This window comes from Glycine soja, chromosome 10, assembly GCF_004193775.1.
Source record: "Glycine soja cultivar W05 chromosome 10, ASM419377v2, whole genome shotgun sequence".
Taxonomy (NCBI): Eukaryota; Viridiplantae; Streptophyta; class Magnoliopsida; order Fabales; family Fabaceae; genus Glycine; species Glycine soja.
In genome coordinates, this window is record NC_041011.1 from 7,511,675 (window position 1) to 7,583,763 (window position 72,089).

A 72,089-nucleotide genomic window follows, 5' to 3' on the forward strand; every position below is an offset into this window, starting at 1 on the left:
TTTCTTCACAGAGAATTCAACCATATGAACTGAATATCATGGACATGCTTCAATCAATTGATTTTCACAAACATGCAGCTTTTCAAAGATAAGAACATACACATTAGAGTCACAATTGAAATAAGCTAGTAAGGATAGCAGACATCAAGGAAGGATCATCAACCCAAACCTCACAGTCATTGTTTCACTCAAGCTCAAGTGTTTAGGCTCATTCCATCATAAACAACTAGCACAAGTCCCAACCTTTGCATTTCATCTCATATCATACAACAATGAACACACAAAATGAATCCGAAAGACTTTCTAGGCTTATAATGGGGTTAGGCTACCAACAAAATCATGGTTTTTCAAGGATTCAAAAGCTTAGGTTCTAGGAGAGCATTCATCCAAAGATAAACCTTCACTTTTTCATTCATTCACACCCCATATTTGCCTTTTATTTAGGCACTCAGCTTCATTTCATTATTTTGCAACATATACACTTATTAATTTCATTTGTATTTACAGTTTTTTTAACACAATATATACAGAGACATTATGTGTATATACAAAAATAGTGTGTGTATGCTATTTACTTTGACCATTTCAATTCTTACCCAGTGCCTCCCCCAAATTTGAAACAAATTTACCTTGATAATTACTCCCCCAAATTTGGGACAAATTTGCTTTGAACCACGCTTCCTATGGATGATGCTCTCCTACAACCTAAGTCAAGTAGCAGGAGATAACACTGTATAGGCTCAAGGTTCAATCAATCAATAATTCATTCAACTCAAATTGGGTACAAGGGATAATTCATTCAAGCGCATGGTCGACTTTTTGGCTAAGTGGCTCAAACATGGCCTTCATCATCCTCAATTTCATGCATTCAGTCCATACTTCAGAGATTCACGCAAAAATCAGTACTAAATGATAGTTGCTTCTCTCAAAATTTAAGGATCGCACTCTCACTGGGATACGGTTAATGCATTCCTTCACAATCAATCTGACAAACTGACTAGCATTTTCAGTCATACTTCTAATCACATGCTCATTCACTTCTAATGGCTACAAGCTTGATCAAAACAATTATCTAATAATTCCAATCCACTCAAATCATACAATTGCTCATTCAAATCATTCTCAAACACTCATTTCATACAAAATAATCCACTACATATCATTTTCAATCAATTCACTGTTCAAACAAGCTTTTTGGTACAAGCAAACAACTCAAAGTGTTGAAATTTAAATAACTAAAATTTAAAGAACTAAAACGTAAAAACTGAAATTAAAATGACTGAACATAAATCATAAAATAGCTGAAAATAAACTAAAATGTTCAAAATGCACAAATTTAAATGTCTTGCTCTTGTGGTTGCTCCTGTGCATGCTCATTAAGATCCAAAACTTGAGCAGCTGGTGAATCTTGAGAGATAGGCTGCTCTAACTTAGATACTGGTGCAGATGGTATGGCATCATCAGGTATGGATGATGGGGATGGCTCTGAGATCTAGTCTATGGAAGTCTCCTCCTCCTGAGCCATGTGTACACCTGCATCAAAATAAAAGGGCTCAGGAGGGGTGAGCTCATCCTCTCCCTCTGTTGCTGCTACTGCTGGTTCCTCTGGTTCAGGCTCCTGAGCTGCAGAGGCCCCACCCCCTCCAAAAGGAGAAGGTTGGGCTCCTGGCCAGGCCACCTGTGCATCAAACTCATCCATGCTCATAACGGATGGCAAGCCCAAGCCCTGAAGGCTCTGCATGATAATGGACTGCCCCCTGTGTAAGCTCTGGAGCATGGAGTGCAGCATTTGTGGTGTAAATGAAAAATCTGAAAGTCCTACAGATAAAGGAGTTGGAAGTGGTATCTGTGTAGATGCTGGAGGAATAGCTGGAGTCTGAATGAGAGGTACTGGAGCTATGGAAGAAGAAGGAGTTGGTGTCTCTGGTGCTGCTGAAGTAGTGGGGACCTCTGATCTCTTACCCCTGGCCTTCCTTGGCCTTCTAAATGTCACTGTTGGATCATCAAGATTCAAACAGTTCTTCTTAATATATGCCAAGTTAATGGCAGGGCTCAAGTTCTCTAGGGATCTAGAATCTGATTGGACTTCTCTGGCCTTACATAGAGTTATGATAAAGGCAAGTAATCCAAGTCTGGATGTATCATGTTGTGCAATAAGAGAGATCTGGTGGGAGATAAGGTACCCCAAATTCATATCCATCTTCACAATGATACCACAAATGAACTTGGCTCTGTCCAAGGTCACATCAGATGTGTGGGAGGTAGGAATCAGCTTAGAAAAGGAAATAACACTCCATGTTTGAGCTAGAGTGGTCATGTTCTTCCTCAGTATCTTCAAAGGCTGCCCATCAACATTAAGTGTGAATCCCCTCCCTGGGATACAAAGCTTAGCAGCCAACTCCTGAGGATCAGACCTCAGGAGTGCAAACCTGGAATAAGTACACAAATTCTCCCCCTCCTTCAAAATTACCAGGGTCTTCAGAAATGTATTCAGAGTATCTTCATCAAATTTCACTAAGTAACCTCTCACCCTCACTTGCTTAGGTGATTTATCCTCGGGGTCATAGAGGTTGGTGTAAAATTCCTTCATAATGGCAATGTCTATACTACTGTCAGCAAAATCAGTCAACTTCTCATCCCAATGTCTTATCTCAAGTTCCTTCTTGAACTCGTCAAACTCGGTGCAATAAACTACCACATTCCTCTTCAGTAGTAGCTTTCGAGGCACCACAATGTCTGTATATCTCTCCCAAGCCTCTTGGGATGTGAACCTGGATCTATCAAATCTGGCCTGGGTAGGTGTAGAAGGAGTTTTCCTTTTCTTAGATGTCATCTGTAAAAGATAAGACAAAACACAAGAGATTAGCACAGGATATTTTCACAAAAACATAAAAATAAAATTGAAATTTTGGCTGGGCACTTAGCACAACAGGCTGAGCTTAGTGCGCCTTATGAAATTTTACTCAGGCGCTAAGCGCAGCAGGCTGGTGCTTAGCTCGAAGACACAAAAAATATTTTTTTCTGCAGAATAGGCTTAGCGCACAACTGAGCTTAACCTAAGTCTACAATTTTCAAAATCGAAGAGAGTTGGAGCTTAGCGTAGCATGTCGTGCTTAGCTCAGCCTCATCAGAATGACACTCAGGCTTTAGCGCATAAGGCGCGCTTAGCCTAACTACAAAAACTTAAAAGATAGTGAGAGAGTTGAGCTTAGCGCAGCAGGGTGCTTAGCTCAGCACACAACAAGGGCTTAGCGCATAAACGCGCTTAGCCTTATTCAAAGGAAAACTTACAGAAGCAAAATGGCGCTTAGCTTGACAGGTCAGGCTTAACGCTGAACAAAAATTCTCTAAATCTTAATGTCTGAACACTAGTCCCGCTTAGCGCACAAACACGCTTAGCGGGCTCATCACTTACGTTCATCAACAGGGATAAACACGCTTAGCGCGACATGGTCCGTTTAGCGCGTTCATTGCGATTTCCAAACAGAATCACATGGGTCTTCACACCTTTCAGCCACATTTCCCCTAATGGGCTTCTAAGTTACCTGAAATCCTACATTGACTAACCCTAAAACTAATAACCTTAACCTAACAACATACAACTAAGAAAACAAGAAGTCATCTATCCTAAGGTTTAAAGAATGAAAAATAAAAATAGAAATGTACTAACTTACTTGGATTGTTCTTGAAATGAAGCAATGAAGATGCAGACAAGCAGTACACACGAAGCAGAAAGTACACAATTGCTCAAGGTTAGGAAGGTGCAGAGGTTTGGGTGCAAAGGTAGTACCCAAAGTGTCTCTGCCTTTGATTTTTAAAAACTGAAATTCGTATGGCACGCTTAGCGCACAACTGCGCTTAGCGTGCCCATATGACGTTTGAGTTTAAAACCCAAGCGCTTAGCCTAGCCTCGCGCTAAGCCCAACTTGAAGTTGTAAAGTCCCATGAGCATCTGGGGCTTAGCGCAGCAGACTGCGCTTAGCGCTTTTTGCAACACAAAATTTTTTCTACAATATGCGCTTAGCCTGAGATGTGAGGCTTAGCGTACCATCAATCTTCAACTTACAGAGAGTAATTCAGGCTTAGCGCAACAGGCGTGCTAAGCGCACTTCCAAGAATTCAAAACCCGTAAGAGGTTGGCGCTTAGCGCTTCCTGGCCCGCTAAGCCCAGCTTAAAAACTCAAGTTACAAAATGGATTTGGGGCTTAGCGCAGGATAGCGCGCTTAGCGCTGCTACAATAAAATTTTTCCAGAGAAGAAGTGGCGCTTAGCGCATCATCCACGCTAAGCCCACTAGTTAAAGTTCAATTACCGTGAAGATGTGGGGCTTATCACAGTGATGTGCCTTTAGCTGAACTATTCGGCCAACCAATCAGGGGTCTGTGTGCTTAGTGCGAGCAAGCTCGGCTTAACACGTGAAGACATGGCGCTTAGCGGATAGACAATTGCAAAAAATTTCTAAGTCTTTTTCTGTCTATCTCTTCACACAAGCTTAAAATCCCTTGTTCATTACTAAACCAGTTGAAATTAATCACAATCACAAGCAAGGTATCCTAATTACATGCAAGAGATAAGAATGAAAAATAGGAAAGGGAAAGAAAAACTGGGTTGCCTCCCAGTAAGCGCTCTTTTAACGTCACTAGCTTGACGCATCGTCCTGTTATCCAAGATCCAACAGAGTTCCTACTTCAAGGACCTTCTTCTCAAGTCTCTTTTCCTCCATCACATGCACTTTAAGACAAACATTTTGGCTAGGTGGATCTTTGTCCTCATGGAACAAATCAAAGTTGATCTTCTGATCTTCTGTGCCCATCTGCAACATCTTCTTTCCCATGTCTACTACACAGCTTGCAATAGACATGAATGGGCGGCCAAGAATGAGAGGAATGCCAACACCCTCTTCTATATCTATGACAACAAAATCAGCTGGAAATATATGGTGTTTAACCTTCACCAAAACATCTTCAATGACTCCATATGGCCATGTGATGGAGCGGTCAACTAACTGGAGGGTCATGCGTGTGGGCATTATCTCTATCTCTCCAAGTCTCCGGCACATAGAAAGAGGCATTAAATTGATACTGGCTCCCAAGTCTATAAGGGCTTTGCCTACAACAACCTCACCAATAGAACACGATATTCTGACAACTCCCGAATCTTTATGCTTGGGTGGAAGAATGCGTTGAATAACAGCACTACAGTTACATTCCACAACAATTTTGTCACTATGGATGTACCGGTTCTTCTTGGTTAACATATCCTTCAAAAATTTGGCATAGAAGGGCATTTGCTAAAGTGCTTCTCCAAATGGCAAAGTAATTTCCAGTTTCTTGAAGATATCAAGAAATCTAGCCAAATGTCGCTCTTTATCTTTCCGGGAGGGTACCAACGGATAAGGTACCTCCTTGCATTCAATAGGAGTAGCCTCTTTCTTCTTTTCTATGTTAGTCTCACTCTTGCTTTTCTTCTTCTCAGTCTCAACAACCTTCTCTTTTTGTTTTTCACTTTTCAACTTTTTTTCTTTTTTTTCTTTTTCTTTTATTTCTTCTTCTTTTTCTTTTTCTTGTTCTTCCTTCTTCTTTATTTTCTCTTGACAGTCTTTTATTGGTGTCTCTCCTTCTTTATCACCTTCTGCTTCCTCAATAATTTCTTCAAGTTCAATTAAATCATCAACCGGTTCCAACGTCAGTTCATCAGCCAACTATTGTTTAAATCCCTCCACCTTCTGATCAACTTTACTTTCCTCCGCTTGAATCACCATTTTGCTTCTAGTCATCACAACTTTGCACTCTTCTTTAGGATTTTTCTCTATGTTTGTTGTAAAGCTATTTGATGATCTTTCAGCTAACTACTTTGCAAGCTGGCCATGATTGGGTCTTCAGCAGGTTCTATATGAGAATGCCCTGCAATAGCAAAACTAGAAGATGCCTCAGAAGATCGAGGTTCTTCTTCTGAAGTTGTTGCTGCTTCTAAATCCAGCAAAAAATTTATGATTCTCTCTGAATTATGCCTTCTACAGGTGGCGTTAATCTCCAAATCAATGGGAATCAAATCACCTGCAGTAGATCTTCTTTGCATACAAGAAAATAGAACAACAATTATCCAGTTCAAAAGAACAATGAATGTACGGTAACTAAAATATGAACAAAAAGAATCAATGAATCAAAGAGAAAAATATAAAGCAATGTCGTAAAACTGAACTAAATTCTTCTTGAATCTAGCTCCCCGGCAACGGCGCCATAAATACTTTGTTGTATTTCCCCTGTAGTTACTTTTTGGTCCAATTTTTCTTTATGCAAATATGTTCAAGGGAAATCTGGTTTGCCGGAAAGCACACCGAATCGTCAAGTATTTAAAATTAAAATGGATGAATCCGAGTATTGAACTCAGGGAACTAGTCTTAAACAAGGTTAAATTCAGAAATAAGGCATTGTTGAAAGAAACATTGATAATTGATGATTTAGAACAGAATTAAACTAAGTCTAGGCTAAAAACAGTAAAAATGCAAGTAAGTAAAATTGACAACAGTAGGTAAAAATGTTGGGTCTTTCTAACAAATCAGCTTATGTATATAAAGGTGTTTCTCTAATCAATCATATTTTTGTGTTCTATGTTGTAGCCTAAATTACTAAACATCGATCCCTAGTTAGACTGAATCAATCCAAGCTTCATCCTTAGATCCCTCTTGTTGGACTAGGCTTAATTTAGACAATCCTCCTAGGTTTAGACTAACTTAAACTAAGCTTCGTCCTCAGATTCCTCTTGTTGGACTAGACTTAGCTTAAATAGCTTACGAAAGTTTAGACTAATTTAGCCTAAGCTTTGTCCTCAGATCCCTCTTGTTGGACTAGACTTAGACCAAACAACATTACTGTAACAACACATTTAAAACCAAAACTTAATCCGCAGATCCCTCATTTAAGACTAAGTTTCAATTCTTCTTTATTCAAGTTCTAAGGCAACAACACATTTCCCAATGCTAAAGTCACCTAACCAGGCACACAAATGGTTGATCAGACCAAACGCATACAAAATTTAAGCACTGAAAGAAGCATTGAACACAAGAAACACAATCAATTAGATATTAAAGTAATTACATCAACTATTCTTTAGAAATCCCTAACAAGGGTGTTTAGCCAGCCATTACAGAAAAACCCCTAACAATAATGAGATTACAAAACCTAGGTATCTCTGCAAAAGCTGCTCCTCTTGCTGCCTCCAAAGCTCTTTTCCCCAAATAGACACTGTGGTGTGCTCTGGAATTCTGTGCAAAATCTGTACCCCAGGTGTATCCTAATTCTGCACAAGACAGGCTTTAAATAGACTCTGAATTCCTGACATTGCGCTTAGCGCCACCCTCGCGCTTAGCACGAGTAAGTGGATGTGAGCTTAGCGCTAGTCGTGTGCTGAGCCTTGCTGAAGACAATCATTGCGCTTAGCACACTGATCTCGCACTTAGTGCGCAACCTTGATATTGATGTTCTGCCAGATTCTTCTGTTGTGCTAAGCGCGTTGAAGCTATGCTTAGCCCATTGATGAACTAAGCTCAACTGTCACTTTTAACACTTCATGACTTAGCCTCTTTTTCACCTGAAATTGCACATATTTCATCATTAAATCCAATAGAAACATTCTAGAGACAGCTTTCACAATAAAACAAGATTTATTTACAAAATCACTACAAAATAACCAAAAATTTGGGGAACTATACAAGTTTTGGAAAATATTTTATATACAAAAGTTAGCCGTATAAGACGACTAACATAGCACACTCACTCTCTTTTGTTTTTGAAATACAAAGATTTAGCCAATCTCAACAACTTTTACAAGTATGAGGTTCATCTAATATTGTAATAGGAGTATCTACATTTTTTGATCAAAAAATACATACCTTAAAACTCTACAAAGTGTTTGATTTTGTAAATTTATACATTGTATTTATTATTCCAGATTTTACCTTAGTGTAATCTGGGTGTGCCGAAACAAAAATGGATTTAGCTACTCAAGTAAGGAGAAAAAGGAAATTAATACTGCAAGAAAATAGAAAAAACAAGAAAAGCATTGAGGATATGCTGAAAGGTAATCTCTAACTCTTCAAATGTAAAATAAAATACAATCATTTATCATTGTGTCTATGTTTATTTGGTGAATTCAAACTTATTAAAATATCATTCCAGATAAAGAAAAGTAGGCTCGCACTACATTTAAGAATTTTCCCAATGAGTTGCAGTTTCAGAGTACACAATTTACTCCTTTGGCTGATATCACTTCATCAATACGTTCAAATCATGGGTCTATTAATTCGATGCAAAGAAATAGTCAGATTGTTTCTAACAATCCTACACCATCAAGGCATACTTTCATCAACAGCCAAACAAAATCTCTTAGAATGAATCTCATGAATAGGTTTGGAAAATAAAATGTAACAAACAATAAAAAGGGGAATATAGATCCTACTTCAATTGCATCCTCTTCATCATGTCAACCTCAAAATCATCAAGCTAATCACTCACGTCCATTATCTATTGGAAGATGTACATTGCATAATGAATTTATGATTTCTCATGAAGATTTTTATGATCAAACTACGAATTTGTCCCATGAAGATGCAGGTAAATTAGTTGGATTATGCACTCATCACAGTAATGTTGCAACTCTCAGCTAATATCCTTTTGATCACACTATTATAACTAACTGAAATTTTTTGTATTTAGAATTTCATTTTGGTAGTCCATTAATGACGGACAAAGAAAGCTGCAATGATGATGAAACCAGACATATTAATGCAGGTAAATTAATAGTTTCATGATATTAGAGATTTAAATGCACGACTTGATTGCGTATAACCTTCAAATTATCAATTTTTAATAGGTTACCATGACATTGGAGACCCTATTTGGACATGTCAAGAATGTGGAGCACAAATGTGGTATGGTGAAAGGATAAACAAAGATAAGAAGAGTCTAAATCCTAGGTTTAGTCTTTGTTGTGATGATGGCAAAATACAATTGCCAATTCTTGAAAAACCTCCTGATATTCTGAAAGAACTTTTGTTTGGAAATTCAAGACAAAGCAAAAATTTCCAAACTTATATTCGATCATATAACTTGATGTTTGCATTTACATCTCCTGGGGCAAAGATTGACAGAACATTAAATACAGGAAAGGGACCTCCATCATTTCGAATACAAGGTCAAAATCACCATTTGATTGGAAGCCTCTTACCAATGCCACAGAATTCACCAAAATTTGCACAGCTCTACATTTATGACACAGAGAATGAAGTGCAAAATAGACTTGCTCATAATTCGTAAGTCAATACAACACATCTCTAATTTTCTTAATATATGTGAGGCTTAATACATTCATATTCAAAGTAAAATACAAATATAGTGACTACTGCTCTTCATAATTGATTTTAGGTATGTTCAACTTTTACTGGTTTTTTCTATAATTTTATCTAGGCATATTATAGTGACTACAACTATTATAATAAATACACTTTTGCTTATTTCCTTTGTAGTAACAAAGATTCAATGGAGGAAGAGATTGTTGTGAAGATAAAACAAATGTTTGACCATGAAAACATGTATGCTCAGACCTTTAGAATGACAAGGGATAAATTTTGTGACTCCTCAGTTTGTGATTTAAAATTGAAACTTATATGTGACAAACAGACTGATGGTAGAATATACAACTTGCCTAAGGTTGCTGAAGTGGCTGCTCTTATAGTTGGTAATCAATAAATAGGAGAAAAAAGAGATATCATAGTAAAGAAACAAAGTGGGCGGTTAAAAATAATTGATGAGTTGCACCCTTCCTACTTACCCTTGCAATATCCATTGCTATTTCCTAAAGGCGAAGATGGATATAAGGAAGGCATATTGCATAAGGCTAACTCCCGCAATCATGCTGCAAAGAGGAAAAAAGTAACAATTAGAGAACATTTTGCGTATTGAATGCAATCAAGACCTAACGAGGCTCAAACTATTGTAAGATTAAAGAGATTGTTCCAATAATTTGTATTAGATGGCTACACCATGATTGAATCCCATAGACTAAACTATGTAAGAGATCATCAACAAGATCTAATGGTTGACAAATATAAGAATTTGAGTCAGTCTATAGATCATGCTCAAACTCAAGGAAATCAAAGAGGAAAGATGATTATATTGCCATCATCTTTTGTCAGATCACGTAGATATATGGAGCAGCTCTAATTTGATGGAATGGCTATTTCTGGACACCTTGGATTTCTTGATTTGTTCTTGACATTTACATGTAATCCAAATTGGCTTGAAATTGAAAGAAATGTCAAGATCTTGAATTTATGATCTGATGAGCGCCCAGACATGGTGACAAGAGTCTTCAAGCAAAAGCTTGATGATCTTATCAATGATCTCAAAAGCGGGCAAGTGTTTGGTCAAAATACTTGGACGTAAGTTTTTAACGTTTTCATAAATCTTAATTCTATTTAGTTTTTAATATAATTAGTGTTCTTATAAAAGAGGATAATCTAATTACTATTTATGCATACGTGTACACTATTGAATGGAAAAAAAGAGGATTACCACATGCCCATATTCTTATTTTCCTACATCCTTCAAACAAGTATCCAAATCCAAAGGATATTGATAAGATCATATCGACTGAAATTCCTGAAAAAAAATACAAATGAAGAATTATATGACTTGGTGAGCAAACATATGATGCATGGTCCATGTGGGTATGCTTTTAGATCTACACTGTGCATGAGAGATGGCAGTTGTAATACATTTTCCCCCAAGAAATGGCAGAACACAACTATTGTTGATCAAGATGGATTTCCATTTTACAGGAGAAGAAATAATGGTAATGTTGTTGAGAGAAATTCAATTACTCTTGATAACAGATTTGTTGTGCCATACAGTCCAATATTGCTTTTGAGGTATAGAGCACACTTGAATGTTGAGTGGTACAACCAAAGTACATCTATCAAGTATTTGTTTAAATATATAAACAAAGGTTCTGATCGAATCACTGCAGCAATCGTTAATGTGAACAACTCAGATGGCACGCAAACTCAAATCCATGATGAAATCAAGAACTATCTTGATTGTAGGCGTCTCACCATGTGAAGCATGCTGGAAGATTTTTATTTTTTTGCAACATGGACATAAACTAGTAGTTGAGAATTTATACTTTCATTTGGAAGATGAACATCCTGTCTATTTTAAGGGAAAACAACATATTGATGCAATGATGTCTAAGAAAACTGTCAAAGAATCTATGTTCACACCATGGATGGAAGCAAACAAGATTTACCCACAAGGTAGAAAACTAACATACCCTCAATATGTGTCTAGCTTTGTGTGTGTGGCTGGCAATAGATGTTGAAAGCCAACAAAACAAGGATATACAATTGGGCATCTAATGTGGGTACCACCATCTACTGGTGAGCTATTCTTCATGAGAATGATTCTTTCTGTTGCAAAAGGGCCAACCAGTTATCATGAGATCAGAAAAATTGATGGTGTCCAATATCCAACATTCAGGGTTGCATGTTTTGCATTAGGATTTCTTCGAAATGATCAATAATTCATTGGTGCAATTAAAGAAGCAAAAGATTGGGGCACTGCCCATTTCCTTAGAAAACTCTTTGTATACATTCTTTTGATGAACAACATGAATACAATATCCAAACCAAGGTATATATTTCAGAAAAAGACTTGGCAGTGGATGGCAGATGATATTCGTTACCATCACAGAATACAATATCCAAACCAAGGTATATATTTCAGAAAAATATTTAGCTACATGAAACTCAACCTTTAAAAATTAAACTTAAAACTTTTATCGATTCTATGTAAAAGGTTACCAAGGGCCTAACATTGTATATATTTTTTTCTTACTTTTTTCAATACAGGACAACTCACAGATGAAGAGGTGCAACATAGATATTTGTGTTGAATTGAGGACCTTTTACAAGGAAATGGTAAAAGTCTCAGGAGTTTTTCTGCCATGCCTTATCCAATAGGTCATGCACCAGAGCATGTTGGTAATAAGCTTATTCATGAAGAGTTGGACTATAATAAAGAAACACTACAACACGATTTCAATTCTTATTATTCTTCACTCACAGGTAATTATCTAACTTATCATAAATCAAGTGGTTCTTATAATATTATTTTTCCATGTAACAAATAGCTACACTAAATTGCAGATGAGCAAAATGATATATTTCATAAAATAATGAATGTTGTTGAAGCATAATGTGGTGGAGTTTTCTTCCTCTATGGATATGGAGGTACTAGAAAGACTTTCATGTGGAAAACATTGGCATCGACAATCCAATCAAAAGGTGACATTTTGTTGACCGTTGCTTCAAGTGGTATTGCCTCTCTTTTGCTACCTAAAGGAAAAACTACACGTTCAAAATTTGTCATTCCTGTATCTGCAATTGCAAGTTCAACATGCAACATACACCAAGGTAGTGACTTAGGTGAACTATTGAAAGTCACTAAATTAATCATCTGGGATAAAGCTCCAATGTGTAACAAGTTTTGTTTTGAAGCACTTGACAAAAGCTTAAAGGACATTATATGAGATACAAATTCAAATCATTTACCATTTGGTGGTAAAGTAGTTGTCTTTGGTGGTGACTTCCGTCAGATTCTTCCAGTTGTACCTAAGGGAAGTAGATTCGATATAGTCCATGCAGCCATAAATTCTTCTTATCTTTGGAATCACTGTCAGGTTTTGAGGTTGACAAAAAACATGTGCTTACAAAATAGTTCTGAAAATACTTCAAGCTCATACTTAAGGGCATTTTTTAAATGGCTGTTAGATATAGGAGATGGTATACTTGGGGAGCCTAATGATGGATATGCTGAAATAACTATTCCAGATGAATTTCTCATAAATGATTACAATAATCCTTTAGAGGCAATTGTGAACACAACATATCCTAATTTGCTACAATTCTACAACAATCCTGAGTACTTAAATCAAGAGCCATACTTGCCTCTACAATTGAAGTTATTGATAAAGTCGATGAGTATGTCATGTCATTGATACCTTGAGATGAGAAAGAATATTATAGTGTTGATAGTATCAACAAATCAGATGCACTTCAAAATCCAACATTTGAAACAATCACTCCAGAATTTCTAAACTCACTTAACACATCTGGGATACCTAATCACAAAATGAAATTGAAGGTTGGCACTCTTATTATGTTACTGCAGAATATGACACAAAAAGACGGGTTGTGCAATGGTACTAGGCTTATCATCTCAAGACTTGGTGCTCATATCATTGAAGCAAAAATCATTTTTGAGAAGAACATTGGCCATAAAACATATATTCCAAGGAGAGTGAATAGGCAATTTAGTCCCTGAGATTGTACCCATTTTGCATATTAGTCCCTAACTTAATATTAAATTCAAAATAGTCCCTATCTTTGCAAAAGTGTTGCAAAATAGTATTTCCGTTAAATTTTAAAGTAACGCCGTTAGTGAGGTCAATTTTGGTGTCACGTGAACTATCCAACGTGGCACTAAAGGATGATGTGGCATGACACGTGGACGTGCCTCCTAAAAGATGCCACATCATTTGATGATAACAAAATGAGTAAATAGGTAATTTAGTCCCTAACTTTGTACCCTTGTTGCATATTAGTCCCTAACTTAATGAAAAATTCAAAATAGTCCCTATCTTTTGCATAAGTGTTGCAAAATAGTCCTTAACTTAAAAGATGCCAGAAATCGTGCTTAAAGTGTCCATGCATTGCAAAGGTTGTGCCTAGCACGATTTCTGGCGGCGCAGATTCCTCCTTGGATTCCTTGTCATCTTTTGATTCCTCTGGTTTTTTCTCTTCTTCTTTCTTTTCTTCTTCATTTGCTTTTTTCTCCTTCACTTTGTTTTCCTCTGGTTTTTTCTCTTCCTATTCAAAACACACACACAAAAAATCAGAACCCGAAATGATATATTGATGGTAATTGAAGAAAAAAAAGAGGAAAAGAGAATGGTTATGCAGACCTCGCCCATTGGTGTTGACGGCTACAGAGATAAGGTTGTTGCTGTGGATTTTTGGTTCTTTTTATTTGTGCACGTGTGTGTGAGTTCTTTTTCGTATATATGCCTCAATTGGTTCAGAACCATCAAATTTGAAGAAGCCACTCATTCTATCATCATCAAATGATGTGGCACTAAAATTGCCCTCACTAACAACATTACTTTAAAATTTAATGAAAGGACTATATTGCAATACTTATGCAAAAGATAGAGACTATTTTGAATTTTTCATTAAGTTAGGGACTAATATGCAACAGGGGTACAAAGTCAGGGACTAAATTGTCTATTTACTCGTTTTGTTATCATCTAATGATGTGGCATCTTTTAAGAGGCACGTCCACGTGTCATGTCACGTCATCCTTTAGTGCCACGTTGGATAGTCCATGTGGCAATAAAATTGACCTCATTAACCGTTACTTTAAAATTTAACGGAAGGACTATTTTGCAACACTTTTGTAAAGATAGGGACTATTTTGAATTTAATATTAAGTTAGGGACTAATATGCAAAATGGGTACAATCTCAGAGACAAAATTACCTATTCACTCATTCCAAGGATGAATATGTCTCCTTTAGAATCACCATGGCCTTTTAAATTGATTAGAAGGCAATTTCCTTTCATGGTTTCATTTGCTATGAGCATAAACAAATCTCAAGGACAATCTTTGTCACATGTTGGATTATATTTACCAAGGCCTATTTTTAGTCATGGTCAGCTTTATGTGACACTATCTAGAGTGCAGAGTAAACAAGGATTACACATTTTAATTCATGATCAACAAGGCAAGCCTTGCAATACCACTATTAACATGGTATACAAGGAAGTTTTTCAAAACCTTTAGGGAAGGTTAGCAAACTATTATTATAAGTATTATAATAACAAATTTAGGTACAAAAATATTTTATAAAGTTTGATTGAACTAACATATTCAATTTTTTTTTCTGATTCAACTGGTCCACACACAATGGACTTCGTTATGTGGTGCTCCTTAATAACTAACTATTCATTGTCCCTATTTTTTTATTAACAGGTCTTCAATTTACGAGACAGATGCTACCATGGAATTATGAAACCAACATGGGATTGTAGCTTTTGGGATATCCATTAGAAACAATGATAATTTTTTTATATGCATATATGGAATACCATATGTATGATGCCTTCACTATATATATATGGCATACCATATTTGATTTGTAGTATAATATATGTGTTGTAGGGTGATTGTATTTATCAAACAAACACTATGAAATAGATTATGCAATACTAATGGATATCAAAATTTCAATTTAATGCCTAACATAGTGTATAGCTAAATATTTTCATAAAATTATATGATACATAGACATCAATCTTTTCATACAACAACTATTGAAAATAGAATTGATAGTAAAACATAGACGCTAACCCGTCCGTATAGACAGGTATATAACTAGCACATTATAAAAAATTGGTATAATAATTCAAATAAAAATTAGTATTTATATTTAGTTTTTTTAAAGGAAATATTTATATTTACTTAAATAGGTCTATTAGGTTTGAAAAATCTTTTGAATGGTCTAAATTAAATTTTTTTTTTAACTAAAGACGAAGTGAAATAAGTGTGAAGAGAGAAGAGAAATAAGGGGTGATGGTGAAGAGAGGAGAGAAATTAAATGAAGGGGAGGGGCATGCATCCTTGAGAGTTTTTAAAAAAACTAGTAGGGAGATATGTGCATTGCATGATTTAGGGAAAAAAAAAACAAAAGGAAAAAAGTAAATAAGTGAATAAAATTAAAAAAAATGAAAAACTGTCCCATTGATACGTGGCGATAATCAGATAATTTTTCTAGTACTATTGATGAGAGGGAGTAGGGGAGGGAAAGATTTGTGATTGTAGTTTTTATTTTTTATCTTTTAAAGAAAACATAAAAGTGGCCTTAGCAGTAAAGGGGTGTGAATAACATGAGCCTTGATTCAAACAGTGGGGGAACCCACGTGCCCTATTCAAAATTTGGGAGTTGTTACGTGCACCCAGCATTATTGCTGGGGCACCCAGCAAACAGTGAAGTGGCGAAACTACCCTTCAATAATTCTTCTTCCGGAAGAAGTTTTTTCGGAAAATTTCCGGAAAAAGGTTTTCCGGAAAGTTTTCGGAAAAAAACTTCTTCCGGAAGAAGAATTTGTGACTTCCGGAAGTACCCACAAACTACTTCCGGAAGAACGTCATCCGGAATGTTTCCGGAAGAAGCTTCTTCCGGAAACTTCTGGAAGAAGGTTCTTCCGGAAGTTACCTTTTTAAAAAAAAAAAATTATTTTGTAATAATTTACTTTTAATGGATAAACTAAATTATAAAATAATTAATATTATTATACATAAATAATTAAATAATTAGTGAACGTATGACTAATATTTATAATTTGTTTTTTAAACCATAAAAATTAATTAATTCGTAAATTTTATTAAAAATATAAATTATTTATATAGATAACATTTAATTTCTATTACGAAAGTTAATATATAAAAAAATGATTATTATTTTATAACAAAATGAAGAAAAAAGAATTTTCATTTTATAATAATAAGTAAAAATAAAATAATATTTAATGCGTATGTAATGATGATTTTGCCCTTGTGTAATTTTCTTTAAATTAACACGTACACGCTTCTTTTTACTGCGCTTTCTTCTCTGCTTGTTTCTTCTCTGCTTTGTTTCTTCCGTTTTGGTTGCTTGCTTTTGTTTCGGTGGTGGTCCCTTTTGCAGTTTCCATTGGTGGTCCCGTGAAGTATTTGAAGATTCGGTGGTCCCATGTTCCGTATTTGAAGTTTTGTTAGTGGATGTTCTTCCTATTTCGTCGGAGGTACGCTTTTATGGTATTTTTTTCCTTTTCCGGCTAGTTTTTAGAGAAGAAAAACAGTAAAAAAAATGTATCCGGAAGAAATTTTAGGCACAGCAGGAGGAAGGTCCGGAATGACCACTTCCGGAAGACCTTCTTCCGGAAGTTACTGAGGCCCATTCCGGAAGAAGTGCTTCCAGAAAACACTTTCGGAAGACCTTCTTCCGGAATGGGACTTAGTAACTTCCGGAATGTTAAATTATTAGCATTTTTTTATTTCTGTTTTATAATTTATATATATATATATATATATATATATATATATATATATATATATATATATATATATTTCTGTTAGTTAATAATGGATTATTTGTTTAATTAGGTATAATTAGGTACCATTATATATTTCTGTTTTATAATTTTTTTATTTCTGTTTTATATATGTTGTGGATTATTGATTTAATTAGGTATAATGATATAATATTAAATGATTTAGGTAACTTAAATGTATAATGGTACAAAAATGTTTTATTAGTTGTTTATTATAGTGATAAGTTTAGTTTAAGTAAATAATGTAGTTATAAATTTAGAATATATTTGTATTAGTTGTTAGTTAATAAGTAGTCAATTTATCGATGTGGTTATATGATAATTTTAATATAGTTGTGTATGATGCATATGTGCTATTAATATGTTTGTTATTTAAGGTGTAGTAAATTTTTGGATGTGGTTATATGATAATTTGAATGTACTTGTGTATGATGCATATGTCCTTAAGATGGACGAAGATCAATGGAGGTATGACTTTGCGATGTCACAAGAAGTTCATATGGATTATGATTATGATAATCAAGAAGAATGTGGGGTGAATGAACCACATGTCGATTGTTCAAATGCTTTTAATACATCTCAGGTAATCATAGATAATTTGAGTCATTGGTTGAATTGATGGTTTGTATGAAAATTAATATGTTAGGGTTGCGTTGTAGGTATTCGCTACTCGAGATGATGTTTTGCAATGGGCTCGAATAGTTGCCCATGAAAATGGATTTGTTGCAGTGATTATGAGATCTGACACAGAGACCGGTAGCAGAGGAAGAAGTTCATTTGTCTTTATTGGGTGTGAAAGGAGTGGTACGTACAAGTGTAGAAATAAAGAATTCGTTAGAAAAGACACCGGGAGTAGGAAATGTGGTTGTCCCTTTAGGCTTCGTGGGAAACCAGTGCATGGAGGGGAAGGTTGGATGGTGAAGTTGATCTGTGGGATTCATAATCATGAATTGGCGAAGTCCTTAGTTGGACATCCATACGCCGGGCGATTGACTAAGGAAGAAAAGAAAATTATTGCTGATATGACAAAGTCGATGGTGAAACCGAAAAACATCTTGCTAACGTTGAAGGAACACAATGCCGACAGTTGCACCACGATAAAGCAAATTTACAATGCAAGAAGTGCATATCGTTCTTCAATAAGAGGAGCTGATACCGAAATGCAGCATCTGATGAAGCTTCTCGAAGGTGATCAATACATTCATTGGCATAGATTGAAGGATGAAGTTGTGGTGCATGATCTGTTTTGGTGTCACCCAGATGCAGTAAAGTTATGCAATGCATGTCATCTGGTGTTTTTTATAGACAGTACCTACAAAACAAACAGGTACAGACTCCCACTACTTGACTTTGTTGGAGTGACACCAACGGTGATGACATTCTCTGTTGGGTTTGCATATCTGGAGGCTGAGCGTGTTAATAATATTGTATGGGCTTTGGAACGATTTCGAGGCCTATTTTTAAGACACGATCGCCTCCCTCTTGTTATTGTCACTGACAGAGACCTAGCACTGATGAATGCAGTGAAAACTGTGTTTCCCGAGTCTACTAATTTGTTGTGCAGGTTTCATATCGATAAGAATGTGAAGGCGAAGTGCAAATCTTTAATCGGGGAAAAAAATGCGTGGGACTATGTAATGGATAGCTGGGGTACTTTGGTTGATTGTCCGTCCGAACACGAGTTCCATGAGTCACATCAGAAGTTTCAAGTTGCTTGTTCGCCTTGGCCGATGTTCATTGACTATGTTAACGACACATGGATTATCCCCCACAAGGAAAAATTTATTACAGCATGGACGAATAAGGTCATGCACCTAGGCAACACAACAACAAACAGGTATTAACAACTGATTTTATTTGTTAGTAACAATTAGTATTAAATGGTATTTAATTGTTGTATATTTTCATGTTTGTTGTGTATTTTAAATGTAGGGTTGAATCAGCTCATTGGGCTCTCAAAAGAGTACTACAAAATAGCGTTGGAGACCTATGTAGTGTTTGGGATGCCATGAACAACATGATCACGCTGCAACACGTCAAAATTAAAGCATCCTTTGAAACCAGTACGCATGTGGTTGGCCATGTATATAAAAAAACCTTATACAAGAGGCTTCTTGGGATGGTTTCGAGGGATGCTTTAAATCAGATTACTTCTGAGATTGACCGTCTACGTTATCTCGGCAACAATCTCTCTTCTTGTGGTTGTGTGATGAGAAGCACGCATGACCTTCCTTGTGCATGTGAGCTTTCTAGGTATACTGCTGGCAGCATCCCATTGGAGTCAGTCCATCTTTTTTGGAGGAGACTTTGCTTTTCAGACCAAGGGTTATGTGAGACGGAAGTCACCATCAAGGAAGAAATAGAGGTCATATCTAAAAGGTTTGATGAACTTGATGTGGCTGGCAAAGTAACTCTGAAGAGTAAACTTCGAGAAATTGCATACCCTGATCATAACTCTATGTGCCCTCCTCCGTCAAAGGTGAACACTAAAGGTGCACCGAAGAAACCGATGAAAAGAATTCAAACATCCACAAAGCGTGATCCGTCTTACTGAGAGTATGTTGATGCTTTTCATTATGTTCAAAGCAGCAACTCTCCAGTGAAACGAAGTGCATCATGTTCTCAACTGCGTCAGCCAACAAGGATCATCCCGATGTTGGATCAATTTGCGTCATTCTTTCAAGGTTTCATTCGTGACGTTGTTGATGTGAAAGCGGACGGTAACTGTGGATATCGGTCCATTGCCTCTTTATTAGGTATGGGGGAAGATTCGTGGCCGTTAGTGCGTAATGAATTGATTAAAGAACTTGGCAGGTGGTTGCATGAGTACATGAACCTCTTCGGTGGCACAGAGAGATTTGAACAATTAAAGTTGTCCCTACTTGTTGATGGCTTTTCAAAGGTATGTTTTTAGGTTAATTTTTTTTAATAACAATGTTTAAATTACTTACATGTGTATGTTTGGTTCATTCAGGTTAGTGTGGACAAGTGGATGGATATAACAGACATGGGATATGTGATTGCTTCACGGTATAACGTAATCCTTGTATCGTTGTCCCAACAACAAAGCATGACATTTTTCCCTCTTAGAAGTCAACCACCACCTGACTCTTCTGGCCACCGCATCATATGTGTCGGTCACGTGTTTGGAAATCATTTTGTTCAGGTACATTGAATATAGTTAGTGTAACAATTATGCAATGACTTCGCTGGTTCGTTTGGCACGGTCAGCGCATGATATAATGTTTGTTCATGTACAACAGGTTTATTTGAAAGACCATTGTCCGTTGCCGCCTCCAACGCTGTTGTGGTCAAGCAATTGTTATTCTCAGGCAAAGCAGTGGGCAATTCCATATATTAGTAGAATGCAACAATACACAAGCTTGATGTCATTCAAAACACACTATGTAGACCTAAATGAAGACTAAACATGCATTGTTTATGTAATTGTATTCATTATGCGATATAATTTGTTGTAACCCGTTACTAACCAATTAATATTATTAAGTACTCGTTTGGTTAAGCAAGGAAATTGTTGGTCCAACAAAAATCATTTACACGTGCAGCATACATCATTGTCATAATTGACAACATATAATGACATGCATGCGTATTACAGTTTGAGCGCGACAACACATTGGCTGACTTCAGTACACATTTTGAAACTAGCAGTCGCTCGACAACACATTGGCTTACTTGACTACACATTAGCGACAACACATTGGCTGACTTGACTACACATTTACGCGTGTCTATTTTTTTGTAAACAAAGTTAAACAAAGGTTCGGTCACAACCATCTATATATATGGCAGACTAGGCTACTAAATCACACATTATCTTGCTTTCAAATAATCTCCCAACTGATACACAAACTATGGCATTTTTAGGAGAAACTAGCAGTCAGATGATTTTCAACTCAAGGTTGGCTTTCATTTATCCAAATGGATCGATTATTCACAATGATACTGGGGTTTACTTCCAAACTTCAACTCCGGTGCCCATTCGAGTACCAAATAGGTGTGATTTTGCAAGCCTAAAAACCAGAATACACAATACCCTTCAGCTATCCGACAAACAATTTTTGGATGAAATTCACTACCGGAAGTCATTCACCGATACAAGTAACCAAATTCGCTTTGAGTGTATCAAATTGATAAATGATGACGATGTCAACACAATGTTAATGTGTAATGATCAATTTTCTTGTGTTGGTCCGATTGAGTTATTATGCACCGTTGGAAGAACACCAGATGGAATAATAAACTTACTTGAACGCACTATGCCTCGTATTCATGACGCGATCCTGTATTACAACGGGAAATGGAACATGTCACCGCAGAACAAATTTGTTGGATGCGCGTTCACAGGAAAAAATCCTAAGAAATTTCAAATTCCTTCAACATGTACCATCGATGAACTGAAGAATTTAATCAAGCAAGTTGCACCTAAAGGGATTCCCCCTCTTGGAATTCACGAATCACAAACGGTAAGACGATTGTTTTTCCGCCAACCAGCTCGGTTTGAGTATTCAGATACGGTTATAAAATATGAAATAAATGAGCTGATCACCAACGAAGAACTGCTGAAGGTGTTAGTACAATCTAACTACTGGAAAAAATATGGACCAATAGAAATTTTAGCTGTCTTTACTAAATATGTTGAAGACGAGGTCAGTGGGACGTCGCTAAACAACTGAATGTGATGTTTAATTTTTTGTTTTTCGTTGATGTAACCTTTATCTGTTTACGGCGTGTTTAATTCCCATAATAAAGTTGAATGTGTTTTTTCAGTGGTCCAAAAAATTAATTGTTAAAAGGGTCTATTTTCTATTTTTTTGGATTTGGAGGCTTTGTTTTGACGTGTTAGTTGACGGAACCGGGGAACGGGACTATTTTTTTTGGGTTCTTTGACGTCCAAACATGAGAAATGGCTGCCCTCCATTGTCTCACGGAACTGGCACACCCACGCAAAAAAATCCCAAACATGGGTACTTGAACATTGAAAAAGGGTCCATTTCCTATTTTTTTTGGATTTGGAGGCTTTGTTTTGACGTGTTAGTTGACGGAACCGGGGAACGGGACTATTTTTTTTGGGTTCTTTGACGTCCAACATGACAAATGGCCGCCCTCCATTGTCTCACGGCACTGGCACACCCACGCAAAAAAATCCCAAACATGGGTACTTGAACATTGAAAAAGGGTCCATTTCCAATTTTTTTGGATTTGGAGGCTTTGTTTTGACGTGTTAGTTGATGGAACCGGGGAACGGGACTATTTTTTTTGGGTTCTTTGACGTCCAAACATGACAAATGGCCGCCCTCCATTGTCTCACGGCACTGGCACACCCATGCAAAAAAATCCCAAACATGGGTACTTGAACATTGAAAAAGGGTCCATTTCCTATTTTTTTGGATTTGGAGGCTTTGTTTTGACGTGTTAGTTGACGGAACCGGGGAACGGAACTATTTTTTTTGGGTTCTTTGACGTCCAAACATGAGAAATGGTCGCCCTCCATTGTCTCACGGCACTGGCACACCCACGCAAAAAAAATCCCAAACATGGGTACTTGAACATTGAAAAAGGGTCCATTTCCTATTTTTTTGGATTTGGAGGCTTTGTTTTGACGTGTTAGTTGACGGAACCGGGGAACGGGACTATTTTGTTTGGGTTCTTTGACGTCCAAACATGACAAATGGCCGCCCTCCATTGTCTCACGACACTGGCACACCCACGCAAAAAAATCCCAAACATGGGTACTTGAACATGGATTTTTTTTTAAAGTCAACCTTGTAGTATCTTATATGGCGATTTCATTGTCATGTAATTTTTTTAAAATATTTAGTTTTTGGTACAACCTTATATATTAATGGTGTAAATTATGAATTATGAATTATTAATGATTTTAAAAACTTTTATTTTTTATGTAATTCTTACAAACAAAACTCATGATTATAGGTTCCCTTTTTTAAAAAATAAATTTAAAACAACCGTAAACTTCGCTTAAGGACAACAAACAATCGGAATAATAAACTATATTATAAAATAATAAACTGTGCAAAACACGTCAACTATATTAAACAAAAACTGTAATAATTACAAATATTCATGTCAACTACAACACAAAAAATAAATACAATGATCAATGGTCCATGCGGCGTCTCTGACGAGCCCTGACCGTCCCATCAGCACTGGGTCCCCCTCTCGCGATCGTCAGACAGTCATGCATAATGTCATATAACTCTGTACCTGCAGTGACTATCCTAAGGTTGAGCACACGCTCCAACCTCTGTGCAATCGCCTCATATCCCTCGTAATCATCCTGTCAAAGTCATTAAAACATTTATTATGAAATTTAAAATAAACAACAACTCATAAAACATTAAACGCGCAAATAATCTTACCACATGTGGAGGGGGGTCAAATGCCACTGGAACCTGGGGGCTGGGCGGCTGTATGTAGTCCTCAGGGTCTGCAGCTGGTGCATCCCTCTGCTGGTCACCTGCCTGGGTCGGTGTCATGAAAGGGTGAGATATGCGGAAAAACCACTCCATGTAATCCGCAGATACCTGTCCAGGCACTAGACAAAGCTGACCTGCAGGTAGTAAGTGATCCGCAAACTCCATCCACTTGTCATCTATCTGATCGTGTGACAATCGTGCACTAACAGGCGGCGGAGGGATGCTCTGGATGTAACCAAACTGGCGTACCACCCTCTCCGGTCGAACTGTGACGATCATAGGACCCCGTCTGAGCTGACCCTGGAACGATGAAATCTCCTGAAACGCCCTAACCCCCCGATGCTCAGTGTACGGCAACCAGGACACATCTGTGACGGTCAAACCATCACAACGTGCCCTGTACGGTGCTCCTGTGATGCCCTTCATGTGCGCCTTCGACGTCAACCACCGGGAAGCATGTGGGGACGTCTCCTGGTATGTATCGTCAGTCACGCACTGGTGCACACTAGAGAAGTGCTCATAGATCCAGCACTACACAATAATTGAGGTTAACATAACATAAAAACATGTTTAAATCATAATCGAACCTAACATATTAATAAACACAAAATTTACCTGAAGTAGCGTCAAGTACCCCGCAAGCTGTCGGGTGGTGGTCCTACAAGCCTCATCTAACTGGTCATACATATGAACCAGCACGGCAACCCCCCAAGCGTAACCACCACTATGAGCGAGGTCTCGGAAAGCGTCAAGGTTGACCACATGCACGTATGTTGCACTCTTATTAGCAAAAAGAGTGCAACCGACAAGGTGCAGCAGATAAGCGCGAGCTGCGACAATCCACCGCCGGGCCTGACATCTGATCTCATAAATGTCACGAACCCATCCTAATCGTACATATGCTCCACGTGTGAGTGTTGTCTCGGCTCTGGCCTCCTCGGCAGACACTTCCAGCAACTCCGTAAGCAAGAATCTGGCCTCCTCCGTAGAAAGAGCGTGGAAACTGTGCAAGGCGCCAGTGATGGGCAAATGTAGGATGGACGACACATCATCCAATGTGATCGTCAGCTCTCCTACAGGAAGGTGGAAGGTGCTAGTCTCACTGTGCCACCTCTCCACAAATGCGGATATAAGTCCAGGATCGCCAATAATAACTGAACAATCTATCAGTGGACTTAATCCTGTGGCAGTCACCAGGCCTTCAATCTCAGGCACTGGCCTCCCAATCAGTGTCACCTTCCTCCCATGTGACACTAACTTCAAATCAGGACGTTCCTGATTTGAAGTACAAATTATACAATTATTAAAAAAATTAATCATAAACAAATAAATAAACAATGACAAATAATTAACAAATTAAAATACTTGTCCACTCCACACGGCATGTGCAACATGCTCGGCAAATGATGTGAGCACTGACGGGTCACGTGGACCACCAGGGAATCCCTCTGCAGCATCATCACCGTCTGACCTCTCACCACTATCAGCACCCTGTGCGTCCACACGCATCTCAGGTGCCTTCGTAGGCTGCTCAGGGACATCATCAGTCATATCAGCGACGTCCTCAGCCATATCACGTCCCTCCGTAGTCATCTGATGAATGCGTAGCCTACGGGCTGAGGCAGTAGGCCTACGCCTCTCGGGAACATCGTCAGCATCCTCGTCAGCAGCTTTATCTCTGCCTACAACTCTACCTATGGCACAACCTAAACCTCGTGTTCTGGCCATGATCTGTAAATCATGTCGAACACGTATTTTTTTCGGTCAAAATATACAATTTTCTTTATAAAAAAACAACTTTATTTATAAACAAATAAGACTAACTTAAATCAAATTATTTTCACACATACACAACCTAATTTTAAAAAAAAAATTAAACAACTTCATTTATATAAAAAAAAACAACTAATGTAAAAAAAATTTATTAATAAACATGCACAACTTAATTTTTTAAAAAAAATTAAACAACTTCATTTATAAAAAAAAACACAACTAATATAAAAATAATTCATTACTAAACATCCACAACTTAATTTTTTAAAAAAATTAAACAACTTCATTTATAAAAAAAAAACACAACTAATGTAAAAAAAAATTAATTAGTAAACATCCAACTCTTAATTTAAAAAAAATAAGAAACTTCATTTCTAAAAAAAACACAACTAAATTACTTAGTAAACATCCACAAGTTAATTTTTTTAAAAAAAAAATAAACAACTTCATTTATAAAAAAAAAACACAACTAATATAAAAATAATTCATTACTAAACATCCACAACTTAATTTTAAAAAAAAAATTAAACAACTAATGTAAAAAAAATTATTTAGTAAACATCCACAATTTTTTTAGAAAATAAAATACTTCATTTATAATAAAAAAAAACTAATTAATTATAAAAAATTAGTATTTTTATAAAACTTCCAAAACACACAACTTTAATTATAAAAATAGACAACTTCATTTTTAAAGAAAAAACACTAATTTAAAAAAATAAACAATAAACAAAAACAAACACAACTACTTTTATAAAAAAAAAATTTACAAATTAATATTTAGTAAAAATACACAATTTAAATTATAAAAAAAAACATGACATCAAAAACCCAAACCTCATTTTTCATAAAATCTAAAAAACAAAATAACCAAAATAAATACAATAATTCATTTAAAAAAAACAAAATAATTTCTGTTTAAAAAAGTTTTTAAAAAAAAAGCAAAAAACAAAAACAAAAAAACAACTTCCGGAAGAAGTGGTTCTTCCGGAAACATTCCGGAAGAAGTGGTTCTTCCAGAAAGGTCTTCCGGAAATTTGAAAGTTCTTCCGGAAGAGCGCGTCTTCCGGAATTCTTCCGGATGAACCACTTCTTCCGGAAAGTTCCCGGAAGAGGTTTTCCGGGAGTCTTCCGGAAGACGTTTGGTTACTTCTGGAAGAACACTTCTTTCGGAAACTTTCCGGAAAATGTTCTTCCGGAAGAACCCCTAACGGGTCTTCCGGAAGACACTGTCGTCATCCTTTTCCGCCATTTTTTCCGGCGTACTCTAATCTTCTCCCCTCTCGTCTTCTACCCTAAGGTTACTATCCTAAGGTTCCACTGCTGAATCAATACTGGATAGTAAAAGTAATGGAGAGTTAGGGAGACTAACCTCGAAGGCTGTTCGCGGAGAAGACGGAGAAGAAGAAGCTTGGCTCATGGTGTCCGGAAGAAGATGAAAGCTTGGCTCGCGGTGTCACGGAGGATCAACAGGAATGGAAGAAGAAAAGAAGCAGCAGTCTTCCGAGAAGAGGAGCGCGTTTTTAAATTTTTAACTTAAAGGGCAAAATGGCCCATTCACTAAAATTGTTGGGTGCACCAGCAATATTATTGCTGGGTGCACCTAGCATATCCCTCAAAATTTGCCCAATTTGAAACCAGCCCAACCGGAAGGAATCCAAAATAAATAATTACTTTTCCTGAATTATGTGAACATCAATCACCACGTTTCACAAACACAATTTTGACTTATTATATTTTTTAATATTTATATTATTGATACATAATTTATTTATTTTAGCGATGATTAATTTCTATTATTAAACCCGACTAATTATTTTAGTGAAATTTTCTCTTTTTAATCACGTTTATTTTTTTTATCACAAGACTTATTATTCGATTACATTACAAACAATCTTTAACTTAATTTCATTATTAATTAGAAAATCATTTAGTGGAAAGGAAAAAAATTTATACATAGAAAAAAGAGGTGAAATCGTGAAAGTGAAACAACATTGAACACGTTGGTCACACTGATGCACACGAGCCTAGAGTGGACAAAATCCTAGTTTGTACTTAGTATGGATCATTCACCATAGATATTTTGGGTCGAGTGCTCGTGAACCTGCCAAGTCAGCTTCAGTACCAATTGTGAAGTACCTGTCTCTCTGTGTCACCAACGATTGGCCAAACACAATGCCATCAAAGCCAGCGTCGTTACCCAAATAACCAATCTCATACTGCATTTTTTTTTTCTTGCTAACCAATAAACAATGAAAACTATGGAAAAAAATATTTATCAGCGAAATTATATGAAAATATAAAAAAAAAATGTCAGTGTAATTTTATGTATCTTAATAAAAAAAATTCGTGATTAACATTTATTTTATATTTTAACCATCATATCTATAAGCCTCTGTATTTTTATCAACTGTAGTATTTTAATCCTGGAATTATAGTTTAATCACACATAAAATTTATAATTTTTCTCCAAAAATAAATTGGGTGTGAAATCCCATTCAGATCCTCTCTCACCGGATAACTTATACTACCATAAATTAAGAAAAATAAGTTAACAAAACTCAGCTCAATTATTTCACACCATATAATAATCACTTGGAAACAACCGCGCTAAGGTTGGAACTTGGAGGAACTTGTGTCTGTGTGTCCTTTTTTCCAGAGTCATGGCTATGGCTTTGAGTCTCTCCCAATTCCCTGTTCGTGGGTCTGTTTCTTTGCCCAAAAGAAGACTACCCAGAAGAAGCTTTTGCATTAGGGGCATGTCAGAAACCTCTTCCACTTCTTCTGTGAGCACCCAACAAGAACAACCAACTTCTGATAATGCTTCTTCAGTGACAATTGCTCCTCCCCCTAACTTCAAGCCCCCTGAGCCTAAACGCTTTGCAATTAGGCCTGATAAGACCAGTGAAGTGTTTGGAGCTTTGCTTCCTTTGATCTTTCGTTTTGCCACTGGAGTTTTCGTTTCTGGGTAACTATACTCCTTTTCTTCATATTGGATTTTTGTTTTTTCTGTTTACAGTTTTGTCACAAGCGTACCTAAATTCTAACTTCTAAGGCCTTGTTTGTTTGCTAGTTTTCTGTTTTCTAAAATTTGTTTGTCCCATCAGCACGTTTCTTCTTTCTAAAAATTTGTATCAACTTGAAGAAGAGAATGAGAAAACATACCCAGCTGATTCTGTTTTGTTTTGGAAATAATTTTAAAAACTTGATTGAATTTGGATGAGAATTTGATTGCTGAGTAGTGTAAAATTAATTTAGAAAACAGATTTTAGAGCAAAAGAGTGAGAAGTGAATCTAACAAACCTTTTAGTCTTTTGGGCTGTGACTCTGGAAATTTAAGGTTGACTTTTTTTAAAAAAATATATAAAATTTTATTTTCTTAAAACGCGTATGGGGTTGAATTCCTAGTCTGTATCTAGTTTGGGCACAATATTGCTTGGTCATAGATTTTGATAGTTATTGAGTTGAAGTAATTATATAGGAAGAGTGGTGGTAAAATATTAACGGTGGCTTGAGTTGTTTATGTAATTGACTACTTGTGTGATGTTTAAAACACAAGTTAATACATAGGGAAAACTCTAGCTAAATGGTTGCATAAGCATTATTTGACGTTTCAATAAGATAGATTTGAGAACTGCTAGAAGCATCTGAGTTTGTTGGCGTTATGTTATGGCTCTTTTGATAGAAGGATCATGATACTGTGAAAGACTAGTTGGAGTTGGCTTCCCTTGAAAGATGTTATGTTCAGAATTCTACGTCATAGGATTGGTGTCAGCATATATATACATTCTTTGATTAAAGTATGCAACTTAACTTGAAAGTAGCTTCACTTCTAAAAGTATTGTATTACAATTGACCATTTTTTATAATTTATTGTGTTTGTGTGGGTCTATTGAGTAAAATTTATTTTTGCTCAAAGAAGTAGAAGATCATAATTGAGAAATCTTGTTTTGATTTTGGAGTTTTCCTTTCTGTTGGTTGTAAAAAGATCCTTCTGAATGCATAAATGATTCATATGATTATGACTCAATGAATAATTGTATACATAAAGCAAAGCAGTTATTCGAAAACCAGCCCAACATAATTTACTGGCAGACTGCAGATTTTGTGGAGGTGATTTTGGGTATTCTAAAAGGACTGTGTTATATGTAAAAATATATCAAGATATTGGCTGAAATTTTAAACTTTTTGTGCTTTTGTTATGCCATGGCAGGTATTCTTTTTCAATTGTTTCTAAGGATGAAATTCCTACAGACGAATATGCTTTGGAACTTAATGGTAGCACCTACATTCTCTTCTGTTTAGTTGAATACCAGGTTAATTAGGCCAATTGCCTAACAGTCATTAAATATCTGATTCACTTGCAAGTGTTACATGGATAGAGGAAAAACAATGTTACCTATTATTGTCTGGATCGTTATTTTTTCGTTGGTTAGTTTTTCCACGAAATTTGGCTATAAAAGTACATGTCTCTGTGTGTGAAATATTTTGTAAAGATCTCTTTAGCTGTCTTACTGGTGATGAAATATTATCTGATATTTAAATTATACATATCTATTAACAGAAAGTGCTTATAAAGTTCCCAAATAAAATTACAACCATCAATCTTGCATGGTTTGAGTGATAAAGATTTTGTTTTGAGTGGTAGTATCTCTGCAGTTTGAAAAGGAGCAGAGGACATTTTAACCTGGTGAGGAGAGCATATCGCATGGTTTTTGGACCTATGAAAAGGGGTAAAAGGATACTAAAATGACATTGGAAAATGTTATTAAAATGGATTGTATGGTGACTGATATCCCCAAAAATTTGTTCTTTAACCGAGTCCAACTGCATTGCGTGTGATCCATGTAACTAACCTCACTTGGTAGGATAAGGCTATTGTTATTGTTGTTGTTAGTGAGTTTTTTAAACTTAAAAAAGCAACTTTAAAATAAATATTTTTTATATAAGTATTTTTCAAGCAACAGGTAGAATTTGCTTCTTAAAATAAGTAAAAAAACTACTTTATTTTAAGCACAAACAGTTTAGACAAACATATTAAAAAATAAAAAATTGTTTATTTTATTAAAATAAGCGCATATTTCAACAAATAGTTTAAACAAACACACTATCTTTGCACTTTTTTTGTGGCACATTCCTATGTTTTCTGTGACATACAATTTGGAATAAAAATACTTATCTCATAGCAACATCTTTGTGCTCAACCGTTCAAGAATCCCCCCTCCCCCATCTCTTTTTAGTCTTGTCCTTATTTTTCATGTTAACATTAGTAGTATGATTTCAGGCGTTACCATAAAAGAAACAGCAAAATTAGGCCCTCGCCCAGAGAAGCCTATTGAAATATATGAATTTGAGAGGTACTTCATTTTCTTTGACAGTAATTTAAAAATGCTGGATTTATTCTCTTTGCATTCATGCATGAACTAAATACTTCCTTATTCCTTCTTCTTTTCCCAAAGCAAAGTTAGATATCTAGCTTTCTGTTTTGTCTTTGTACCTTTACATTAGACTTTTGGCTTTTTACCTGCCACACTACAGAATTCGCTAATTCCAAGTGCTGTTTTGTTCTTTGATTATATGCCGTCTTGGATCATATGCAGCTGTCCATTTTGCCGAAAGGTATGGATTTTTAAGGATTCAAATAGACTTCTCTTTCAAGTTTTCTTCATGAGAATTCCTTCTCTTTTCAAGATTCTGTTTCCTGCCTTGGTGCAAACAACTGATGGGGTTCCTGTTAGGGGAACTTTTGGGGGGAGGGGGGAGTACAATGCACGTAGTTGGCTGGATATAGACTTGTTATTGTGTGAAGTATATCTACCAAAATGGATTTTCATGATGAGTCATAACCTCTTTACTACCATTGAAATCTTAAACATTCATTATGCTCATCTTTCGATTCTTGGAATTTGAGTGTGGAGATTAACATGGTAGTTCACTTGACAAAAGATAAACTCTAATCCTGCTCTCCACTATCAGGATTAATTGCTATATTTTCCTTTCCATTTATCTGTTGGGTAGAATATTAGGCGTAATAACAAAGTTGTCTTAGTGGTATTCTTCTAGTATTATATTAGCAAGCCTTCTTTTTGTTGTGGGCTAATATTGGACTCCATACAGGTTAGAGAAATTGTTGCCATTTTGGATCTTGATGTTCTTTTCTATCCTTGTCCAAGAAATGGCCCAAATTTCCGTCAAAAGGTTCTAGAGATGGGTGGCAAACTGCAGTTCCCCTACATGGTAAGATTGATTCCTTAAATCAAACAACAAAACAAAATTAGTTTTTTGTTATGATTTCTGATGTATTTTAGAAAGATGGGATTAAAGTTGACTAATCTAAACTACTTGGATGAGATCAATGAAAAAACTATGTTGTAGTTGTTCATGAATTCTTGTGGCTTCTTACATTGTCATTGGCTCCTAAGCTTCAAATTTTAAAGAAAAATGATTATATCTGATAGAGTTCAGAAGGATCTACACTGTGGACATTTTCCTATGGATAAACTACTTTTCCTATTTTGTTCATATAAATATCATTTGATGATGTGAGATGACTTAAATCAAACAGCACAAACAATGATCTAAAGCTGCAGTAAAAAATTTCTCCGTAGAGGTTGCTGCTGAAAGCTTTGTCTTACAATACTTTTTCTTTTCTAGTTATCTATGTATCTATCATCGCTTTCCTTATCTTGCTTCATGATGATTACATAGTGCTTTTGAGTGAGACCTGAGAAATATCGTTTTTATTTGTTTATTGGTTTCAGGTTGACCCAAACACAGGCGCTTCAATGTATGAATCAGATGACATAATTCGGTATTTGGTTGACAAATATGGTTTGTGTCTTCGTATATATTCTCTATTCTGTAATGTGCTTATGCCATGTAGTCTTTTTTCCTGTTGCATTTCAATCTATAAAATATAATTACATATATGGAGAAAATTATATTATTTTAATAATCGGTTAATGTAATAATCGATCACAATCAAAATCAGTCTTCGTTTGAGTAAGTTTGCTTAAAAGAAATTTTAAGATAGTTGGAGAGAAACAATTACTGCCTATACATTTCGGAAATGTGCATTTGGTCACTTACAAACATAAAAGAAGGAAAGTTTAGATATTTCCTTATTTTAGTGTTTTGTCTGTTATGTAGGCGATGGAAACGTTCCTTTATCTTTATCACTTGGATTTTTAACGGTAAGAACCGAACACCATCATCATTGGTTTTTAACCAGAAAGTTGAATTGTATTATGAGGAGGGCTAGCAACACACTTCTCCTAACACATCCTCTTATTGGTTGGTTGAAATTTATTGAAAACTATAAAATTAGGAGAGAGAGTCATTAAATAGAGACGGGACCCACAAAATTTTGTAATTTTCACTCAATTTCAACCAAGAGCGTGTGTTCAAAAAAGTATGTTAAGGAAGTGTGTTGATAGCCTTTCTCTTGTATTATTGATGATAGTATCTAAGGCTATCTTTTTTTCTGCAGACACTAACGGCTGGTCTTGGTATGCTTAGTCGTATTTCAAAGGTATTGTCTAACTTGTTTCCTTTTCTTTAAGTGGGGTGTTTAGTGTTAACTAAGAGAGATGTATTCAATTAAAATTTTAAAAGACTTTTTTTGTTTGTCTTTGGAATTCAATCAAAATTATTAAATAATAGAAATAAGTCTTGTGGTATTCAATTAAGATTACTATGATTTTTTAAGAAATTCAATAAAGTCCGTTAGTATTCAATTAAGATTTTTTACCACTTAAAAAAAGTCTTATGTTATTCAAAAGTATACAAATTTTGATGAATTCTTTATTAGGATGAATTTTAATGAATTTCATGAGACTTTTATGAGAAAATATATATTAAACAATCGCACTCAAACCCTTGAGATTTCATGAGACTTTCTTTATTTTTTTCCCGATAAATTGACATATTTTTCTTTTTCCATCATACACAATTCTCTGTCTCTTTATTAAAAGCAATAGACATTCATAAATTTTTTTCTCTTTCAACCAAATGGTCAACATGCCCTAGAATATGTGATGAGATATTTTCCCAATTCTTTAAATTTGGGAGGCATCTTAACTATGTGCTTATACATATAAATGCACATTAATATATACGAACATGAGAAATATATAGTTTTAATGAATGTAAAAAGTTGACTCATATATAAGTGGATAAATATATAAATTAGGTTTGAAATATTGTTGGATATGTTTTTTTGTTTTGTGGGATCGTTGTTGTGGAAATAACTACAAGTATCCATACTATTGGCACACATTGTGGTATATAAGTTTTTGTGCTTGTAAATATGTTAGGGAAATTAATTTGTTATCTAACAGGTTTAGAGTTCTTTATATAACATGAGTTTTATTTAAAGTGTTAGGTGGACAAAATTTTTGGATCTTTATCAATAATTTTGAATGTTTTTTAACAATTCATGGAGTCCTTTAAAATCTTAAAATCATGTCCTTTCAAATGTTATGAATTCATATTTTGTAAATTCATTCAAATCTAAACTACAAAATCCTAATCATAAAGTAAAGTCTTTTAAAAAAATCTTAAAATCATTACATTTTTACAAAGTCTTTTAAAATCCACATAATTTTTTTATGCCAAAATAGTCTTTTAAAATCCTAATCCAATACAACCCTAAAGTTTATTGAAAATAAAAAAGGTAATCTTTTCTCCAAAATAAATCAAAGGAATTATTAGCATATGCTAAGATGGCGGATACATGCATGAATTTCATTTTTAGTTGTCATTGGGATTTCACTTTTATCAGTGCAAAACATACTATAAACATTCGATAATTGTTTTCAGGGGACTACTTATACTCCAGCGAAGTTCCCTCCAAAGCCTCTTAAATTATGGGCATATGAGGTTGGTCCACAATATACACAAACCATACACCCTAATGCTTAATGAATTCAGGACTTTTATCTCCAAATTATAGATCAGCATGCATGATAATGTAGCCATTATCTGCTGGAACAGAATTTTAAATTTGAATACTTGTTTCTTTTAGGGGTCTCCTTTCTGCAAACTTGTACGTGAAGTACTTGTGGAATTGGAGCTGCCACACTTGCTTGTCAGGTAAAACCCATGTTTCTGAGCAACCAACTGGTAGATTTGATTCCCAATAAGAATATTTTTGGGGGGTTGTCATAGAAAACTTAATTTCTTGTCATTTACAGTTATGCAACTACATTTATCTTATGGAGCATTCTTGGATCATATTCTTTGGCCTTTGGATGAAGAATTATTACAATTTTAGTGGGGTAAAATGTGTTTTGGTTTTAGTCCTACACCTTAAAAATGGTAATGTGGTCTTTATATATTTGAAATATGGTGGATTTCATCCCTTATCCTATACTTAATTTCGACTTGACCATTGGCAAAATCCACCATATTCAGAAATACAATGACCGAAACAACTGCATTTAAAATGTTAAAACCAATTTTGACCAAATCTCAAGGGACGCATTTTATCCATTTTAATGACTAAATAGCTGCTAGCTCTAATAGTTATATTTATCAGCAAAAATTAATAAATAAAAATAGTAGTTGTATTTTATATACACTGGGGTCTGGAGGCGGCCTAATCTATGCAACCTTACCCCCATTTTCATAGAGGCTACTTCCATGACTATAACCCATGACCACTGCCCACAAAGAGCAAAGCTCATCCTCTACACTTCCTCTACATTAATTAGGATAAAAAAAATATCCTTTCATGCATTGTCATCAAGTGAATTGTAAAACATTGATTTATGGTTTGTGATTCTAACTAAAGTGTCATACAAAAAAAGAAGAGTGATTGCAGCAGGGCTGTATATATCTGTATTATGTATACTTTTGTGTTTTCATGTTACTTATTTGAATGTTTCATTTTAGTTGTGCTAGGGGTAGCCCAAAGAGACATATACTTTATCAGAAAACTGGAACTTTCCAGGTACGTGATTTTCCAAGTAGTGAGTTTGTCAGGTTTATGCAAAGCATAGTTGTTTCATGGCATGGTATTTGTTTTGTGAATGCTGATGAGTTTATGGTTATGGTTCACACTCACAGGCACCTTTTTTGGAAGATCCAAACACTGGGATAGAAATGTTTGAAAGTGCAGAAATCATAGAGTATCTAAGAGCAACATACGCTCTTTAGTAAGTGATGCTATGATAGGGAGAGGCTTGTAAGGGTTTTTAAGTCTCATGATATGCACCTTCATTTCCTTTTGTAAATGTAATTGCTAATGGTTCTAAGTTCTAACGGGTAAATCAAATTTTCTCTATATAGAAATTTCAAATAGTGGAATCAAGTGCCTCAATATTTAGCAATGGTTTGAGGTGGTTAAAAATGTGGGTTGCTAAGTAGGGTTCTGTTTCGTTCTTTTTATTTGGGACCCTTTTCAATTTCATTCATCATTATTGCGCCTACAGCTCTAATAACTACATAATGCCCTTGAAAATGATTTTTCATTCTTCAAGTTTGAACAATTTATTACGTTTAAACAGGGGTCTCTACTTTAATGGATTGAGTATGGTTCATGAATTGATGTAAATTTTTTAGTATTTATCTTTGATTCTTAAGAAAAAAAAAAGATTTAAATATATTTTTATTCCTAGAGAATTTATAAATTTTGCATTTGATTCTTAAAAAATTGTTTACTAAATTTGCATTAGTCCCTAAAAAAATTTATATTTTGTATTTTGTCACCACCACCATTATGTTGCTTTGTTAAGTGGTTCCTAAAATATTTTTATATTTTTCTTTGGGTCCCTAGAACTTTTTTATCACAACTCTCCGTATGTTTTTTATCAAATGCAAAAAGTTAATATAGTCAATGTAACAATAAAAACCAAATAAAAAAAATCAAGGACCAAAAAAGTCAATAAATTTTATTAGAGGTCAAATGTAAAATTCATTAATTTTTCAAGAATAAAACATATTTAAGTCTTTCAAAAAAAAAAACATTTAAGCCATATACAACAAATAAAATATGAATCATTTAGTTAAAATGAAGGCTATTGTTGGTAAAATAGAAATTATATTGAGGGAAATAGAGATTCCTTAAGAAAATTCTTACTGAATATCAACTCGCATGTTGAACACCTACAATTGGTGAATAACAACTTTCATGTTGATCACCTATTGTTACTGAATACAATTTGTAATGTCTTGAATACTTTCATATCATTGACTGTCTTAATAAATCAATATGAGATTTTTTTAATGTGTTATGTCTTTATTCACATGTTTTTATTTGATGTTTTTTTTTATCAAAGATGTATTTAGCCATGCAAGAGAAACATGCAATGAAAACGTTTAAGATGATCAAAATTGCATCTCAAGCTTTATTGAATGGTAGCAGACGTTTATATATACAAGAGGATGAAAAACTTGATGGAGAAGCTTGATAGGTAGTTACAACAGAAAGCTTAACTAATCTAACTAACCAAACAAACTAGCTAACTAACGTAGTGCTGTTAAGAGTCCCCCGCAAGCTGGGAATGGATGTTCATCATTCCCAACTTGTTACAAAGGTCGTGAAAAACAGCTGGAGATAAAGCTTTGGTGAAGATGTCAACGAGTTGCTTTGAAGAAGAAACGAGGAGGAGCTTAATGAGACCTGAATTGACCTTGTGCCGAACGATGTGGCAATCAATTTCGATATGTTTGGTATGCTCGTGGAATACAAGATTGGTTGCGATTTGGATGGCTGGTTGATTATCACAATAAAGTGTAGCTGGTTGAATGAAAGGAACACAAAAATCTTGAAGAACATACGTGAGCCATTGTAGCTCGCAAGTGGTAGATGCTAAGGCCTGATACTCGGCTTCTGAAGAGCTACGGGATACTGTGGATTGCTTCTTCGATTGCCAAGATATTAAGGAAGAACCGAAGTAAACAGAGAACCCAGTGATTGATCGCCTGGAGTCACAACACCCTGTCCAATCCGAGTCACTAAAAGCTCGAAGTTGAGGGGTTCCGGTAGCAGCAAAGAAGAGGCTGGAACCTGGTGTGCCCTTAAGGTAGCGTAACACACGAAAAGCAACCTGATGGTGAGTGTTGGTAGGGTTAGACATGCATTGACTAAGTTGTTGCACATCATAGGCAATGTCGGGACGTGTATTAGTGAGATAGATGAGCCGGCCAACCAGCCTTCAATAAGAAGAAGAAGAATTAGCTGGTAGAGGAGTCCCTGATGTAGCTTGTAACCGTGCGGAATAATCCATAGGTGTTGAATGTGGGCGAGAACCAAGCATGCCTGAGTCAGAGAGAATATCCAGAGTGTATTTGCATTGACATAGGTGAATACCTTGAGAGGTTCGAGCAATTTCAAGTCCAAGAAAAAACTTTAAGTTGCTGAGGTCCTTTATCTTGAATGTTTGATCAAGTAATGTAGTGATACTTTGAATTTCATCGATGCTATTACCTGTCAAAATGATATCATCAATGTAAACTAAAAGAACTGTAGTGATGGTACCAGTGAAGCGCAGAAAAAAGGAGTGGTTTGAGTGAGATTGACGAAATTCATGAGAAATGAGAAAGCTTGATAATCTGGTGAATCACTGTCAACTAGCTTGCTTGAGCTCGTATAGGGAAGGTTGAAGATGACAAACAAGATTAGGATTTTCGACTGAAAGCCCCGGGGGAACTTGCATGTAAACTTCTTTAGTAAGCTCACCATGAAGAAAAGCGTTATTGACATCAAGTTGTCATAAATGTCATTGATGAAGAGCAGCTAATGCCAGTAGAAGATGGACAATGGTAAGCTTTGCTACCGGAGAAAAGGTATCAAGATAATCCAATCCTTCCATTTGTGTATAACCCTTTGCTACCAAGCGAGCTTTGTACCTTTCTATGGACCCATCAGCATGATGTTTGATTTTATATATCCAACGACAACCAATGGCAGTTTTGTGAGGAGGAAGGGTAGTGAGAGTCCAAGTATTGTTCAATTGGAGAGCTTGTAACTCACCCTGCATCGCCTTAATCCAACAGTCATGATGGGAAGCTTCAGCATAGGAGGAAGGTTCAATGGTTGATGAGATAGACATGACGAAATGTCGATGTGAGGGTGAAAGATGAGAATACGATAGGACTGAGCTTAAAGGATAACGAACAATATTTAAAGTGCTGGCAGTGAGATCACGATGGTAGTCTTGGAGGTATGTCGGGGCATGCTTTGTTCGTGTGGAACGACATAGATGTGGGGAAGAAGGGCCAGCTTGATTAAAAGAGTTTTGAACTATGGGGTGTGTTGGTATGGTTTCAACTGGTGGGTCGAGATGGTTGCCGAAAAATGATCCCGGAGCTGAAACTGTGGAAGTGAGGTTTGAATGTTGTGTTTCAGGAAAATGTGGGAAGTGATCTTCATAAAATATAATGTTTCGTGAAGAAGTAATGTTATGTGAATGAAGATCATAAACTAGATATCCCTTAGTATGCAATTTAAAACCAATGAAGATGCATAGGTGTGCTTTGGGATCAAGCTTTTGTCGATGTGCTTTAAGAGTGTTAGTATAACACAAGCAACCAAATACGCGAAGATTAGATATATCGCATGGACGTCCATGGAGTTTTTCATAGGGCGAGATGTTATGCAAAAATGGAGTGGGAATGCAGTTAATTAAGTATGTGGCATGAGGCAAAGCATAGCACCAAAAATTGGGTGGTAAGCTTGCTTGAAAAAGAAGAGTGCGCATGACGTTAAGCAGATGTTGATGCTTGTGCTCTACAATGCCATTTTGTTCAGGGGTTTCAACACATGAAGTCTGATGAATGACTCCTTTTGAAGCATAAAAATCATGCATGAGAAATTCAGGCCCATTGTCACTTCTTATGATTTTTACATTGCTATCGAATTAAGTTTCAATGGATGCAATAAAGTTCATGATGATATGTCGAGTTTCAGCTTTTGTATGCATGACGCAAATAATCATCAACAATTGTTAGAAAATATCGATGACCATGCATGGAGGGTTTCGAACATGGCCCTCATATATCTATATGCAACAAATCAAAACTGTGAGATGTATGTGAATTGCTAGAAGGAAATGGTAGCTTTTTGTGCTTTGCATAATGGCATGTGTTACATGTAAAATTCTTGTTATTTCGTAAAAGAGAATAATAGGATTGCATGCATTGTAATCTTTCAGATGATGGATGACCCATTCGAAAATGCCAAAGGTCTATAGGAATGACATTACATCTAGGGTGAATGATAGTAGAACATATGGTTTTGGGGATTATTTGGTCTGGTGTGAGCTGGTAAAGGCCATGTCTCACTTCAATTGTACCAATCTTCACACGATTGTTCGTATCCTGCAAGGTACAAGATGTAGAAGAAAAGATTAGGGTGCAGTTAGTGGAGGACACGAGCTTGGAGATAGAAATAAGATTGAAAGTGAATGTAGGTATATAAAGAACATCAAGCAAAGTTATGGACGTCGAAAGATTCACCACTCCCGAATGGGTGGCTTACACATGATGGCCATTTGGAAGCTTTACCATGATGGGACTGATACGATTGTAGGAGTGGAGATTACTTAGTGAGCATGTCACATGATCTGTAGCTCCTGAATCTAATATCCAGGAGGTGGATGTTCGAGTTATAAGAGATGGAGATATACCTGAGTTTGGTGTTGTATCAGTGGAGCATGAGGAGATGGAGGCAACCTGTTTGGTCTGTGATTGGTTAGAAGCTGTGTTCCCGGATGATGGTTGTTGGATTAAGGCGAGTAGTGTAACATCCCAATTTTTGTAATCTAGATTAAAAAGGATTGTTATTTATAAATAAATAAAGTTTTAGAAAAATGATGAGATTTTATAAATAAATAAATAAGGAGATATAATTATTAATTAAAATAATGATTTGAGAGAAAATAAAAAGGACATTTCATTTATTTGTTTGATAGAAAATAAAATAGAGTTTGTTTTTATAAAATAAATAAATAAATAAATATAGAGCAAATAATAGGATGAGTACCCTAGGTATAAATAGTTATGTTAAGTCAGGTGCCTCTTTTTGGCCTCATTTTCGTTTTTCCCCTTCTCCTCTCAAAACCCTTTCTTTTTCTCGCACCCACCAAACTTGTTTCAGAAAAATGATGATCTTGAACTCGTTCACCGTTGGATCTTTGTGAAATTTGAGTACCATGTTCGAAACCCAATTTCGAACATTTTCACCGTTGGAAATTTCAAAATCATATTTGAGCTTAGAGGAAAACCCTTCGCATTGTAGCATTTTAATTTCCCGCAGAAACCCAAAAATGTCTCGGTAAAACTACAATCTCGGTTTCGTTAACCGTTAGATTTTCATGAAATTTGGATATGTTGTTAAAAATTCAATTTCAAACACTTCCACCGTTGGGATTTGCGAGATAACATTCGTGGAGGAAGAAAAAGGAATCACATGAAGACAGTACAAGTGGAGGTTTCAATCTCTTTTCCGTCTCTCTGACGTTTGGGAATTCTATCGGAGCAGTCAGAGGAATAACTGAAGGAATCTCAGGGAACCGCTAGAGATGTTACTATCATTGGCTGAAGACACGTGAGTCCGCTCAGAGGTAAGGGGTGAGTTTATCGCAATTGGGGGTTAGAATGAACATGTGTAGGGATCTTCAGAGAACTAAATTTGGGTTTATTTTGGGATGTTTATTGAATTATAATTTTTCTTTATGATTATGAATACAATATTATTGTGTTCTATGTACCAATTGATGTCCTAATGAGAATTGATTGATAAACTTGAGTGCTCTTGATGTCTTTGTGTTTAACCCATGATTTTGATTAATTGATTTTGATACAATTGTGAGAAACTATTTCAGAGGTTTTACATTCCATGTTGTGATAAAATCTTTTGTATAAATTGTTATGTTGAGGTTATGAAATGATGATTCAAACTGTGAGTATGTGATAAATTGAACATGTGACGGATGATGAAATACATGTGTATTGAGATGAGATGTGTGTATTGAGTTGTGAACTATGAATTGTGTAATCACACAATTGTAAGACCCTTTAAGGGCGACGAGTATTGTGATGGGATCCACTGTGGGAACCCGACGAGTTAAAATGATTTTGAAAACAATTGAGTAAATGTGTGTATTGCATAGTTCATAGATAAAGTGTATATAATTCATGAGGTGTGATAACATGTTAAATTGAGATTATACCATTGTGATTGGGATTAAGTGTATGTGATAAATTGAGTATGTATATGATTGAGATATATATGTGCATTGAGGTGTTGTGTGCATTGAGTTGTGAACTATGAATTGTACAATCACACGATCATAAGTCCCTTCAAGGGCGACGAGTTGATGCTAAGTCCCTTTTAGGGCGATGAGTTGATGCTAAGTCATTTTTTGGGCGACGAGTTAATATTAAGTCCCTTTAAGGGCGACGAGTTAATGATAAGACCCTTAAAGGACGACGAGTTAAAATTATTTTGAGAACAATTGAGGAGTCGTGTGTTTTGTATAGTTCATAGATAGAGTCTCTGTGCTAAAATGTTTTATGGGTTGGACCTGAATCAGGAGGGAGAGGCCCTGACGGACTCTTCGAAGTGTAGGCCTTGGTGTCACACGATTTGAGTGCTCCTTTAAGCCTATGTTGATCCCATATGATTGGAGCATTCTCGCAAAACACTGTGACCCTGATTGGTCTCCCTATGATATTACCTAGTGAGAGTGACTTGACTTACTATTGTGTGGTTTGTCTTGTCATGTACTCCTAGGCGCCCGACGAGGTTTTTCACTGACATGGTACCACATTGCATATAGGCTTAAGTCTTAGCATAATTGTTGCATACGCTTGCTAATTGTTTATTATGAAATTGATGGGTTATTATGTCTTGATCGGAGTGTGTGATTCCTGTGTATTATGATTAATGATTGAAATGTGTGATTGATGGATGAAAAGTGTGATTGATGAATGACAAAGTGATGAAATAATGTGAGATATGCTAAGTAAATTGTATTTGGCTACTATATGTTGTGTTGTTTCTCTCTAGTAGTTAGAAATGTGATAACAAATTCCCGGTTTGTTGTTTGTGTTTGGATCCTGTGATGATCTTGAACTTTGTGTTCGGGAGAGCAGATGAATAGGTGGATGACTATGAATAACCTCATGCTAGAGGACACGGGAACACCACGCTCTGATAGGATGTGACATTAGGATATAGGTTCTATATTAATTGTATGAAACTTAGATGACCTTCTTTGAGCCGAGATGACTTTATTATTTATTTGGACAAGTTTGAATATGATGTAGAAAAAAGTGAATGTGAGCCTTTTATCCATTTGAAAGGCTTGTATTTAAAAATGTTTTAAAAATACTTTTAATTAATATTTAAATTTTTATTCCTTTATTAATATATATGTGAGGGGTAGAGGGTGTCACAAGTAGTGCTTTGTATTGCTCAGGAGAGAAACGAACGATATCTTGGGACTCATGATGCTGAGTTTGATCATCTGTGGCTTTACTATCCACTGCCACCACGTTATTTGCGGTTGTTCTTCCATTGTAGGTCTTGTATCCCGGTGGGAAGCCATGCTTCCTGTAGCAGACGTCAATGGTGTGTCCATTCTTACCGCAATGAGTGCACATTTTTCCATATCTCATGTTATTACTTTTACTCTTTCCATCGTAATTGGGAGGCATCCCATGCTTCTTGTAACAGACGTTTTCCATATGGCCAACTCGTCCGCAGAAATCGCAGACGACCTTCACAGCATTGATGGAGATATCTCTGGATTCGAGATTGAGATTCGAAGAAATATTACCTAGCAATTGACGTTCTTGCTGCGCCACATATGAAAAGATCTTTGATATTGCGGGTATTGGATCCATGAGAAGCACATGTGATCGAATATTGGCATATTGCTCGTTCAGTCCATGCAAGAACTGCATAGCTCGATCTTTAAGTTTACATTGCACAATAATGGCGAGAGCGGAACAAGAACATCTAATATTGCAGGAGCAAATTGGATCAGGCCTGAAATTCTCGATTTCATCCCAAATTATACGTAATCTAGTGAAATACTCAATAACTGAGAGTGCGCCTTGTTTCACCGTTGATGCTTCTTGTTGGAGATCAGAAATTCGCAAAAGATCTCCCTGCGAGTATCGCGACTTCAAATCACGCCAGATTTCTTCTGCTTTGTCCATCCATAGTATGCTTTTCCTGATAGAGAGGTACCTACTGAGTGAACGATCCAGGAGACTACCATGTTGTTACATCGGCGCCACGCTCCATACGTTCTGTCAGTTTTCAATGGTTCAGGCGCGCTTCCATCTACAAATTCCACTTTGTTCTTGGCGCTCAATGCAGTGATCATGGACCTGCTCCATGAATGGTAGTTGGTTGAATCCAAGACCGGAGAGACGAGAGCAATGGCTGGATTCTCACTCGGATGCAGATACAAGTAGCTTTCCATGTTGCTGAGTGTTGTTTCATTCATGATGAATGATTAATGTTGAGAGAAGAATGAAAAAGGAGGTGAGTGCGCAGCAAAGCTCTTCATCAGAAGAGCTCTGATACCATATCAAAGATGTATTTAGCCATGCAAGAGAAACGTGCAATAAAAACGTTTAAGATGATCAAAACTGCATCTCAAGCTTTATTGAATGGTAGCAGACGTTTATGTATACAAGAGGATGAAAAGCTTGATGGAGAAGCTTGATAGGTAGTTACAACAGAAAGCTTAACTAATCTAACTAACCTAACAAATTAGCTAACTATCGTAGTGCTATTAAGATTTTTTTTTCTTTATTTTGTTATTATTAGTGTGTTAATACATTGTTGAAAATTGTAAGTCATCATAACTTTTTGTTTTATTTTTTGCTCAACTTTTGTTTTTTAATAGATAGATAAAGTACCTATATGAAAATTAGTGTATGAAACACTACTACTTATAATCAATTTAATGTATAAAATTTAAGCACAACTACATATATAAAATATCGTATAAGGCATATCAAAATATAAATGCACCCAAATTTACATTTTTTTTACCCTGAAAGTGTCATTGAACAAATTTCTCATTCTATTATATTTGTTTCTTTTTGTTTTGAATTAGCTATAAAATGATTCATATACAATACCACTGCATGTATTCTAATATATAATTATAAATTTATTAGTTTCAGTGTACTTTTTTGTGACTTAACCATAAATATAACCTTTTGTCAGGCCTTAACCATCATATGATGTCGACATTTCTAATGATCATGTTAAATGATTAAAACATTAAATTTAAGAATGATTTGTTAGATAATTAAGTTTATAATATTTTTATGATTTAAGGTTATATTTAAATGCTTTTAATATGATGTTGGAATGATTTAAGAGTTTTTAATTTAGTTGTAGAATTTTTTAAAATTAATATATTTTTTATTAATTTGCTGATTTTATATATAAATAAAGTACGTGGGATCTGGGTATGTATGTGCTAAGTGAGTATAAGGATGAAGAATTAAAGGTATTATCTGTGTGGGTATGTAGCTGGGTTGTGTATTTTTTTTAAAATTATTTATATTATAAAAATAAAATAAAAAATAATTCAAATTTTATTCTCGTAATTTTAAAAATTATCTGTATTCATACTTATACCGTGTGAGTTGTGACCTTATCCTATGGGTATCTAAATACATATGCCCATGTCCATTATCCATATCTAATAATATAAAAAAAATATTAAGAAAATAAAAATATATTTCATCATTGCTTTGAAATCATTATTGAATGATAATTTTTTCAACCCTTAGCTTATTTTTGTGTCCTTTCTTAACTTGACTATTTTATTTAATAATGTGTGCATTTTTTTGTTATGAATCAAAGTATACCTTGTGTTAAATTTAGTACAGAAATCACAATAGAATTTGGTCTTCATCAAACCAAATAATTTCAAAAATAAATATTTAATATTTAACTGGCATATACAAAGTCTACCTTGATTAAATTACCATAACAATTGAATTAACGATTAACTAACTTTTTAGTTCTTGGATGTTTTTAAATTTGAGGTTATAGTCCCGAACAAATATTTAAGATCCTTAAAGTTTTCTTTAATTATAACTTTTAGTTCCTGTCATCATCAGAGTGACATCTTTTGAGACTGCCACGTGCTATGCATCTTCTGACATCCCTGATGTTACATTTGCAAGCTCCAGCGTGTTGATGCCATCAATCTCACTTGGCTTTTTGGACGAGCATATTGCATGTTTTCTGAACCCATTTTAAGCAAATATAAGTTTTTATTTTCTACTGCTTCAATGCAATAAAACGTGATTTCTTTTCTACTGCTTAATCTCTTATGTATGTGTTAAGTTTTAATTTGATCCATGACCAAATATAAAGCAAAATTAGTGATTTTCATATCTGGGTTTGGTAGTTCTTCTTAGCAAGATTCATTTGAGCTTTTGTCGCATATGGCTACTTATAGCCTCCAAAAAAAACATTTCAAAAAAATTCTCAATCATAATACTTGGCCATCAAATCATCCATGTAATATAAAAAAGGAACTCTCCAATTCCTTTAGAAAGATCTCCCCAAAAATTTTTTAGGGTTAAAAATCATCAAAAAATAAATAACATTAAAAAAATAAAAATAAAACGACATATGATAATTTCAGGATGTCACATTATCTTCTAATGACACACTCTAATGACAGGAGTTAAAAGTTGTAAGGGAAGAAAACTTTAGCAACATTAATCAGTCAAATGTTTGTTCATGCACTAAAATCCGAAATTTAAAAAAGTTCAAGAAAAACTCAAAAAATATAGGTGGACAAGATTACTAACATGCTTTAAGAAAAAAAAATACTTATTATATAGATGGAAAAAAAATAAAGCCTCACTCATCTCGGTAATGAAGAAGCGATAATGATAACGAAGAAGCAAGTGACTGCAAATTATTTTAAGAATTGTACTCATTATTAATGTGATTGATTTAAACTAATTTTATAATACGTAAAAAAATCAGTAATTTATAGAAATAATAAATTCATAATTTTTATTCTAATAAGAAAATGTGATATAATTACCTTTTTTTAAAATTCTCTTAAAATAAATTGTTTTTCAAATTTTCAAATTCAATTTAAATTTATTAACGTAATTTCATTAAAATAATAATAATTTTCATAAACTAATGTAATTGATTTAGAATAATTTTATAATATGTCAAAAAATGTCAGTAATTTAATTACAGATTCATAATTTTTATTCTGATAAGAAAACTCGATAAATTATCTTTTTTTAAAAATTCTCTCCAAATAAATTGATGTCCAAATTTTCCAATTCAAATTTAAATTCATTAATGTAATTTCAATAAAATGATAATTAATTTCTATAATTAATGTCATTGATATAACTAGTTATATAATATGTCAAAAAAGACAAGTGATTTAATTACACTAATATACAGAAACCGTACCATAAATTAATCGTGATATAACTATCTTTTTTAAAAATTCTCTCAAAATAAATGTTGTCCAAATTTTCAAATTCGAATTTCTATTCATTAACGTAATTTCATTAAAATAACAATTAATTTTCATAAATTAATGTAATTAATTTAAACTATTTTTATAATATGTCAAAAAAAAGGTCAGTAATTTAACTACAATATACTAGAATACACTAAAAACTCTTTAAATTAATACTTGGTAAATTAATAAACTCTCTAAAATAATAAATTTGTCGGTCCTAACTTGAGTCAATGTAAAAAATTGAAAAAATCGATAAAATAATAAGATAATAATTTTTCATAAGATCCCTTTATAATTTTCGGTCCCAAAAAAATTATAAATTAATAATTTATAGAAACGGAAAAAAAATATATTACAAATATCTTTCAATAATTATATGTTTTCCATTAAAGTTAAGTCTATTTGGATCTCATCTCTAACTTTTTTTATTGCATCCAATAGCTCAGTTTAAGTCTACTTGGAACTCATCTCTAACTTTTCTTATTGCATCCAATAGCGGTGTTGTATGTTTGTATTATATTAGTGTTCGATATCATGAGTGTTTCCTTTCGCGTAACAGACTCTAAAGACACTATATCATCTTCGTCATCGTCATCCATCCCAATGATAATACCCATAATATCTTCTAAACTCTTTAAATTAATAATTATTAATTTATCGATAAATTAATAATTCTCTAAATTAATAAATTTTTCTGGTCCTGACATTATTAATTTATAGAGTTTTGACTATAATTTATAAAAATAATAAAATTATGATTTTTATTTTGATAAGAAAACTTGATATAATTACCTTTTCAAAAATTCTCTCAAAATAAATTAGCGTTCAAATTTTCAATTTCAAATTTAAATTCATTAATGTAATTTAATTAAAATGATAATTAATTTTCAAAAATTAATGTAATTGATTTAAACTAATTTTATAATATGTCAAAAAAATGTCATTAATTTAATTTAGTAATTTAGTAAAACAATAAATTTATAATTTTTATTATGATAAGAAAATCTGATATAGTTATCTTTTTTTTAAAATTCTTTGAAAAGAAAATGTTGTCCAAATTTGCAATTTAAAATTTAAATTCATTAACATAATTTCGTTAAAAAAGAATAATTAATTTTCATAAATTAATATAATTGATTTAAACTATTTTTATAATATTACAAAGATGTCAGTAATTTAATCACAGTAATTTACGGAAACAATAAATTCATAATTTTTATTCTAACAAGAAAGTGTGATATAGTTATCTTTTTTAAAATTCTCTCCAAATAAATTATTGCCCAAATTTTCAATTCAAATTTAAATCCACTAATTTAATTAATTTCCAATTCTATAAGCTAATGTAATTGATTTAAATTAATTTTATAATATGTGAAAAATGATCAATAATTTAATTACAGTAATTTACAAAAACAATAAATTCATGATGTTTATTCTTATACGAAAACGTGATATAATTACCTTTTTTAAAAAATTCTCTCAAAATAAATTGTTGTCTAAATTTTCAAATTTAAATTCATTAACGTAATTTTATTAAAATAATAATTAATTATCATAAATTAATGTAATTGATTTAAGCTAATCTAATAATATATAAAAAAATGTCTTACAGTAATTTACAAAAAATATAAACTCATGATTTTTTTTTCTTATAAGAAAGCGTGATATGATTACCTTTTTTTAAAAAAAATCTCTCAAAATAAATTGTTGTCCAAATTTTCAAATTCAAATTTAAATTCTTTAATGTAATTTTATTAAAAAAATAATTAATTTTCATAAATTAATGTAATTGATTTAAACTATTTTTATCATTTATAAAAAAATTAGTAATTTAATTAAAATAATTTATAGAAACAATAAATTCACGATTTTTATTCTGATAAAAAAAAGTGATATTGTTACGATTTTTTAAAAATTCTCTCAAAATAAATTGTTGTTCAAATTTTTAAATTTAATTTAATTTCATTAAAATGATAATTAATTTCCATAAATTAAAATAATTGATTTAAACTAATTATACAATATGTCAATAAATGTCAGTAATTTACAGAAACAATAATTCATGATTTTTATTATGATAAGAAAACGTGATATAATTACCTTTTACAAACATTATCTCAAAATAAATTGTTGTCCAAATTTTTAAATTCAAATTTAGTTTTTGTTTGTATTAAAATATACTATAATTTTAATAGTTGACTATGATTAAATTTATAAATATATGCTGAATAAAACTTTTAATAAATATTTGTTGCCGTAAAACATATTATGATTAGATTGATTTCAATGGATTTATTTCTGTCGTAAAAGTTATGATTCATTTAATGATTGTATGATTAATTTGATTTTTTTGTTGTTGATGAAAGTATGATTAATTTTATATGATCAATATGTAGTAATTATTTACCCCAAATTAGCAGCCAAATTAAAATCCTTATGTCAAATTTCTTAAATTCAAAGTTAAACTCATTAATGTAATTAATATAATCATCATATAATATTTTAAGTAATAAAATAATAAAAAATTAAGATCTACAAAATACTAAAATATATTTTCCGTTTATGTACAATACTTCAAATAACTTAGACTGATTTATTATAATTAAGATCGCCGTTTAATTTTACGATGATGTAAAATAAATAAATAAAAAATTATAGGAACTAAAAATAAATTTTAAATATTTTAAAAATACAAAAAATATATTTTAACCTCTAAAAAATTATAAATCAGTCTAAGTTACGTAAAACATGTTTTATTTCCCCCACAAAAAATATTATATAAGATAAAAAGTAATAACAAAATAATTAATAATAATGTGAATATTTAAATATATATTTTGCTTATCTTAAATATATTTTCATTAAATTTTTATTTTTTTTGAAAAAAAAAACCTGTTCTAACCGGTCCATGTCCTCATTTTTTTTATAAAAAAAAGTCTAATAGCCCATTTATTTGCTTATCTTTATTGACGGATATTATATTAATTGTAACATAAGAATACATTGATTTTTTCCCTAAATAACTACAACATAAAAATACATAATGATAATCACCCATATATTTTTTATGGCCTAATCACCCGTCTTTAGATACTATCGTTTTGTGATTTGATATGAAATATAGGTAATATCATGATTTGATTTTAATTAATGATTGTTTAAACTTATTGTTGAAATTAGAATTTTTATTACGATATTTATTCTTTTCATGTTTATAATAATGATTGAAATAATATAAATGAATATTTTTCATCAAACAATATATATATATATATATATATATATATATATATATATATATATATATATATATATATATATATATATATATAAATACCACGGTGAATAATGTCTATAAATTCTTATTGTGAAATACAATTACTAAAAAATTGATTGCTAGCAATCAATCTTAACAATCATAATAATTACAATTTTTATAATGTCAAAAACAAATTAGAACTATTATAATTTAAGAGAAATTATTATAGTTTAAGAACAAACGTATTTAATCATTTAAGAGTAATTATTATAAACTAAAAATTAAATTAATGACAGATCAGTTTATGAATATTATAATATTAATTGACATCAATTGTATACAATTGTTATCTATAAATAAAATAGAACTGAACATGTAAAAATGAGATAATACACATTGCGTGTATCTCATTATATAGTAATTAACTTATTCAATAAATTTAATAATTATTTTATTTTATAATCACACTAATTATAATGATTAAATATTTTTTTAGTTAATTAATTAAATAAATCACCATTGATTTATAAATATATTGTTTCTGCCAAATTATTAAAAAATGAATTAATTAATAAATGAGAAATTGAACCAATCTCCATACTCTCTGTACTCCCTTCCCATGTCAATTATTAATAATGAATTATATTTTAAAACATATCATAATGTGTCAAAAAAAAATATCATTATGTATAAATTTAATTAGATCATTTATTAAGTTAATAGTTTAATCAAAATCTTTCCATTCTATTCTTAAAATATCATGTGTAACTTTTTTAAAAAGTTTAAAATCAATTTAAAATCCTCTTAAAAAATATTTTGGTATACATTATTATAAATAAGCATGGGTATCATACAGATTTAATATGCACTTGACACTCATTGAAAATCTTCTCCTTGACGTTTACATAAATAGATGTAAAGAAAATTTCAATTCAAGTTGAGAATAACAAAACAAGAACAAAAATGGCCAATTTCGATGTCAAATCCATTTGGTTGTTGTCAGTTTTTGCAATTTGTGTATTATCCCTCTGCCTTTACCACAAAATGGTAGCTGCGGAAGAAGATTGCGAGGAAGAATTCCGTGGCCTTAACATAGAGTGCTATTATTACATGCACAGCGGCGATCCAACATTAATATTCCCTAATGACCGATGTTGTAAAGCCATCACACATGCATATCCTAAATTACAACGTGTTTGCAATATTCTCTATCGGAAAGTTCGTATGTTGCTACTTTCTCAATACTTTTTCTTTGAATGTCTCTCAATTGTTGGATCCTTATATTTTTTAGTAGTTTAAGTGTTCCATTACAATATAATTGCTAATTTTAGTGTTCCATTCCAGTATGAATGTGATATATTTTCACAAATTATAAGGGTGTATTTGGTTTGCATTTTCATTTTTTGTTTTCATTTTCTAAAAATTATTTTCATTTTCAAAAGATTATAATTCTGAAAACATGTTTGGTTTAACTTCTTGTTTTCTGTTTTCATGAAATAAAAATACTAAAAATGTATGATATATTAACTTTTTATCTTTTTATATTTCTAAATTTGCCTAAATTTGCTTGAAATTATATTCATTGTCATCAGAATTTTATTTTATCCGAAATGAGATTTCTGTTTTCAACTGAAAATACTGAAAACGAGATTTTATTGTTTTCATTTTTTGGTTGTTTTCTGTTTTCATTTTCACTGAAAATGTTTTCAAAAATTCAACCAAATACATTTTTATCACCATTTTCTGTTTTCAATGAAAATAAAAATAGAAAACAATCAAAACAAACAATCACTAAGCACTTCAACCATTCGCTCCCACCATGAAAAACAATTTTATAAATTACATCCCTTTAATTTTATATAAAAAGTTTAATGGTCAAGTGTTTTATACAGTCGGTGAATCATAAATTATTGTATAACCTTTTTCCTCTAATATAATGTATTTTTTTTTCTTTACCATATTTGCCCATTTGGTCCTTGATCCCCCTTCTCTCTCGTCCTTTTTTTCCCTTTCTCTTTCTTTCTCTATCCCTTCTCCGTCCTTATCCAACTGATGCAAATGCAGTCCTCTTTGAACTGTAGCATTGCCTGCAACTAGAATCTCATCTTTGGTGTCATGCTCCAAACCCTCCTTAACAAAACCATAACCGCTTCACCATCCCCACAAACTCCTTCTTTGGTTTTCTAAACTTTATCGTATAAAAATTTGAAATTGAATTTTGACTAGTTTATGATTTGAGATTTCCCTTTTTGTTAGGATGTATTGACTATTTTTTGTTGGATGTATGACTATCATGAAGATATTTTCTTGTTTTAGTGTATGTAATGAATTTAATATTATTAATTTATTTTGGGTAGAGAGCTATTTTATTTCTAGTCCATGAAATGGTTAAACTTTTTTATTTATATTCTAAGCTTAAATTTTGATAAATGTTGGAATTTTGATTTGGGTCTTTACTAAAAAAAAATGGTATTTTGAGTCCTGAATATATAAAAAAATTTGTAGTTAATTATGTTTGGAAAATCAATTTTAAAGTAGCACGTTGATGTCATGGAATAAAATCAAAAGTTTTAATATATTAAGAATTCAAAACAACATCCAATAAAAAAATTTAATCATTTATTAGAGAACTTCGACATATTTAATTCTATATTCAAAAGCATTTTGTTTGTTTCCTTTGCATGAAAAAAATAAAATAAAAATGCTTTCTATCAACATCACTGCACACGAATAAAGGAAGGTTTGTGTGATTTTAAATTAAATTTATCTAACAAATATTTATAGGAAAAATAAAGAAATAAAACTTTTTGTAACTTTTTTAAAAGTTCTTTCATTTATTATAACTTGTATAAAATGTAATATGATGTATAATTTATTTTTTTCTTCTTAAATTAATTTGAATTTTATGGCTTTGTAAACAGTTTACCCTCCGGGTGCTATCATTGCCGATATTATTAATTGGAATAAAGTGATGTACTGCTTCAGCTCCTGTTGGAGGCCTTTACCTGCTGGATACAAGTGTAACAGTAAGAAACTCTTCCTTTCAATAATAAATTTACATTTTAATATCAACATTAGTTTCATAATATACAAGAGCTTAATATTAATATTAATTACAATTTAGAAGGAATTATGGAATAATGAATTGTATTCTTGATGACATCTTAAATTTGAGATTGCATGTCTTTGCAGGATTCACCGTGCCTACTCCACCGCCAAAGCAAAGCTGAGGGCCTATGCTATAGTATGATTCTTTTGAAGTCAGATAAATAAAAGGGTATTCTACATTTATGTGCTTATAGCTACGGTTCATGTGATATAAAAAGTTTTTAATAGAATGGAACTAACAAATTAATTTCATCACATGTTTTATCTTTTTATATATATTATATATTATGTTATAATATAATATTTTTTATGACATTCAGATTTAATCAATCACATGTTTCCTATTAGAAGCAAAAGCAGTTATTCATTGACGAACCTTGATATACTTGGCACAGGAAAAATATGCTTCTGGATTTTGTTAATTGTTAAAATTAATTTCCATTATAGTAAAACGAGTACAAATCAAATGTATTCTTTATCAGTTGCTTCTCTTTTTGTTCTTTCTACATTTATTTATATTGCAACTAGTATGTAATCCGTGCATACGCACAGATTACTTGGTTAGTAAAATTACAATCATAGTAGTATAATTGAAGATTAGATAGATATGTATTTATAATGTTGGTAAAATAGAGATTGTTCAAAAAAAATAAACAAAATATAATTACATATAAAATGAAAATTATTGTCACTTCCTTTCTCTTCTGATGACTATTTTCCAAATTCTTTCATGTGGCTGATAGTAGAATGATACCTCGTCTCCGTGATGGAAATCGTTTTCCCTGAGAAACTTGTACCATGGTCGGACGATACTTTTATCTTTAATGTCGCGGTCAAGCGTAACGACGTCCCATTGCAGAGGATGTGCATTCTTCCTTAAAATTGTAAGTGATTCTCACATTGTTTCAGATATTTCCTTGCATGTGATGGGATTTCCTGTGTATCATTTATACAGATCAATAATGTTATTGAAATTCTCATAATAATGCAAGTTAATGTGATTGTATATTATCAGCGGTTGGGGAACACCGAGTATACATTGAGTTATTTTTGTTTTCCAGGCATGTAGACGGGAATGAAGTATTGGTCTGCCACATGTTTGTTGATTTAGGGGAGGTGTAAAATGTAGATAAAAAATGGTGTTATCATCTCAGGCAAATAAGTTGATGATAATAGACTCGTAGATTTTTAAATCTGCCCTGACGTCTGCGAGTTCATCTGCAAAAAAATATCTGCCTCGATGTTGTTGGACTCGTATTGGGTAGGTTGCTCCATTGTATTTGAATCGAACCTCTTGTGGGTAATTGGGTGCCCATTGTTCATGGTAAAATGGGGGTATTTCTATGAATGTCTGGATATAAAAAGCAAGAAATTGTATGAAAAGAAATAATATGTCAAAAGAGAAAATGAAAAAAGTTAAAGGAACTAAACCAAAATGATATAAAGTTCCACGCAAAAACTACAGTCAAAGCAAAATGCTATATATTTAAAGCAGTAATGTGGTGAATCGAAAAGCATGCAAATGCAATGGAAGCATGGAAGCCAGCAAAAATAGACAAAAACAGAACACGCATGGTAGGAAACAGGGAAAAAACAGAACGAACAGAAATGATATTGATCAATCAAAAACCATGCAAATGGAATGTAAGGAATAACGAACAGATCCAAGGGAACGAGAAAAAGCTTTTTGTATTTTAAACTATAACCTTGTCATTGTGGAAAGCTGCTCTGAATTGGATGATTGCAGGTGGTCTCACAATTGGATATCTGATCTGCATGAACAAAAGATTTAGTAATATCAAAAGTTTAAAGCGAAAAAATAATGCATTGGAAGATATAAACTTTGTAAGAGACACTCCTTACTCTGGTTGAAGCGGTGGAGGATGAGATACTCATGTTGGGTTTTTCTAAAGTAAAAGTATGGTGATATGATGTTAAGATGATGTTTCCAGAGGAACATGTAATATGGGTTAATAGTTGAGTGGACTTGATTAATTGATTTATCTTTTCGATGGCATAAGTGGCGGTAGGTTTTTGTTGGAAATGGTGCAACTGAATAGTTGCTTCTTGAATGCGAAAAGCAGTGATGATATGAAGAGTCTCAACGTGAATAATTGTGGAAGTAACTGAACGGTTTTTTGTGAATGGTTTCAGAAGTGATTGGACTTTAGTGCTGTTTGTGGTGTGCATGTAATAGTTGGGCCTTAAATGGGTTAATTAATAGATTAATAATGTAAAGTTCACCTAATCACTAAACTATTTTACATGTTCCTGTGGTTGAAGTAATTGCAGTATCAACTGTGCTAGCACCCATTTCTTCTCAATCAACACCCCTGTGAAACTGTTGTATGTGTAGTTTCTAAAAGATCAGTAAAATTGAGGCACATTAGAAAATGGAGATGAATAGGGAAAATAGAGTAAAAAAACTGAAATTCAAATTGAAATAAATTAAAACAAAATGAAAAAGGTTTTCTGTGAGGACTCTAATTCTCCCAGACGGATCAAGTTCCAAAGGATTGTACTCCACTGACTACTACTACTGCTACTTAGTCAGCTTTATTTATCCTTAGTTTTTTAACTTATAATGTGATTTAAAAGATAAGGTGTTTAACTGATCTAGCATATTTTGGTATTAATAAAACCACGTGTGTTTGTGTGTGTGTATATATATATATATATGTATGTATTTTTCTCACTGTGTGTCTATGTCAAAGTGGTTATATGAATGGAATTGTCATTGTTATTTAAAAAATTATAGATTGGTTGTTGTTATTGTTGGTGGATTCTTAGTATTTAAAATCAATGGAATTGTCTGTAAGAAGTGATCACAAAAGAGTAGCACTGTTTCAGAAAGCATCAGAAAAGAATTGAAACTGATAGTCAATTCTCAATATTTAATATCAATTGAGTTGTATTGAAGATTGTAATAACTTAAATTATATAATGCAGTGATAATATAATATTGAACAATTGATTATTGAAGAATAGGACTGTTTGAAAAAGCATGACAATAGAATTGAACCTGATATTAAACAACTGAAATTTAACTTTTAATGTTTCTGAACACTTCTTTGTATACTACATTGGTAGTGGAATTCATGCTTTTCTACTCATCATCATGAATCAGAATTTTTAATCCTTTTGCTGAGTTGACCCTTGAATATGCAACATATAATTGGCCATGAGTGAATACCGGTTTCGGCAAATAAAGTCCAACCATGGATAGTGATTGTCCCTGTGACTTGTTAATTGTCATTGCATGAGATAGCATAATCGGAAATTGTCTTCTTAATAGTTTAAACGGCCAGGGTGATTGTGAAGGGGACATTGACATTCTTGGAATATAAACAGCGAGGCCAATGTTTTTACCTGAGATAATTTCAGCTGCAATTACATGTTTTGCCATCTTTGTTACCACTAATCTAGTACCGTTACATAGACCTTGATTTTGGTCGAGGTTCCTTAACAGCATTATAGGACTTCCAATTTTAAGTTTGATAGAATGAGTTGGCAAACCGGATGTGTTCAATGAATTAAGGAATTCAGTAGTAATTGATTGGAAATACAAATCTTCATTGGTTTCTGATTTATCAACCGAATAAGAGCTTAGATATTCCATGTGGTCACCTATGATTTGCAAAATTACAATTTCAGTGATTATATTTTTTATTGAGCAAGTGTCAATTAAATAAGTAATGATATAATTACCTGGAATGAAGGATAGCACGTAATGATTGATTTGTTCTACTGTTTCATTTGTTGAAGCTAGTATTGCCTTGGATTTAAAGAATTCAGGATTATTGTGGTGCTGATCTAAGTCTGGGAATGTTGATTTCACTATAGCACTGATTGGATCATCATATTGAGTAATGAGTTGATGAGCAGGAACTTGAATTGTAGCATAACCATCATTTTCATCATCTATAATTCCATCTCCAATGTCTAGAATCCATTTAGCAAATGTGGCAGTTTCTTGTTCATCAACTGATTCTAGATTGCTGTGTAACCGCATGTTTTTTGTCAAGGTCAATATTTCATATGAATCCCATAGATAGGATGAATTGATTGCTGCATTTACAATGTCTGAGCGGGTTCCTCTTGGGATGACTGGTAGTATTTGACAAAAATCTCCACCAAATACTATAACTTTGCCTCCAAATATTTGATTTGAGTTTGATTTATTTGTGATAATATCTCTTAAACTTTGATCAAGCGCTTCAAAACAAAATTTGTGGGCCATTGCTACTTCATCCCAAATTATTAGACTTGTCTGGTTCAGTAATTCTGCTAATTCGGTGCCTTGATGGATATTACATGTTGAGTCTTCAAAAATTGGTATAGGAATTTTAAATCTAGAATGTGCAGTTCTGCCTCCTGGTACTAATAGAGAGGTTATTCCGCTAGAAGCAACAATAATCACAATTTGATTCTCTGCTCTCAATGAACTTGCTAATGTTCTCCATATGAATGTTTTTCCTATGCCTCCAAATTCGTATAGGAAAAACATTCCACCTTCATTGTTGTTGACAACTTGGATAATTCTGTGATAAATTGTTTTTTGTTCATCTGCATTGATAGGTAAGCTAATGTTATATTGAAATGAAGATTAATTTAGTTATTGATGGAAAGAATTAAGTGAGGGTAGATTGCCTGTTATTAATAGAATATTAACATCATCAATACAATTTATAATTCGCAATGAGCATTTTTTGTAAGATGTTAACTGTCATTAATAGAATTTATAATATATGAATAGGTAGATTGCCTGTCATGGATGCAAAAAGATGCTCAAATTCTGATCTCGTTGCATCATGGTTGTAGTCAAGTTCTGATAACACCAAGTTGTTTTGTAGGTAGGATGTGAGATTGATATCCTGAGGATATGGCATTGTAGGATAGTCTTTTAGTGATCTTTGGTTTATGTGCAATAGTTGTTCAATTTCAATCAATGTCAAATTTCTAAGAGTATCATCATTACTTCTAAAAGAAAAAAAGCAAGTTGTTAGTGAATAAAAAATAAAAATCAAGTTGTTAGTGAATGATTCTGACCATTGCTGTGGAACATAAAAACAGTCACAGCCTACCTGAGTTGATTGTTGATTTAGTATATTGATATGCAATGTCATCAGCTAGTCAATGCCAACATTGATTCCAAACTTCTTCAAGTTTGCTCATGGCACCCGTTAATAGAATTAATACAAACAATTTCCTTAGATAATTAGTTGTGCCCCAGTCCTTAGCCTCTTTGATTGCCTCAACATATTCTCTGTCATCTTGTAGAAAGCCCATTGCAAAGCATGCTTCTCTATATGTTGGATATTGGATATTCGCAACAGTCCTGATATCCTCAAATGAAGTAGGTCCTTTGCAGCTGCCAAGCATCATTCTTAAATAAAACAATTCTTCTGTGGTTGGTGGTACCTATATGAGTCTTCTAATGATATATCCTTTTTTTTCTGGGTTGCCATGATCTGTTTCTTTTATTATATACAAACTTTGACACAAATTGTGAATAAGTTAGATTCCTGGCCTCATCAAAATCTTTATTAGTGTTCATCCAAGCTAGGAATTTTGAATCTGAAATAGTTGGTTTCGATAGTACATCATCTATATCATCATGATCTTCATAAAGAATGATGTGTTGATCTGGAAGATGAAAATACAATCTTTCAACAACAGGCTTTCTGCCGTGGATTGGAAAAGCAAATATTCTCCAAGCAGCTTCACAAGGAGAAATGTATCTGTTATATAGGTTGGTTAGTAAAAATAATAGTCAGAAAATAAATTATACAGGTTAAGATGAAATTACCTGCAATCTAGATATTCTTTAAGTTCATCATTTTGAATATTTACATTTTGAGTTGCGTTATTGCTATCAGAAAGCATAACAGTAGTCACCCTGTCATAGCCTTTGTTTATGTATTTAAATAAATATTTGATTGAAGTACTTTGATTACACCATTCAATATTTATATGTGCCTGATATTTTTTCAGTAATTTTGGATTGTAAGGTACTACATATCTGTTATCAATGATAACACCATTCTTTGAAATTGAATGACCATTGTTTCTTCTACGATAGACTGGATAACCGTTTGAATCCAAAAGAGTCTGAGGCTGAAATTGTTTAGGATAAGAACAACTACATTTGCCTTCTTTCATACATGGAGAGTTGGGTTGTAAAATTCCGCATGGGCCATGTATCATATGGTTCTCCACCAATCTGTAGAGTTATGGGTCATCTTGATGGAAAAGTATTTCTGCTGATATTATCTGATCAATGTCAGTTGAAGATGGATATTTATTGTCTGGATGTAGAAATAGTAATAAATGCACGTGAGAGAGTCCTCGCTTTTGAAACTCTATAGTATGCATATTTGTGATCCACAAAAGATAAAGTTACGATGGTAAGTATAATTCTGTATTTCATATCTGTTAAAGTGTTGGTTAAATTGTAATATTTTAGCCATTAATATCTACGTTATAGAACAAAGAAAAATGCCCAAATGACCAACTTATATTTGTATTTAATTTAAGTATAAAAATGACGGTCAACTAAACTCTATAGTATGCATATCTGTGATTTACAAAAGATAATGTTATGATGATAAGTATAATTTTGTATTTCATATCTGTAAAAATGTTGGTTAAATTGTAATATTTTAGCCATTAATATTTGCGTTATACAACAAAGAAAAATGGCCAAATGACCAAGTTATATTTGTATTTAAGTATAAAAATGATGGTCAACTTACATGCAACCACTTTTCCTATTAATTGACCATTTGTTAAGTCTGACAGCATGTGTTCATATTTTAATCTGAAAATTCGTGATACAATATATGGCCTGTCTGTTGGTTTGAGATTCAAAGGTGAAAGTAATCTACGAATTTCAGGCCAATTTGGATTACAGGTTAGAGTAATCAAAAGATTTGGAAAACCAACATGACTGCATATTGCCATACCATCAAAGTAAAGTTGATCCATATAACGTGAGCTCCCAACAAACGTTGAGGGTAAGATGACTCTTTTTCCCTTGGTTAAGCCTTTAGCCATTCTAGTATCCAATGAAGTTTGTAAGCTAGAATACTTATCAACTCTAAGCTTCTTTTGGTTGTTTCTGATATAGCTAAGTCTTTCAGATTCCACCATTGTATAACCTTCAACAATGAATTGTTGAAATAATTTTCGAGAATGCAATAAAGTCTGTGCTTCATTTGACCTAGACTGAAATCTATAAGCAAACCACTCTCTCATTGTCAGACGGTTTCGCTTTCTTTTTTTGCTGGATGAAGTAGAACGGTGAAGTATGTCAGCTCTATATCCGTTTCTCCATAAGGAAAGAGTAGAGGATACTGTAGTGGTAGATAGCTAGGGTGAAGTTCATGGATTCTTTGTAATTCTCCATTTTGAGTTTCAACAATAATATATCTTTTTGAGCCTGGATGAAAATCGCCAATAATAAGTGCAACAATTTCCGGAACATTAGGCATATTATATGCACGACCATCTTTTCCCCGAGCAGCTATGAGTTGCAATTTGATATTATTGGGTTGATCACCTGCCAATCTATCTCTGGCCATTCTAAAACTTTTAGCATGAGAATTGTGTTGATCGAGCATGTGACTTAAAGCTGAAACAATATGACTCTGAATTCCGGAATATTGACTGAAAAAACAATATTTAAAAATATTCATAACTACACAAACTATTGTAAGTGAATGAATAATTTTCTCACTGACATAAATAAAAGAACTTCTACCTCATGACATTAATTCTATTTTGCACTTCATTTTCTGTGTCAAAGATATATAGCTGTGCAAATTTGGGTTTTTTCCCAGGCATTGGTAATAGACTGCCTATTCTATGGCATGGTTGCCCCTGTATTCTGATTGTAGGAGGTCCTTTTGAATTATTAATTGTTTTATCTAGCTTAATTTCAGCAGAAGTAAAGGCAAACATCATGTTGTATGCTCGTAAGTTATGTTGATAATTTTTACTATCAATGGTATCATCATGAAATAGAAGTTGTTGGAGATATTGGGGTAGATTTTGTAATAATGACAATTCAACTTTCCATCTCCACAACATAAACTGAACCTTGGATTATGACAATTCTTATTTTTTGATATTCTTTCATCATACCACATTTGTGCATTACAATATCTACATTGGATGAGTTGATCACCAAGATCAGAATATCCTGAAATTGTTCAATATCATAGTACAATATCATGATAAGAATTTTGAATATTAATTTAAGAGCATGTACAGTAGCATCTGAAACTGGAAATCAGAATTATAGTCATTACCTTCAATGTTGATTACAGGCTGATTAGTTGGAGATTGACAATCCTCGAAGGGAGTCATAAAATTAGAGTCTGAACCTGCATAAATTAGAAATACATATAATAACAATATTTGAAATAGCAAAAAAGACCATGAAACATTTTTTTTTAGTACCTTGTGTGGATTCAGAATTTTCACTTTCTGATGAATCAGAAACAATCACTAAAAAATAGAGAGGAAACGAAAGAAAATGTGATTAAGGCAGCTAAGTAAATTTATTTCTTGCAGAACATGCTATATCAGATGTCTCACTATTATATTCTGAAGTGCAATTAACTGTTGGTGGTGAAGATGATTGAGCATGAGCATGTCGCTTCTGCTGCATAATACGTTTTCTATTGATCCTGGCTTTTGCAGAATCACATCTCTTTGCATGTTGATAGTTCTGCATGTTGAAAATGACTAAAGGAAGAATTGAGTTAATTGTAAACTAAACAATAGATTTACATTCAAACAAAGATCCAAATGCTTGTTTTAAATCTGCAGAAACTACAATAAAATTAGAAGATGGAAAAAATCGAACATGAAGCATTTCATTGGTTCTTGATTATAGGCTGACTATTAGTGGTGACATAAATTAGAAATACATATAATAACAATGTTTGAACCATAGCAAAAAAGAGCATGAAACATTTTTTTTTCCAGTACCTTGTGTGGATTCAGAATCTTTCACTTTTGATGAATCAGACGCAATCACTAAAAAATAGAGAAAAAACAAAAGAAAATGTGATTAAGGCAGCTAAGTAAATTGATTCCTTGCAGAACATGCTATATGAGATGTCTCACTATTATATTCTGAAGTGCAGTTAACTATTGGTTGTGAAGATGACTGAGCATGACCATGTCGCTTCTGCTGCATAATACGTTTTCTGTTGATCCTGGCTTTTGCAGAATCAGATCTCTTTGCATGTTGATAGTTCTGCATGTTGAAAATGACTAAAGGCAGAATTGAGTGAATTATAAACTAAACAATAGATTTATGTTCAAACGAAGAACCAAATGCTTATTTTAAATCTGCAGAAACTACAATAAAATTAGAAGATGGAATAAATCGGAGATGAGGCATTTCATTGGTTATGGATTATAGGCTGACTATTAGTGGTGGAATTTCCTGGATTAGATATGTTTGCATGTTGCTAATTCTGTATATTGAAAAAGGGTAATGATAGAATTGACTGAATTGTAAGGTAAAGAGATGAGACCAAAGCTAGATGACATAGCAAAACTATGATGCAACATTAACAGCTAGTAAAATTGGTAATATAGAAATCATGACACTTGGTTTCGAGAAAAATTGGGTTTTGGGACTGTTGCTAAGCTTGCAATGAAAGATATTGTCTATTTAGGACTCTGGTGTCAATCTAGACATACAAACCAAGGCCATAATCAAAAATAGGTAAGGTAGAAATGATCATAGTCATTGGCGGAAATATTGACTTCTGTAACTGCTACTAAGCTTGCAATGGAAGACATTGTATATATATTGATGAATTTTGCATTCACTAAACAAATTTGTTTAATTTGTACACTCAAATCTATTAGCTCATGTGTTCAACTTGAAATATGAAATTTCTATTTTACATCTTTTATTTGGCATTATGTAACCTTGTCCGGCACATCACAATTTTTCTTTGATTTCTCTTGGCCATAGATTAGACCTATTTTATATAGTTCTACTTTGCTGTAGTTAAAATCAAGATTATAGTTGCGTAAGCCATCAATGAACTGAAAAATTGCAATTGAAATATCGAACACATGATGTTAGCAAAGCAGTGATAGCTAAAAAAAATGGAGTGATAACATTCATGGCAAACACATTCCAATGAGGAAATATATGTCAAGATAGAAACTTTATTATTTAAGAGCACCTCCATTGAGAAGGAAACTGAAACTAAAAATTTAACACAATCCTTTGCATTCTATTTTTTCTCATCTGGTTTTTTTGTTGTTATTTTCACGCAATTCAGATGGGAATGGAATTCATTAAGCAGTTAACCAAGAAACAGATTAAGAACGTGAGAATATCGAGTATCAACATGATCGCCAATGTAGCTATAAATTTTCCTCCTTGGTTGTTTTTAATATTTGATGTTATTTGAGCATCAATTTATCTCCTTCACCATTTTTTTTATTTAGGCTAACTCCTCCATTAATTTGTTAGAACCATATAGACCATCAAAGGTATGATAAACAACAGTTCAATTGTATCGAGGACAACCAAACAGTGAATACTGGGGAAATCAATTGTTTTTAGTGCCATATTTAATATAAGAAAACTTGCAATACTACAGCAGGAACACATAATATGGACAAATCTTAATTTACAACGTCTAAAAGCATGAATCCAAAAAAACCGGTTTTCAAATGTTCAAAGCATCAGCATGCTGGAAAAAAATGCCAAGGGAATTGTCAAATGCAGTGATAACGAAAACTACATAATTGCCTGTTCAATATGACATATTTTAATAGCACCGTGGAAACACAAAATAAGAATCTGGAATAAGCTAAATTTGTTAGACGATAGTTGGGCTGGGCGAGCTCCCTAACTCATCATCAACTTCATCAGATGACACCGCTTTTTGGGTGTTAAAGGAATCCGGCAACCGGTCATGGTCAGCTGTGACATAAAAATCAAGTTGTTAGTGAATGATTCTGACCATTGCTGTGGAACATAAAAACAGTCACAGCCTACCTGAGTTGATTGTTGATTTAGTATATTGATATGCAATGTCATCAGCTAGTCAATGCCAACATTGATTCCAAACTTCTTCAAGTTTGCTCATGGCACCCGTTAATAGAATTAATACAAACAATTTCCTTAGATAATTAGTTGTGCCCCAGTCCTTAGCCTCTTTGATTGCCTCAACATATTCTCTGTCATCTTGTAGAAAGCCCATTGCAAAGCATGCTTCTCTATATGTTGGATATTGGATATTCGCAACAGTCCTGATATCCTCAAATGAAGTAGGTCCTTTGCAGCTGCAAGCATCATTCTTAAATAAACAATTCTTCTGTGGTTGGTGGTACCTATATGAGTCTTCTAATGAATATATCCTTTTTTTTCTGGGTTGCCATGATCTGTTTCTTTTATTATATAACAAACTTTGACACAAATTGTGAATAAGTTAGATTCCTGGCCTCATCAAATCTTTATTAGTGTTCATCCAAGCTAGAATTTGAATCTGAAATAGTTGGTTTCGATAGTACAATCATCTATATCATCATGATCTTCATAAAGAATGATGTGTTGATCTGGAAGATGAAAATACAATCTTTCACAACAGGCTTTCTGCCGTGGATTGGAAAAGCAAATATTCTCCAAGCAGCTTCACAAGGAGAAATGTATCTGTTATATAGGTTGGTTAGTAAAAATTAATAGTCAGAAATAAATTATACAGGTTAAGATGAAATTACTGCAATCTAGATATTCTTTAAGTTCATCATTTTGAATATTTACATTTTGAGTTGCGTTATTGCTATCAGAAAGCATAACAGTAGTCACCCTGTCATAGCCTTTGTTTATGTATTTAAATAAATATTTGATTGAAGTACTTTGATTACACCATTCAATATTTATATGTGCCTGATATTTTTTCAGTAATTTTGGATGTAAGGTACTACATATCTGTTATCAATGATAACACCATTCTTTGAAATTGAATGACCATTGTTTCTTCTACGATAGACTGGATAACGTTTGAATCCAAAAGAGTCTGAGCTGAGAATTGTTTAGGATAAGAACAACTACATTTGCCTTCTTTCATACATGGAGAGTTGGGGTTGTAAAATTCCGCATGGGCCATGTATCATATGGTTCTCCACCAATCTGTAGAGTTATGGGTCATTTGATGAAAAGTATTTCTGCTGATATTATCTGATCAATGTCAGTTGAAGATGGATATTTATTGTCTGGATGTAGAAAATAGTAATAAATGCACGTGAGAGAGTCCTCGCTTTTGAAACTCTATAGTATGCATATTTGTGATCCACAAAAGATAAAGTACGATGGTAAGTATAATTCTGTATTTCATATCTGTTAAAGTGTTGTTAAATTGTAATATTTTAGCCATTAATATCTACGTTATAGAACAAAGAAAAATGCCCAAATGACCACTTATATTTGTATTTAATTTAAGTATAAAAATGACGGTCAACTAAACTCTATAGTATGCATATCTGTGATTTACAAAAGATAATGTTTATGATGATAAGTATAATTTTGTATTTCATATCTGTAAAAATGTTGGTTAAATTGTAATATTTTAGCCATTAATATTTGCGTTATACAACAAAGAAAAATGGCCAAATGACAAGTTATTTTGTATTTAAGTATAAAATGATGTCAACTTACATGCAACCACTTTTCCTATTAATTGACATTTGTTAGTCTGACAGCATGTGTTCATATTTTAATCTGAAAATTCGTGATACAATATATGGCTGTCCTGTTGGTTTGAGATTCAAAGGTGAAAGTAATCTACGAATTTCAGGCCAATTTGGATTACAGGTTAGAGTAATCAAAAGATTTGGAAAACCAACATGACTGCATATTGCCATACCATCAAAGTAAAGTTGATCCATATAACGTGAGCTCCCAACAAACGTTGAGGGTAAGATGACTCTTTTTCCCTTGGTTAAGCCTTTAGCCATTCTAGTATCCAATGAAGTTTGTAGCTAGAATACTTATCAACTCTAAGCTTCTTTTGGTTGTTTCTGATATAGCTAAGTCTTTCAGATTCCACCATTGTATAACCTTCAACAATGAATTGTTGAAATATTTTCGAGAATGCAATAAAGTCTGTGCTTCATTTGACCTAGACTGAAATCTATAAGCAAACCACTCTCTCATTGTCAGACGGTTTCGCTTTCTTTTTTTGCTGGATGAAGTAGAACGGTGAAGTATGTCAGCTCTATATCCGTTTCTCCATAAGAAAAGAGTAGAGGATACTGTAGTGGTAGATAGCTAGGGTGAAGTTCATGGATTCTTTGTAATTCTCCATTTTGAGTTTCAACAATAATATATCTTTTTGAGCCTGGATGAAAATCGCCCAATAATAAGTGCAACAATTTCCGGAACATTAGGCATATTATATGCACGACCATCTTTTCCCGAGCAGCTATGAGTTGCAATTTGATATTTTGGGTTGATCACCTGCCAATCTATCTCTGGCCATTCTAAAACTTTTAGCATGAATTGTGTTGATCGAGCATGTGACTTAAAGCTGAAACAATATGACTTCTGAATTCCGGAATATTGACTGAAAAAACAATATTTAAAATATTCATAACTACACAAACTATTGTAAGTGAATGAATAATTTTCTCACTGACATAAATAAAAGAACTTCTACCTCATGACATTAATTCTATTTTGCACTTCATTTTCTGTGTCAAAGATATATAGCTGTGCAAATTGGGTTTTTCCCAGGCATTGGTAATAGACTGCCTATTCTATGGCATGGTTGCCCCTGTATTCTGATTGTAGGAGGTCCTTTTGAATTATTAATTGTTTATCTAGCTTAATTTCAGCAGAAGTAAAGGCAAACATCATGTGTATGCTCGTAAGTTATGTTGATAATTTTTACTATCAATGGTATCATCATGAAATAGAAGTTGTTGGAGATATTGGGGTAGATTTTGTAATAATGACAATTCAACTTTCTCATCTCCACAACATAAACTGACCTTGGATTATGACAATTCTTATTTTTTGATATTCTTTCATCATACCACATTTGTGCATTACAATATCTACATTGGATGAGTTGATCACCAAGATCAGAATCCTGAAATGTTCAATATCATAGTACAATATCATGATAAGAATTTTGAATATTAATTTAAGAGCATGTACAGTAGCATCTGAAACTGGAAATCAGAATTATAGTCATTACCTTCAATGTTGATTACAGGCTGATTAGTTGGAGATTGACAATCCTCGAAGGGAGTCATAAAATTAGAGTCTGAACCTGCATAAATTAGAATAATACATATAATAACAATATTTGAAATAGCAAAAAAGACCATGAAACATTTTTTTTTAGTACCTTGTGTGGTTCAGGGATTGTACTCCACTGACTACTACTACTGCTACTTAGTCAGCTTTATTTATCCTTAGTTTTTTAACTTATAATGTGATTTAAAAGATAAGGTGTTTAACTGATCTAGCATATTTTGGTATTAATAAAACCACGTGTGTTTGTGTGTGTGTATATATATATATATGTATGTATTTTTCTCACTGTGTGTCTATGTCAAAGTGGTTATATGAATGGAATTGTCATTGTTATTTAAAAAATTATAGATTGGTTGTTGTTATTGTTGGTGGATTCTTAGTATTTAAAATCAATGGAATTGTCTGTAAGAAGTGATCACAAAAGAGTAGCACTGTTTCAGAAAGCATCAGAAAAGAATTGAAACTGATAGTCAATTCTCAATATTTAATATCAATTGAGTTGTATTGAAGATTGTAATAACTTAAATATATAATGCAGTGATAATATAATATTGAACAATTGATTATTGAAGAATAGGACTGTTTGAAAAAGCATGACAATAGAATTGAACCTGATATTAAACAACTGAAATTTAACTTTAATGTTTCTGAACACTTCTTTGTATACTACATTGGTAGTGGAATTCATGCTTTTCTACTCATCATCATGAATCAGAATTTTTAATCCTTTTGCTGAGTTGACCCTTGAATATGCAACATATAATTGGCCATGAGTGAATACCGGTTCGGCAAAATAAAGTCCAACCATGGATAGTGATTGTCCCTGTGACTTGTTAATTGTCATTGCATGAGATAGCATAATCGGAAATTGTCTTCTTAATAGTTTAAACGGCCAGGGTGATTGTGAAGGGGACATTGACATTCTTGGAATATAAACAGCGAGGCAATGTTTTTACCTGAGATAATTTCAGCTGCAATTACATGTTTTGCCATCTTTGTTACCACTAATCTAGTACCGTTACATAGACCCTTGATTTTGGTCGAGGTTCCTTAACAGCATTATAGGACTTCCAATTTTAAGTTTGATAGAATGAGTTGGCAAACCGGATGTGTTCAATGAATTAAGGAATTCAGTAGTAATTGATTGGAAATACAAATCTTCATTGGTTTCTGATTTATCAACCGAATAAGAGCTTAGATATTCCATGTGGTCACCTATGATTTGCAAAATTACAATTTCAGTGATTATATTTTTATTGAGCAAGTGTCAATTAAATAAGTAATGATATAATTACCTGGAATGAAGGATAGCACGTAATGATTGATTTGTTCTACTGTTTCATTTGTTGAAGCTAGTATTGCCTTGGATTTAAAGAATTCAGGATTATTGTGGTGCTGATCTAAGTCTGGGAATGTTGATTTCACTATAGCACTGATTGGATCATCATATTGAGTAATGAGTTGATGAGCAGGAACTTGAATTGTAGCATAACCATCATTTTCATCATCTATAATTCCATCTCCAATGTCTAGAATCCATTTAGCAAATGTGGCAGTTTCTTGTTCATCAACTGATTCTAGATTGCTGTGTAACCGCATGTTTTTTGTCAAGGTCAATATTTCATATGAATCCCATAGATAGGATGAATTGATTGCCTGCATTACAATGTCTGAGCGGGTTCCTCTTGGGATGACTGGTAGTATTTGACAAAAATCTCCACCAAATACTATAACTTTGCCTCCAAATATTTGATTTGAGTTTGATTTATTTGTGATAATATCTCTTAAACTTTGATCAAGCGCTTCAAAACAAAATTTGTGGGCCATTGCTACTTCATCCCAAATTATTAGACTTGTCTGGTTCAGTAATTCTGCTAATTCGGTGCCTTGATGGATATTACATGTTGAGTCTTCAAAAATTGGTATAGGAATTTTAAATCTAGAATGTGCAGTTCTGCCTCCTGGTACTAATAGAGAGGTTATTCCGCTAGAAGCAACAATAATCACAATTTGATTCTCTGCTCTCAATGAACTTGCTAATGTTCTCCATATGAATGTTTTTCCTATGCCTCCAAATTCGTATAGGAAAAACATTCCACCTTCATTGTTGTTGACAACTTGGATAATTCTGTGATAAATTGTTTTTTGTTCATCTGCATTGATAGGTAAGCTAATGTTATATTGAAATGAAGATTAATTTAGTTATTGATGGAAAGAATTAAGTGAGGGTAGATTGCCTGTTATTAATAGAATATTAACATCATCAATACAATTTATAATTCGCAATGAGCATTTTTTGTAAGATGTTAACTGTCATTAATAGAATTTATAATATATGAATAGGTAGATTGCCTGTCATGGATGCAAAAAGATGCTCAAATTCTGATCTCGTTGCATCATGGTTGTAGTCAAGTTCTGATAACACCAAGTTGTTTTGTAGGTAGGATGTGAGATTGATATCCTGAGGATATGGCATTGTAGGATAGTCTTTTAGTGATCTTTGTTTATGTGCAATAGTTGTTCAATTTCAATCAATGTCAAATTTCTAAGAGTATCATCATTACTTCTAAAAGAAAAAAAAGCAAGTTGTTAGTGAATAAAAAATAAAAATCAAGTTGTTAGTGAATGATTCTGACCATTGCTGTGGAACATAAAAACAGTCACAGCCTACCTGAGTTGATTGTTGATTTAGTATATTGATATGCAATGTCATCAGCTAGTCAATGCCAACATTGATTCCAAACTTCTTCAAGTTTGCTCATGGCACCCGTTAATAGAATTAATACAAACAATTTCCTTAGATAATTAGTTGTGCCCCAGTCCTTAGCCTCTTTGATTGCCTCAACATATTCTCTGTCATCTTGTAGAAAGCCCATTGCAAAGCATGCTTCTCTATATGTTGGATATTGGATATTCGCAACAGTCCTGATATCCTCAAATGAAGTAGGTCCTTTGCAGCTGCCAAGCATCATTCTTAAATAAAACAATTCTTCTGTGGTTGGTGGTACCTATATGAGTCTTCTAATGATATATCCTTTTTTTTCTGGGTTGCCATGATCTGTTTCTTTTATTATATACAAACTTTGACACAAATTGTGAATAAGTTAGATTCCTGGCCTCATCAAAATCTTTATTAGTGTTCATCCAAGCTAGGAATTTTGAATCTGAAATAGTTGGTTTCGATAGTACATCATCTATATCATCATGATCTTCATAAAGAATGATGTGTTGATCTGGAAGATGAAAATACAATCTTTCAACAACAGGCTTTCTGCCGTGGATTGGAAAAGCAAATATTCTCCAAGCAGCTTCACAAGGAGAAATGTATCTGTTATATAGGTTGGTTAGTAAAAATAATAGTCAGAAAATAAATTATACAGGTTAAGATGAAATTACCTGCAATCTAGATATTCTTTAAGTTCATCATTTTGAATATTTACATTTTGAGTTGCGTTATTGCTATCAGAAAGCATAACAGTAGTCACCCTGTCATAGCCTTTGTTTATGTATTTAAATAAATATTTGATTGAAGTACTTTGATTACACCATTCAATATTTATATGTGCCTGATATTTTTTCAGTAATTTTGGATTGTAAGGTACTACATATCTGTTATCAATGATAACACCATTCTTTGAAATTGAATGACCATTGTTTCTTCTACGATAGACTGGATAACCGTTTGAATCCAAAAGAGTCTGAGGCTGAAATTGTTTAGGATAAGAACAACTACATTTGCCTTCTTTCATACATGGAGAGTTGGGTTGTAAAATTCCGCATGGGCCATGTATCATATGGTTCTCCACCAATCTGTAGAGTTATGGGTCATCTTGATGGAAAAGTATTTCTGCTGATATTATCTGATCAATGTCAGTTGAAGATGGATATTTATTGTCTGGATGTAGAAATAGTAATAAATGCACGTGAGAGAGTCCTCGCTTTTGAAACTCTATAGTATGCATATTTGTGATCCACAAAAGATAAAGTTACGATGGTAAGTATAATTCTGTATTTCATATCTGTTAAAGTGTTGGTTAAATTGTAATATTTTAGCCATTAATATCTACGTTATAGAACAAAGAAAAATGCCCAAATGACCAACTTATATTTGTATTTAATTTAAGTATAAAAATGACGGTCAACTAAACTCTATAGTATGCATATCTGTGATTTACAAAAGATAATGTTATGATGATAAGTATAATTTTGTATTTCATATCTGTAAAAATGTTGGTTAAATTGTAATATTTTAGCCATTAATATTTGCGTTATACAACAAAGAAAAATGGCCAAATGACCAAGTTATATTTGTATTTAAGTATAAAAATGATGGTCAACTTACATGCAACCACTTTTCCTATTAATTGACCATTTGTTAAGTCTGACAGCATGTGTTCATATTTTAATCTGAAAATTCGTGATACAATATATGGCCTGTCTGTTGGTTTGAGATTCAAAGGTGAAAGTAATCTACGAATTTCAGGCCAATT

The 72,089-nt window shown here is 33.3% G+C and overlaps 4 protein-coding genes and 1 pseudogene across 4 annotated transcripts; 2 read left to right on the plus strand and 3 right to left on the minus strand.

Annotated features, from left to right (window-relative positions):
- Window positions 1-4,660: 4,660 nt before the first annotated feature.
- Window positions 4,661-12,696, minus strand: LOC114371292. Its single transcript, XM_028328768.1, has 2 exons — window positions 12,608-12,696; window positions 4,661-5,195 (listed from the first exon to the last, which is right to left on the minus strand). The coding sequence occupies exons 1-2, from the start codon at window positions 12,694-12,696 to the stop codon at window positions 4,661-4,663; spliced, it is 624 nt and encodes a 207-aa protein (XP_028184569.1).
- Window positions 12,697-12,756: 60 nt separating this feature from the next.
- LOC114371294 lies at window positions 12,757-14,896 on the plus strand (annotated as a pseudogene).
- On the minus strand, window positions 14,893-24,328 carry LOC114371295. Its single transcript, XM_028328769.1, has 3 exons — window positions 24,279-24,328; window positions 23,772-24,194; window positions 14,893-14,910 (listed from the first exon to the last, which is right to left on the minus strand). The coding sequence occupies exons 2-3, from the start codon at window positions 24,087-24,089 to the stop codon at window positions 14,893-14,895; spliced, it is 336 nt and encodes a 111-aa protein (XP_028184570.1). The 5' UTR covers window positions 24,090-24,194; window positions 24,279-24,328.
- Window positions 24,329-27,888: 3,560 nt separating this feature from the next.
- LOC114372255 lies at window positions 27,889-35,864 on the plus strand. Its single transcript, XM_028329732.1, has 12 exons — window positions 27,889-28,404; window positions 29,650-29,714; window positions 30,721-30,793; window positions 31,037-31,055; window positions 31,554-31,673; window positions 32,198-32,267; window positions 32,586-32,629; window positions 32,926-32,967; window positions 34,257-34,316; window positions 34,462-34,529; window positions 35,331-35,388; window positions 35,505-35,864. Exons 1-12 carry the CDS (start codon window positions 28,100-28,102, stop codon window positions 35,592-35,594), a joined length of 1,014 nt encoding a protein of 337 aa, XP_028185533.1. The 5' UTR covers window positions 27,889-28,099; the 3' UTR covers window positions 35,595-35,864.
- Window positions 35,865-54,444: 18,580 nt separating this feature from the next.
- LOC114371296 lies at window positions 54,445-57,306 on the minus strand. Its single transcript, XM_028328770.1, has 4 exons — window positions 57,003-57,306; window positions 56,488-56,921; window positions 55,001-55,066; window positions 54,445-54,645 (listed from the first exon to the last, which is right to left on the minus strand). The coding sequence occupies exons 1-4, from the start codon at window positions 57,304-57,306 to the stop codon at window positions 54,445-54,447; spliced, it is 1,005 nt and encodes a 334-aa protein (XP_028184571.1).
- Between the last annotated feature and the right edge of the window lie 14,783 nt (window positions 57,307-72,089).

Coding starts and splice junctions, on each gene's coding strand:
- LOC114371292 (XM_028328768.1), bottom strand. CDS start 12,696: ATGGACTATATCGAATCTACTTCCCTTAGGTACAACTGGAAGAATCTG. Junction 5,196..12,607: donor AACTACTTTACCACCAAATG/GTAAATGATTTG, acceptor ATGTAACTGTAG/TGCTGTTATTCAACGCATTC.
- LOC114371295 (XM_028328769.1), bottom strand. CDS start 24,089: ATGAAGGGCATCACAGGAGCACCGTACAGGGCACGTTGTGATGGTTTG.
- LOC114372255 (XM_028329732.1), top strand. CDS start 28,100: ATGGCTATGGCTTTGAGTCTCTCCCAATTCCCTGTTCGTGGGTCTGTT. Junction 31,674..32,197: donor AACTGCAGTTCCCCTACATG/GTAAGATTGATT, acceptor TATTGGTTTCAG/GTTGACCCAAACACAGGCGC. Junction 35,389..35,504: donor AGAAAACTGGAACTTTCCAG/GTACGTGATTTT, acceptor TCACACTCACAG/GCACCTTTTTTGGAAGATCC.
- LOC114371296 (XM_028328770.1), bottom strand. CDS start 57,306: ATGCGGTTACACAGCAATCTAGAATCAGTTGATGAACAAGAAACTGCC. Junction 56,922..57,002: donor CGTGCTATCCTTCATTCCAG/GTAATTATATCA, acceptor TGCAAATCATAG/GTGACCACATGGAATATCTA. Junction 54,646..55,000: donor CAGCTTTCCACAATGACAAG/GTTATAGTTTAA, acceptor TTTTATATCCAG/ACATTCATAGAAATACCCCC.